General features: G+C 44.4%; 1 protein-coding gene across 1 annotated transcript; it reads right to left on the reverse strand.

The window, feature by feature from the left end:
• Positions 1-7,441: 7,441 nt before the first annotated feature.
• Positions 7,442-60,571, reverse strand: HAS2 (hyaluronan synthase 2). The gene is made up of 4 exons (XM_069621566.1): positions 60,020-60,571; positions 28,865-29,491; positions 15,640-15,741; positions 7,442-10,418 (listed from the first exon to the last, which is right to left on the reverse strand). Exons 2-4 carry the CDS (start codon positions 29,489-29,491, stop codon positions 9,489-9,491), a joined length of 1,659 nt encoding a protein of 552 aa, XP_069477667.1. The 5' UTR covers positions 60,020-60,571; the 3' UTR covers positions 7,442-9,488.
• Between the last annotated feature and the right edge of the window lie 11,518 nt (positions 60,572-72,089).

Consider the following 72,089-nt stretch of genomic DNA (forward strand, 5'->3'; position numbering starts at 1 on the left):
GAACATACTGGATTGACTAAAGACAGCACAGCTGTGGGAGAGAGCAGATTAGAATGAATTCAAGCCCTTATTCAGGGGGCTGGGTGCAGAAAGTATCGCAGAGCAGGACAAAGTGTCCAGACTGGGAGGAACTTGAGAGCTATATCCTAGAACAAGTACCCAACCGGGTAGAACATTATCTGGTGCCAGCTGGTGGTCCATGACAGCCCACCAGCTTCAATTTGAGAGAGGCAGAACAAATGAGAGTGTAGATGATCTGATCAATTGTACCTATTTTTTATGGAATTAATATAAACCCCACATTCATTGTATGTTTAAAGGTATATTTAGTTAACAATGATTACATGTATTTCACTGAGAACCAGAATATAGTCCAACGTGTCTGTGCTTTGGTAAATTGGAATACATATAATACATACATTGTAGAGGGTCCATGTCTGAAATCTGTGATATCCAGTAGCTATGGGTTACACAGATTAAGAGTGACAATTTAGAGATATGATGTAGTGTGACTGCCCTATCTAATAAGGTAACTAAATCATATTTTCATGGAAAATCAATCAAATAGGGGTGCTGATCATAAAATGGAGCTGTGTCGCTAAGACATACGAGGGAGAAGGATTCACTGTTCAGAGGTGTCCTAGGAAATGTTTTTGTGAATATGATTTATTTATTTATTTGAACAACGCAACATTTTAGAGAACACAAAGAAGCATCATTGAGTCAGTAAAAAGGAATATGTTGAGGCCATGTAACATTATGAGTTTAGACTGTTTATATTCTGAAGGATCTCAGAAATAAAGGTGTGGACCTTAAGGTAACACCCCTCCCAAATAGGAGGCGAATTATAGATTCTTTGCTCTTTTAATACTCCATAGGCATGTGATTTTAGTGATTCACCGTGAATCACTTCTATTTATTAACTGTTAGAATTTGGAAATCCAAATACATGCTGCTTATCCTTGTGATTATTGTATTTTGCCAAATTGAATTTATCAGTCTGAACAATCATGTGCCTGTGGATTATAAAGGGGGTATTGTTTGGAATACATTATGTCAATTCAATTATACTATTCCTCCTATTACTTGATATGACAAGTCTTACTGATTGTATTATTCATGAGCATATTGTGTGTATAACATGTCAATCTCTTGCATTGTTAATAGGGATCACTGGTAAATTCCATCTTCTATATTTGAAATAGGATCAATTGTTATTGCAAACTAGCCTGCACCTTTCCCCAGAATGTGAGAGTGGCATTGCTGCAAGTTAACACTGTTATATTAGAGTGCCAACGTTTGTAAGAAGAACCCCAAATAAACGTTATTAATTGAGTGTGTCTCATTTGGGGTGGGTTTTTTTATTCCTCTGAATCAGGTATGATCAGATTAATGGATTCCAAAGGTACCAAAATAAAACAACACCCAACCTAGGTTCTAGTAATGTATGACCTATAATAAAACAAAAAATGCTCACAATTTGTTAAAAACACTAAATACCCACCCCCGGAAAGGAAACACAGAGGCTGCAGACTTGCAGATTCAATGGGCAGACTGGGTGGATTAACAGGGATGCTCAGGTAAATGATGTCCAAACCAATGGCAGTGTTCAAGGATAACTCTTTTTAAAGGAGATGAATGAGTCTTTAAAGTCCCCAATGCCCTTTTGGTTGTGGAACAAGGGGACAGGCTGCTTCAAATATTTAAAATGTCTTCTCTTTGGGGCACCACAGCATCAAGCCAAGCTTCTTGGTACGTTTACTGGGTTGACTTGACAATAAAGCATTTGGAATCAGTGGCTCCTATTAGATCGCAGGTGTTGAGACACGTTTAGTGGCCCGAAGTGGTCCAAATGTACAGTCCTTTCTCTGCACTGGTGACTGACTAAATTGGGCATAGCGAGGGAAAACAATGGGTTGAGTTGGCATCTTGAAATGTTGATTCAGCTCAAAAAGGTCCAACAGCGAGTTAGAATGCTTTGGTGGCAAACGGTTCAAAGGTGCTGGAGTGCAGGTAGGCAATGGGTCAAGTCAGTGGCTCCTCAGCAGAGCAGAAAGCATTGAGCGTCAAAAGCAGCTTCTTTGAAGTGGCAGCTCCAAAAAGTGTCTTGAGGTGGTCACACCAGCCCAAACATGGAACAAAGTGATGAAACAGAATCTAGAGCTACTCCATGACTTCTGGCTGCTGGGGAAACACAAACTGGGATCTCCATGGTCCAGTGAGTCCTTTAATTCTGCACCTCCCAGCCATGAGAGTTGTAGAACACATATACATGGTTCTGCCAATTCCAGTGAGCGGGGATTTGTATACCATTGACTTAGTGGCAGTAGAGCTGGTCCAGATGGCTAGTCACCTCATGAAATTGGTTGGGGGCAGATCTTGCCTCTGCCTTGGGCCCTTCTGCCTTCACCTCTATGGCAGAGAACTTTACAATAGACTGAATTCCTAACAGAGCTTTAGTGAATCTTTCTTCTTCTGAGAGTCCAATGATGAATCAATTAAGGATAGAATAGGCTGCCTTTATAAAGGTAAACATGGTACAGTGGATTGGTCCAAAGAAAATATTGTTGTCAGGGGTCCAATCTAGGCTGCTGTAACAAGGTTCCTTTGCCTGCTGATGTCCTATCCAGAGTGTCTTTTCTGCAGGAAGTGTGAAGGGGGCAGGAGGTGTAGGGGGCCCTATCAAAATATAAGATGTTGGTACCCCTCTTTTGCCCTAAGTGTGCCCACTGGATACACTACCTTTACCCCTTTCCTGTCTCTGCCTACTTTAAATCACTACAGTTATAAGCTACCTGATGTGAGAGCAGCTTTGTTATTTCAGGATTAAGCACTCTTGTTATTTCAGAATTAAGCACTCTTTCCCAGAGGTATTCCGAGGGAGAGTCCATGTGCCCTGAAGGAAGATGCCACCCAGATCAGGGTGATCAAAAGAGAAGCTTGCTGGGGCATGGCCCCACATGGTTGTATGGAGGCCCCCAGCCCAGGCAGCTAGTACACACCTGCCTTGTTATGACTAGAGCAGTGCTCAGCAAGCTGACTCTAATATGACATCCAAATGCTTTGGTTGTATAAATGTGTGACCCCCGGCATCCACATTCCATAAACATAGTTACAGTTAATGTGATACCAGGCTGACTATGGTACACAGATATTTAGTTTTTAAATCAGAGGTGCAGACCATTTGTAAAAAAACAAAAACGCTTCCTGTTGTCACGTTGTGTTCTCACATCTGTCAGTAATGCACATGCTACCTTTAACCTGTCCTGCTGCCACTGTAGGGCAGTTGCCAGGATGTCAGGAGATGGTCACACAAAGGTACACGTGTGCACTATGAAATTTGCATGGAGCATTATGAAAGTGGGATTTGATTAGCAGAACTCACATCCAGAAACAGAATTACCCCCATAATTGTATTAATAAAAACTGAAAAAGCTAAGGCGTTTTTACCTTTACTCTTACCTCCTCTCCCACCCAAATCTCATGCTTCATTCTTCCTTTCTCATATCCACCTCTCTACAGCCTCAAACATTCATCTCCTTCAGCCCCTCTCTTTTCTTGACGTCCCGGCTTCTGCTCTATCTCCAAACTCCTGCACTTCTCACTGCAGTTACCTCCATTTGATCTGGGGCTTACACCACCCACAGGACCGCTTATGCTCCACAAGCTTCAGATGTGAGCCCCTAGGTGCTCTCAGACCCAATTGGTTATTCAAGGGTTATGAGCAGCACAGAATGCCCTGGTTCTGTCCCTTCTCTCTCTTGAACTGAGCTGTTTTAAGTTGGATAATCACAGCAGATCTATGTGGGAGGGAAATGCATAGTGGTGGCATGCAGCTCTGTGACCCTCCACCTCTCGTACCACTCACAAGCTGTCAGCTGCCAATAAGGGAGTATATGAACTCAGAGACAACACCTGCGTATTATGTAAAGGGATATTTTCTGGCAAGACATTCAGGTATGTACACTTCGTTAAAGAGACAGCATTGCATGCCCTTCAAATATGACACTCCCCTGCCTCTTAGGGTATTTGGACACTCCCAATGCGGCCACGTGGCCCTGCATCGTGCAGTGGGTGGCAGCACCACCAGCTCCCTTGGATACCCAACCATCGACTCCTATTGACAGGCAAGGGACTTCATCACACAGATGCAGAGGTTCCGCCAGCGGACATCAAACAGAGTGCTAATCCTTAGTAAGGGTTGGGTAGCACCTGAACATTTTTCTATTTTGATGTTGCGATTGGTAAAACTGCACCATAATGGTTGCAAGCAGAGGATGATGATAGTTGGGGAGAGTATGGCATATGGAGCCTCGGGGTGTGGCAGGGGTAACTGAATGATGTGGGGGTCTGTTAGTGCCCGATTGGAGGAGATGGTGGCTGTTGCTGAGATAATAGATCAGCCAAGGCCACATCGATGTGTGCCGTGTATGTAGTAAGGGTAATTAGGAGGGCTTTCTGGGTGACTGTGTCAAACACTTTTGAGAGGAAGGGTCCCATCAAAGGCCTGTTGGATGCTCTTCTCTGTGCTGCAATTAGGCGAAATATTGGAGGCAGTGTTTTTTGAACTGGAGCTCAATGTTTTTTTTTTTTAATAAATGTGCTAATAAACCAGAGCTGTGTGATGTGGCAGTACATCATCAGGTTTTGAGGGTACCCTTCATTACTGGATATTGGACCGGTCCTGCTTTCAGAGAATCATGGAAGGTGCATTGCGTGGGCAAGATTTCAATAGATGGGGCGGAAGGAAGAGGGTGCATCAGCATTCTTGGCATTTATATTCGTGCTGCAGAATGCAGAGAGGGTGTGTGAGAAGCCCTGTCTGCATTGCACTTCCCAGTGCAGCTGCCCTCTGAAGGCAAGACCAAGGACAGGAGAGCTAGACACTCTGTTAGCTGGATACACTTCAGTCAGGGACATGCTATGGATTGCGGAAGCAAATCCGGAGCTTGAAATCAGCTACACATACTGTGGGGGTGGGGAGAGTCTGTCTTTGGGCAGTCATTCATTTTTGTAAACCCCAACAAAAAAGTTCATGCTTTTCTCCACCTGCAAATGCAAATTGAGGAAACTTTTTGCCAATTGGCTCCTACGTACTTCATTCAACTAAACATGATATTCAATTCGAGGTAGTGTTATGTCAAGTTATGTGTTAGAGCTTTTACAATGTTCGAAATCAGCACTCCAGTGGTCTCACTACACTGAACCTTGGGTAGGGCTAGGCATATTGTGCCCGCCCAGTCATTTCACCAAAATGCCTGGGGTAGTGGAAGTGACGCCACACGGCCCTTGACCTCTGATGACATCACAGGACGTGATGTCATCTGACCCCACCACGAAGTGACATCACGGGAAGCGATGGAACACGACCTTTCACCCCTTTACAAAACAGAAAGTGGCATCACATAGCATTGTTTCTAAGTACACTATCAAACATGTTTTTGCGATATCACTGTAAAGTGATATACCTTGCATACAAGAATGGATCATCATATGTATCGTTAATATCAGTTCGCGTAGGCCCATATTACCAAATTACTGTGAATGCAAGCAAGGCCAAACGATGATGATGTGTTACTGTATAGCACTTACGCTTAAGCGCTTCATATAGAACAAATATACATACAATATCAACCAACCTGTGTTGGTACTCATTTATCAATTGCAGCAGGAAGAAATGCTGAGTTGACCTTGCCGAGAGACGTACCTTCAACCTGCAGATCATACGCACATTGCAGCAGCGAGAGGTCTACCAACTGAGCTATGAGCTATCTTGCTGGCTATAGCTACCAGAAAACCACCCACTCCAGAAACAAAGAGCCCCATGCTGCTGGCTACAGCACAGGAGCCCCCATTAAAACAACATTTAAAAAAAGATGTTCTTTTTTGTGCTAGCAAGGGAGACTTCAGGGGTCGCAAGGGAGGCTTCAGGAGTCGGAGTTGCGACCCCTGGTGACCCCTAAATGACACCCCCCCCATGTTTGTATTACAAAGATCATTGTCTATGGAGGAAGAGGAAAAGGGTAAAGTTGGTCAATAAGGGATAAAGTGGTTTAGAAGAATATTGAGATATGCAGGGATGAGGGTGATGATAAGGGAGTGCATAGAATTAGGAGTGCCTGTTGTATTGTGCCTTAACTAGTAAGGACTGATAGGCTAGCGATGTGCTCAAGAGTACCTGTGTAGCACGGAGGCTTATTTGTTTCAGCTCTCTATCCTGACCCAAAGACAATTCCGAGAGTAGACTGTGTAAAAGGAAAATGCGGTATGTGGAAGTAGATCTTAAGTAGGGTAGCATTCTGTCCAGTGTGCTGTGAATGCTTGCATTCTGTCCAGTGTGCTGTGAATGCTTGGATTCTGTCCAGTGTGCTGTGAATGCTTGCATTCTGTCCAGTGTGCTGTGAATGCTTGCATTCTGTCCAGTGTGCTGTGAATGCTTGACAGTGTATTCGATGTATGAGTCAAATCCAGGGACATTCTATAATGTTTGGTATAAGCATGTGATTGGTCTTGGACTAATGGAGTGACCTGTGTTTTAACGAAGTGATTAACTTACAATGATAGGATGTGTCCGTCTTTGTATGTTCTGCTCTCTGCTCCCCATCCATCACACAATTACCAAGGTATTTAAGCAGTCAGCTATATTGTACTGTTTGATTGTTTTAAAAAAAATGCTTTGGCTATTAGGTGGCATTTTAGCACCACCTATAAGCTGAAACGTTTTAAACATAAGGAGGGATACAACGCTTGTAGGTGCTGTTTGATTATTTACTCACCTATTGAATGTCCATGGCCACTGTAATCCCTTTCGCTATTCCCACCCACTTCCTGCCCCTCCCCGGCTAAAACACATGTTCCTAGGATCTCTTCGAGCTAGCTTTATCAAGCTGTACAATGAAACTTTGAGCTCGAAGGGCCTGTCAGTGATTATTTAGAGCAACCTTCTGCAAGTTAATGGCTTAATTTGATCTATAAACGTGCTACTGGTGTAATAACAATGGCTTAAATGGGGGTGCTTTCAGCCACTCGATGTATAAGCATTATGCACATCCTTCCTTGAAATGCAGTTAAGAACAAGTATTGGCAAAGCCATCAGTTTTGGCTTGTGTCTAAGTATTAGGCATTTTCTAGGCACTGCAATGACATACCCAGGCACTGGCACCATTTTGCAGCGGCAGCCATCAATGGTCAGTTATTAGCAGTAAATGCTTTTCCCATGCCTACACCAAAGCCACAACTGGTGGCATTGCTAAGGCTTGTTGTTATTATGCATACAGTTCCAGGCTGATTATCCCAATATGTTTTAAAACATGTACACATTTATTGAGAATATTGGCTATCTAGTTGTAAAAAAACAAGAAAGAAATACTGTTGTCAGGCACATATAATGCACTCCACTTGATTTAACATCGCGGCGGAACACAACATAACATTAGTCGCATTTATATAAAAAATACTTTATTTATGAGAGAATCCTTTGTACAATACATTCTGTATTAGAAAGACATGAAAAACATGGCTAGAATAAATAGAGGTACTTAACACAATCTTGTGTATACCGAGCTGTTCTTTTCAATTTTTTGATACCACAAATTATTCACCTATTGGCATATACTGTAAATAATTTGAAAAACACACCTAATAGAACTTGCATATAGTTATAGGCCAACTTAATAATCAATATTTATTGATGAACCGATTAACATTCGTAAAAGAGGCATTCATATCCCGCCACAGGTCATTCTGTGGTTTCAAGTATGGTGCAAAGGAAGTGCTTGAGTCAAATGTTTTCAAAAAAGAAAATGGAAGACACAGATCGTGTGGTGGATGTATCTTAACCCGGTTACACTGTACCATTCTCTGTGGCGTTATAGCGTGGAAGGCATGAGTATCTAGCATGGTTTCTGGATCGGTGCACCCTTAAACACTCTTCCAACGTTTCCAGACAGATAAGGAAGGACATGTCAATCACAAGCCAAAAGGACAAGAGGCGCCAATTAACCCTTGATACTTTGTCTAGCAGCAGAATGTTAACGTATTCGACATGGAGCAGGTGTGAAAAGAGTTTCAAATGTCACGGTTAAGCAAGTGGTTCTCATCGAGTATCAACGTGACTAGGGGGTACCATACAATATCCTAATTGCCTCCCCCAACCTTTGAGTATATGGAGTCATTGATTACAATTCTACACGTTGTTAAAGATCACACATGTACTGCATCTTGGATAGTTTGTCCATGTTGCATGTTTTTAAAAGATTTCTGCCAGCCTCGTTAGTGTGCGTTTAATAAAATGGTGACCAAATTCCAGTATTTCCATTTGTAAATGTGTGCTTCCATTAACAATCTCACCAATGAATTGCAATCATTCACCAGCTCTGTCTTTACAATTGAATAGCGTGGGCTAGTTTTCCTGTCACTTTCAACAGTGTTCTCTAATACAAATGCATCAATCTCAAGTTTAAATAGTTTTCACAGAAATGAGTATTCATCAGTTTTAAATGTACAAAGAAACATTTTATTCTTTCTTTTGTGAACAATATGGACCAATATAAAGTTTCACATTTTGGCCAGTTAAAAAAAAAACAAGTATGAATTCTTTCAAAAACACATTTTTAAAAAAAAATGAAAAATAGAGAATAAACCATTTGGCAGGTAAGTAAAATATAAAATATGTAACATTTACAAAAGGCATAGAAATAAAACACACAAATAAGACAATATTATAAAAAATACAGCATCGCCAATAAGCTTTCAGTGCGAAAACCTGATTGGCATTACTTTTGGCAGCCTAAAACAATAACCTTTCCTAGAAACAAAAGTCAATCTTAAAATAGTTCATAAATTACTTTGTAAGGCATTGAAAGTATCTTTGGACCTTGTTCACTGGTGATGTGTTGCATAGTCTAACCCCCAATTCAACAGAAATGTTGCTATAGTTTGGCATGCAGGCATGCAAAGTGCATCTTCTGATATTCCCTTGTCTGCATAGATGCAAGGATTATTAAGGACAAGACATGTGTAGGCGACCAGCCTTGCTTAGTGCTAGATGGATAAGCGTTATCTTCCTTGTCTGTGTTCTTTACATTTAAACAAAGTTCTGTAGAACAGAGGGCTCAGTGAAAAATGGACCGTGGAACTCCCTTGTGCCCTTCTTACCATAACCACCCACATAAGCATGACCAGTGAGGTATATAGAACATAACACTGTCAAGCATATGCACAATAAAAAAAGTGCATAAATTAAAACGTTGCCCCATTTTCATTGAAGCAACACAGGTTTCATCTTTGTTGATTTTCTCGGAAATGGTTGACTGTTTTGCTTTGGAAGAGTGAAAATAAACCCATCAAACATGTAACTTTTCAAGTCCAAGCAGCAGTGTTGTGTCTCCCTTGGTGGCATGTCTCCATGCCACTAATACTAGTTCCTAGAAAATGTCTCTTAAGGAATTGGATTTATTTTGCATAACTTGGAGGAAAAACAGGCAACATCATACATCGAGCACCATGTCGTATTGCTGTTCCTTCTTCCGCCGGCCGCACTTTGTGATTAGGACCACGTACAAAGTCAAGAGCATGGCCCAGTAGCAGGCATAAAGTATTGCACCGATCATGAGCACTGTCTGTTTTGTCTCAGAGAATGGCTTTTTCGTCTCCTTCCATATAGTGAAGATGACCCCTCCCATGAGGATGGAGAACCAAACTGATATCGGAATGAGTCCTATAAAATTGACGACGACCGTTTTCCTTCCGGATGTGCCCCAGCCAGCCTTATTGATTGTTGCTATTGCAAATATTTTGGCGGGAAGGAGGCTCGACATGTACAATACTGAATAGAGAGACATAAAAACCATGACAATGTTGCCTCTAAGGCAGCTGGCGAAGGAAGACTTGATAAGGCCGACTAACTGGACTGTCAATAGAAAAAGGAGGATGTTCCAGATCTTTCCCCGGTAGAACAGCTGGATGACGGTCGCGATGAGGAAAAAGGGAAAGAACCCAGTGATGACGGCTTCGTAGGTCATCCACAAATGGTGCTTATGGAACCACATTGCATTGTATAACCACTCCCTGAAGTAGGACTTGCTCCATCTTGTTTGCTGGTTAAGCCACCTCAAGTATTCTATGGGTGTTTCCGTAAGGCACTTTGATCTAGCTGTATATTTGGTAGCGTAGCCCAGGCTCAGCACTCTGTTCGTAAGATGGCGGTCATCTCCAAAACTACATTGAGAACCCATAAATTCTTGATTGTACCAATCTTCGATGAATTCATGCAGCAATGAGTTTCTGTACATTCCCAGGGGGCCGCTGATGCACTGCACACACCCAAAATATGACTGGCAAGCCCTTTCTATGTTGAAGGCCATCCAGTAGCGTACGCTGCTGAGAAAGGAGATCCAAGAATCATACTTGTTGAGAATCTGCAAAAGAAAACAGACGTGCATCACTTAATCTGAAGAGCTGATGAATAAAGACTTATTATACAAACAAGAACAAACAATTACGAGGGGCCAATTCCTAAAGGACTTACTCTGAACCTCTCCTGGAGACGACTAATCAATTCAAAAATAAAAGTTACCGGGAATAATTGGCTTACGTCTAGCAAGGATTTAGAGAGATGTACTCATAGGCACTTCCTTTGTGAATCCAGTAGACTTCTCCAGGGTTAGTTAAGGGTAGGTTGGAGTTCATCATGGTAACTTCTTTGGCACTTGACACCAAAAAGAACATTTTAATTGCAGAAAGATGTTCTTCTTTAGAATCTGTGCCATTGGTTTAGCAAAAGGGATCCAAGAGGCGGTAGGTGCTGTTAATGCTTAACCTTGAGGTACTAGTGGGGCAAGAAGTCTCTGGTCTGAGAAGACAGTCCAGGCCTTCTGTGTAGAAAAGCATAGAATTTGACTCTATTGGACATGTTTTTCAGTCAAAAGAATTAAAGTCTATTGTTCTTTTTCTGATGTGATTTACTCTTTTAATTGTTATGACTTATAGCACATGAAGACGGATCCCTTGAGTTTTGCCTGTTTTCTTATCAGAATATCTCCCCCTAGCTACTTCAATGCAGGACACAGCTAAATACATGTTATAAACGGATCATTCAATCAAAACTATGTCCTATCGTCATTCGTGTTGCATGTACATGTCTGCATGCCCCATGGTCATATCTGCCTTATGCTCTCTTCTTTAGCTTTCCATAACAGTTTGCAAAGTGGCCTGACCTGCTCCAGAATATAATTATCCTGAAACATGTTCCCGTGTCTGTGATGCATCCAGCCTCATCCATCCACCAATAGGATTCTTCCTGGAGCATTCTTCATTCTTCCGGCCCAATGCTTCCTGCCCCATGCAACATTATTCATGCTCCCGTAGTAGCATCACTGCTCAAGCCTCCATCTAGACTGATCCAGGCTTCATAGTTCTGAATCAACGCTCCACCCTCCATTCCCTGGTCCTGCGCCCTCTACTCCAAGCTCCTTGACACAGGCCCATGATTCATTCACCCTGGCCCATTCATCCTGCTTCTTTGATATGCATCCTGCTTCACATGCCCAACCTCGTCCCTTCCTTGAGCTCCATGCCCACTCCATTCTCCCAACTTCATCCATCATTACCATCCTCCCTACTTCGTGCCTCCTGTGCCTATGTGGTCCACCCTATGTCCTGTTCTATCTACCCAGCTCCATCCTCTCCGGTCCGTGCTCAATCCTGCCATGCATACGCACTGAATTACTAAGGATACCTAGATCCCTATGATGTGTTTCCCATTTAATTGCAAGTATGTACACCAACTATTTGGAAACAGACGCCACACCGCATCTGTCTACTGCAAATGCCGGCATGGTTCAGCTTCCGGCAACGGGCAACCCACCTTGACCTCAATTAATCTCCACTTGCTTTCACACCACCACCATGAATGGAATGACTCTGCCAACTTTCTCAGACTTTTTTTATGTGGCCATACTCTTCATAGCAGCCTTTCTGACATTGCGATAATTGTCTTTTGTTGAATAATTTGATGTATTGTTTTAATTGGCATTTATTGAAATCAACATATAGCCATATTTTCGGGGTCAATTGGATTCGTTTTTGGTAGAGATTTGAAATTCATGAGAGCAGACACAAACATGAAATTAGAAACATATCTGGTGGATTCGATAGCACAAAAAAACAGTGCATGCAGGACAAAGGATTAATTGGATGTGGGATTCAAGGTAGCTCATTGGCCATGCTATCTTCTGAAAATCACATTTTTGCAAAGAACAAGCTCATTTTTTTATAATAATGATGGGTTTTTAATCACTGTTCCCTGAATTGAAAAGAAAATCAGCGCCAAGCAAGAAGAAAAAAAAAGAGCATGTGGCTTTTCCGTCGCACAAGTGTCAACGTGAATTACCAGCATGTGTCTATTTATACATGTTGAAGAGCGTGTAAGCATTACATGTACACAGCACTCTGCTGGAAACAAGTTTGAGAAACAGGTGGGGAGTGACCAATGACCCCGGTGTTTTTGCTTGTGGGTCACAGGTCACAAGTCAATATTTTAGTCACTCCAAAAGATATTTTAGTGTCAATCAAAACATCAAGCCCAAATTAGTATACTAAATGACCTTTCAGGATGCCATCAACCCTGTCTATGTGTGAAGGAAGCTTGCCTAGTCACTGCGGGTGTGCTCTCCATTTTTTGAGAATAATATTGGATGTATTGTACTGTGAGCGAGAGTGTAGTGGTTCTACGCAGTATGTTCCTGCTCTGTATGTGAGCAAGCATGAACTTGTGCTGCCTATTTCTGAGTTGTGTGTGGGTGCGTGTGTGTGTGTGTGTGTCTGGTGTATTTGTGTGCTCTTTGTGTGTGAGCGTGTGTTTGTGTATGTGGACCCATGTGTGTGTGGGGAGGGGGTTAGGGGTGTAAATTTTGAGTTGCTGTAAATGTTTTGCTTTGTCTGTTCTCTGTGTCTGGTGAATGCTTGCATGCATACTTCCCTTCTCTGATTGCATTATATGTATGGAATGTCGTACTGCTGCTATGTGGGGGCAGAGCTCACTGTTGCTGCATGTGCTGCACCTGTTCTGACTATAAATAAACATGATCCTTGTGCAGAAGACGAGGACACTGCTGCTCCCTGTGCTCGCCCTGCTTTGGCAAGGATGAAGATTGCAATGCTGCTACCCGTGCTGCACCTGCTCTGAATATGAACAACCCTGCACTGCTACACCCTGCGCTGTACCTGACCCATGCATAATCTAGCAATGCTGCTGTATCTGCTGTACCAGCTCTTTGGCTATGAGGAATATTGTACTGTTGCTGCCTACGCTGTTAATGCTCTCCGTGTGAGTGTTCTTACTCTTGGCCACCCACAAGGCTGCCAGTACAGTGCCTCAATCCACCAGTCTGTGTTGCTTTTCTGACCCATGTCTGTGTCTTGCGTGTTACTTTGCACCACTAGAGTCTATTTGTTCCTTGTCTTTCTCTAAAGCTGCTGTCTTTCTCTGCTCCGCATCCCTGGCTCTGCACCACATGTCTTGCCCACTCTCTTACTCTACGTGTATGCCCCGCCCCATGCCATAGTGTAAGCCATGTGACATTCTCTGTGCCAGATATCTGTCTAATTGTACCATAACGGCCCTGTCTTTTATTCATCCATCTGGTCCAGATCTGGCACTTTGCCCCATCTTCCTCCTGCTCCTGTTATTATAAAGACGAGAAATAGTCAAGTCCCAAAACAACACAACCCAGAAACAGTTTCTGGCTAATGTCACTCTACGCGGCTTTCAAGCACAGTCTCCATGATAGATAGATCCCTGTTTCACTGCATTTGAGGGCGGACCCAATCTGCCTAAGCAGTTGTTTCGAAGAGACCTCAGCCTGAATCAGCAGATGAACACCATGTACAGAGGCAATATCTCTATTCTATATTAAGGAAATTCTTTCAGAAATGCATAATTTGTGATGCATCCCTAATTGGAGACCTGTCCTTGTTTGGTTCATCTAATCAGTTTACGATATTTGGGTTTAGAAGATTTATATCAGCACAAACTATTCTTTTCTGTCCTGACGAAGGCCGGTTTCAACACTAAGGGAAGACCACCGCATGGATGTGGAATATCTCATTGCCTAAGGCCGAAACACAGTGCGTCGACACCACTTTTTGCTTATCCATTGGTTCAACTTCAGTGAACAGAAGGGTGACAATCAATAAGCACCTGATGAGGATGGTGCAAGGTACCTAAAGTCAAGACTGTGAAGGAACACAGAGACAACATAAAACTCTCAGAAAATATAACAAACACAACTGAGAAGTGTGACTATTGGAAATAATCTGAGTCTAGTTAATTTCAGAAATTAAGAATGTATGTGATTCTGTCTTTTGTTCTTTAGGTACACTGCGGCAAGACACCGCCCCAAAAGTGAGGTTCATAGACTAACCGGACCTCCCATAAAAAGAGATAGTAGGGTATGAAAAACGCTATGGCATAACCATATAAGCCATAATGAAGTAACCCAGATTGAATGTCAATGTATATTATGTAACAATGTTATATTTTATTTATGTATGAATCAGTATGTATAGGCAGGCAACCAGAGTCTTCCCCTATATGTATACACTTTTGAATAAATATATTTGTTTTGAATAAGAAACAGGGTTGTTTTTTATACAAAGTGGTGGGGTTTAGAGTGACATTAGCCAGCAACTCCTTTGGGTTGTGTTGTTTTGGGACTTGACTATTACTAGTCTTTACAATAACAGGAGCAGGAGGAAGCTTGTGGTCCACCCCTCTTTTTTCATTGTGACATACCTTATTGACCACTGGCTCCTCGGAAATATAAAACGAAAAGGTACAACCTATTTCTATACATGCCTATGAAGCAGGCACACCAAGGCTTGCAGCAAAACAATGTATCTCACACACAGATAACAGAGAGAGCAGCATTATCAGGAGCAGAAGCTTTCCTCTAACACGGAGACCCAGTACAGACTAGGAAGCCAAAGAATAGTGCTGTGCATGGAGTCTTGCTTAAAACAGGCCGCCATTGTTTGGGAGGCCTGCATACTGTTGAGGAGACTCCCTCGGTTCAATTGCTCGCGAGTACTGTAATAATCTACTCTGGAAATAATCTGAGTGATATATCCATTCTACACCCTGGTCACATGCAGGTAACAGAAACTGTGTTGCTTGCTCCACCGATATGATGTTGTAGATAAAGTGTATCATCACAGGCAATGGAACCGTAACCGTTTGCATGAAAAGATGGATTGTGTACCCCTCCCCCACTGTCTTTCATTCTGCAAAGAAATGATAACACTAACCCAGCCAATTTGCTTATTTCTTTTAAAGGGGAAGCCAGCATGCAAGAACACGTCTAATTGAAAGACAAATAAAATGCTGTTTACACAAAATATCACAGCAAAAAGGCAGTGGTTTTGCCGCCGCAGTCCATGTAATGGATGCGGGGGACACCCCCGCAACCCATTATACCATTTAAGGAGAGCGGGTGGGACCCTTGCAACCCCCGCTCCTCTTAAATGGTATAATGGGGTACACCTTTACCTGGTCAAGCCACAGCATTTTTTCCGCGATTTATTGTACAGACAACTTTTTTGCCGCGATTTTATTACTGCATACCATATGTCTATATTTACCTGCACATCTCCGCCAACACCACCGACCATGATATCTTCCTCCAAAACTTTCACCATCTCTACGGATGAGGCAGGATCCAGCATGGTATCCGAATCACACACCTGTAAAAATACAAAGTGGCCACATGAGAAAATGGGATTCTAGCAACAATTTAGAGTCTGAATTCTATTTTTATCCAAACGTGAACCCTATTGCATGCTCTTGATTACACTGCAGGACACCGGTGTAAGGGAGCCGAGTTAACCGCCCACTGAAAGAAAACAGTCTTTAAGACTGACATCATGTAGAGTCATCTTTACTATGCTTTCCATGAAGGATATACCTATTTATTATCTAGCTTTACTAGGCTGTAAAGGAGTGATTCAAACACTCACATTTGGCTTCGAGAATGGTACTTATTGTTAAGTGTGTTTGAGCATAGTTTGATGTTTTATAACGTATAATGGAATATGATTTCTGTTATACCATTGTACAATGCCATTAACATAAGTATTACATGAGTGGTTGATAAACAACTATTCGTGACCTCTCGATACGAACAGATTATTGAACAAATAGTGGCTTCAAAGTCCATTATTCAAGGTATTGCTGTCAATCACGTCTGGCAAGCCTAGCATACATCTAGTGAATGGCAACATTCATGTCGCGTGCAGATTGTAACCAATGAAAAGACTGCACTGTGAGCCTGGCCAATTAAATGCATTGTTCTTCAAGCACAGCAATCACTTTGAATAGCCAATGTACACCATGCAGCTAGCTCCCAGTGACAGCAGCTATCAATATTAGCAGGATACTGTAGTGAGCATCTGCAGGAACATGTACTGAGCCCATTGCTAAATCATATGTCAACTTGCACCTGAAATGGAAACCAACCATATCTATAAACATTCAGTACTTTTGATTGCTAGATGCACATGTAGGTTTTTGTAACCAGGATTGTAGAATGATTGTAGTATGATGTCAATAGTGATGTATTTTTGATTCATAATCCATTTTTTTTCATGACAACATCAGGGAGCTGCTACTCTATTGCTTATATCCTGCTCCTGCTCTATGTTGGATTGTTAATAAAGTCGGCTTTGACCATCAATTCGACTATTTCCATTCCCAGCCTCTCCTTTCTACATAAACTGGGGATTCCCCGACCACGTTAACACATTTTTGTTTTTAAGAGACTGAACATTAATCTTGTCCCGGAAATAATGTGGCCAATTTTCCATTTCTTTCTTCTTGATCATCTAATTGAGCATTGAGTGTATGGTTACACTTGGGTGGCTGCCGTTACATCAGCATGCAGGAATGTAATTGGCATTGTGCCATTCATCTAGATTGCAACACCTTATGGGTTTGGGGGCGCTTAACAGGTGTCCTGCACAGCTGTTTTCTAGGAACAGTGGTCATGTTTTAACTAGGACACGCTACATTCTTGACACTTATGTTACTGATAGGGTGCAAAGCATGGCCATAGAATATCCTGAGAAATTTGGAGTACCGTCTTAGTGAGAAGGATTCCCAATGTCCAGTGGTTAAGCAGCCTGTGCTGTTTCCCTGTGCATACTTCTGTTTCGTTTTGGGATAAGCTCACTTATTTACAACACTGCAAGTAGGATATTTTATCTGCTCACTTTTCTCTAATCGATGTGGCTGTTTTACGGGAGTAAACACAGAAAACAACATTCTGCATCTGCAACGTTACCATTTGAGGTATTATTTCGTGCATGGGAAACATTGACAATTTTAATGGCTTTGGATCATGAAAAATACCTGTCTCTAGCATCCTGGCAAAAGCTGCCAAGCACTCTTTTGCAAACTCTTACTCTAATCTAATGTCTTGCGTGTGGGCAGTCCTACTTCTTGTTGATCGCTTGTCTTTTATTATCAGTGCATTGCCACTTGTCAAGTACAAAGCATTAGAGGAGCAATGCCATCATGCTTCCATTAGACATCAATGGCAGCATGATGGGATCACTATCTGGCCTCATTCCGTCCATTCAGATATTCAGCCAATCATTCAAGACAAATGCTGTCCCATGCGTACCTGCAGGAAAATGAAACAATATGATAACTGTTTTGCTAAACCTCACTCGCTTTTGTGGAGGAAACAAATTGGACAAAATGAAGTTATAAACAAGACACAGATATTAAAGAAAAAAAGAGACACAAGACCGGCTGAACTGCTTCCTGCAAGGGTAAAGTTTTACCTCATGAGTGCATCTAATTAGATTTGATTGTGGAAACATGTTAATGAAAAGCAGATGTTTCAACACATTCGCACCCGGGGAAGGGCACTCAGCTGGCGAGAATACACAGTGTACCGTCAGCTGTTTCCAGCCACTCGAGGTCCTTCCCTGGGCAGCACCACCTTTTTTCTATTTTTTTAAAGTGTAGGGCAGCAACAGGAAGCTTCTCCCTATTGCCTCCCCACCCAGAACCCCACCCCCAAAACAAAACATACCTTTTCCCCACCACCTCCCTCACTTCCCACTTACCTGTTGGACTGGAGCTTTGTGCTCCGGTCCCGGCACTCCTCGTGCCCATGGCCGACATAGAAATGGAAAAGGGACTTTGAACCTTTTCCTATGGCGGCAGCCATCTATTTATTTTCTCGGGAGACTAGCATCGTGCACAACCTACAGCCAATCTCCCCCCAAAAATAAAAATAAACCATTTGCACCCTGGATGAACCCTGGGGTGCGAATGGCTATCACTCCCCTTGTCGGTGGGGCGAACATGGTCGGTGACGGCCCACAGCCCTCGCAAAGGCCTGCTGCTGAGGCTCAAACTGTTGGCACGTTACCGGCCATTTTTGCCCCTCAATGCAGGTGTGATTGCTATATTCTGATTGGTGGGTTTCTGCACTATATGAAAGATGAAGATAATGGAGAGTCACGTCACTAAACATATACTGTTAGCCAGCATGATGCCCAGTTGATCTACAAGTACTAGGATTGCTTGTGAATAGTGGGACTGGATATAAACTGCTATATCTTCAAAAAATCAGTGCAGACTGTAAAAAATAAGATTCATGTGAGGACATTTCCCATGACCCTAAATGGTGCCTTGCTAGTGAATGTATATGTCCATTAATGACTGTGAATCAATTTCAGGAAAGCTCTGGCACCTGAGCCAATATTCATAGTCCTGATTTGGATTGGCTTCTGGACCCACCAAATGTTCAAATATGATAAAGTTTTCAAAATATGACGAGGAACCCAGTGAAAAGTATTGAAGCATGAGTTTTAGTGGAGACCAATTGTGTATTTATTGTAATCATTCTGAAACTGCGATGGGATTCAAGTTTTGATTGGGTGGGTGACCAGATTCCTACATACTGTATATTAAAGGAATACCATCAGGCCATCGTAACTACAGATGTTAAAAGATGGCCAGCTGCAAATTCATGCTTCACTGCCCGTAATGTCCTGAAATCCACAAGTATTTCATGCATAAAAAACAGCTGCACTATCTCTTCTATTCTATAAGTAGCTCTTTCATGATATCAGGTCAAATTTGACCGGCCGGGCGGGCATTCGGAAACACATGGCAATACCACAATAAACCATTAACGGTTATCAGATGAGAACATAGGAACCCCGCTTTACTCCATGCACTTTTATGCACTTTTATGGAACTACTATAGTGTGGAGCGGATATAGAGTCGACTCCTAAAATATCACTTAATAAAAGAGCTGACAGGCATATTGCCACTTATGGTGGGAAACTGGTATGTTTACATGGGATTTATAAAGTATGAACCTAGCTTGGTAGCAGTGGTGCACTCTAGGTGGGCAAATGGCGTACAAGGAAAAGCAATGGGCAATATCCTTCATTCACCTGACCCACAGTCACCCCAGACAGAGTGAGCTTAGTTATTTATTTTAATTGGTTATTTATACCACACTTAATATACAGAGGTTTCTAAGCATGGACCCGGGGATCGAACCTGTGTTACCCAGAGGTTTCTAAGCATGGACCCGGGGATCGTACCTGTGTTACTCCGCATCGTCTTGTTTCCAAGGCGAGGCCACGTTGCCCCTGAGCTATCCTCCAGAGACGCTTAATGACTAGCGTGGAGTTTTAACTGCAGACATCCACATGTGAGTAGCTCCCTATATCACTATGTACTCAAAGGAGCTGGGGCTAAGAGTGCAGTTGAAAGTCTTTTGAGAGTTTTATCAAATCCTCCCGTTTTGATGGCATGATCAGCTGCATTGGCTATGTCACTACATAGTATACGTCATCAAACTAAAGTAGAATTACTTTACGCTTATAGGGCCAGACTGAAAACACGCAGGGTATATTGTCTGAAAAGTGAACTACAGAGCATGCAGTGCCATTTTGGTTGCGTAATGTTCCAAAATGCGTCCATTTTGTTTTCAGCTTTAAATGGTTGTCGTTCTTTTCAGTGCACCCAGCACTCTCTTTCTCTTACACTGTCATATCTTGTTAGTTCAAACACACATGTTATGAGTCTCCTTCTTGCTTTGCCAGTGGACACACTCATGTTCAGCCATCTTGGAGAAATTTGACTTGCGTTGTATACATCTAACGGATGGGCAAATGTCCAGGGTAGAATGCAAACATATTAACATGCAGTGCAACAAATGTGTTTTAAAGCCCGCGAAGCGAAGAGCGATGGTGTAGGAGGAACCCCGGCAGAGGGACCAGGTGCAAGTGCGGTCGCTCTTGCCAGAAATCTGTCTTAGGTCCTGCAGCTGCTGACTACGCGCACAACATCCCTTGGTGACCACTGGGAATCCCTTCACCAATGAGACCTAAAACGTATCGGGATCTAAACTGCACTCCTGGATGCAGGGAAGGTACTGGGATGCACGAGCAGAGAATAAGGGCTGAATTTTAAATAGCGCTGCTACACATGATTCCATTGAGGCAACTTTTTTTCGGGTCCTAATTGGACATCGCATTTGTTCGACCATTGGAGCGCCTAGGATTCGCGATGTGCAGCTGTAGAAAAGTTGGCTTGTAAACACAGAGGAATTCATGCCTTGGAGTCGTGTGCTTGCTGCTGAAGGAGAAATGAGTCACAGCATAACAAGACAGGATTCTTCGTGGAAATGAGTACAGTATGCGAAAGACCCAGCAGCCTTCAAATTGGCACGATGCTGCTGTACATTCAAAGGCTGCGGGCAAACGATGCAAGACGATAATTAGGACACGTCTACTGTCTAGCTCGCAAATCCCCCATAAAAACTGAGGTTTGCGTGACAGCCCGCCTAAAAGAGCCTACACCAGTGGCAACATCATAGCAGAGCCTTCACCATTTAGCTACTGACAAGCAACCGTAAGGATATTGTGTCAAAAACTGTACATGAAGCCAACTCTTATAGGCAAGCCCATAGAATGGAGGCTATAGACAGAATCCCTACTAGTTTATAAAGGTTTAGAGGCACATGTTTGGGATAGGCAGATTCAGAGACAAGCGGTATGAGCAAACATTTCATGAGCATAAAATAGCATTTGCAGGTAACAAGAAATCGCATCTAAAGGGCATTTTTTTTAACTTAAACCTTTCAGCATCATGCAAAGAAGATGCTTAGCCAATCAGAAGCCTTAGCTTGAGAGTCATAGCGATCACTAACGTAGGTGTTGCGTGGCAGCAGAGTGGAGGCAAACATCCTCTCTCTGTTTTGGGTTCATCTCGGTTGCTCACCATCATTCCATCGACATGTGGCCAGGGTCCTCCACCCTGAAGGCTTTCATCTGGAGTGTGGTGGGTCAGGGTTTCCTGAAGACACCGGGTGAGTTGGAAAAAGGTGGCAAAGGCTCAGAACTGGGCTGGGTGAAGACAAGTCTAGGAATCAATGCATTCAGGGGTCTGACAAGTTCTGGGTGAAATGCAGGAAACAGGGAAGTGCGACTGGAGTACCATAAGACTGGTGCCAGGCCATAAAGATGATCCAGTAAGAAGTATGGGACAAGAATAGCAGGCTGCGGATATCTTTATCGGACACCTGTGTTTGCAATATTGATTATTTTCGATAATCCTCTTACTGAGACATTTGGCACCTGACTCAGACCCATACAGAAGCTGCAAAGTAATAATGATCAGTATTGTCACTGGATACACATATGATATGATATGATATCATAAGGCGTTTATAATGCGCCTAAACACAAGTGTTTCAAGGCGCGACAAGGCAAGGAAGGCGAAACAGAGGGAGGACAGAGACAACGATCTTACTAGGCAAAGTGACATTGAGATCACGCAAGTGCAGGGGTGGGGGAGGGGAAACGTGCCAGGGGAAAGGGGAGGGGCAGTGCTGTACATGGGATCAAAACAATAGTAAGAAGTGCGGCCAGCAGGTGGCAGGTGCAAGGGTCAGTGCAGACAGCAGGTGCCCAAAAGTGCAGCTAGGGGTACTGTAGCATTACAGACACAGACCCAAGTGCACGGGTTGCTGGGAGGCAGTGCGGGTGTGCAACTGGGTGGGCAGGGACCTGGGCCTGAAATCAGAGGTTGGCCAGATGACCAGTGCAGTATTAGACAGGAAATTAGCAGGGGAGAGGAAGAGAGTAGGCAGAAGCAAAGAGGAAGTTCTTGAGGTGCTTCCGGAACCAGAGATGGTTCTCCTCAATTTTCAGAGAGGCAGGGAGGTTGTTCCAGAGGGAGGCCCCAGCCAAAGAAAGAGATCTACCACCAACTCATTTCTTGGATAAGCGACTGACCCTGAGGTAGTTGGAAGTAGAGGAGCGAAGAGCTTTAGTAGGAAGGTATTTTCGAAGGGAGAGTTGAAGGTATTGAGGCCCCTGCCCCAGAAGGCCTTGTGGACAATGCAGAGGGTCTTGAACTTAATCCTCGTTGCCACTGAGAGCCAGTGCAGAGATTTCAGTCCTGGAGAGATACGATCCCTGAGCTTGTGGCCAAGGACAAGTCTCACAGTTCTGTTCTGGATGAGTTGCAGAAAGGCGGAGAGTAGAAGCAGGCAGATTTAGAAAGAGGCTGTTGCAGTAGTCCAGCCTACAGAACACCAGAGCTCTAGAGACAGTGAGCTTCTGGGGGAAGGAGAGGAAAGGAAGAATACCTCTGAGGAGGTGCAGCTGGTAGTTTGATTTCATGTTCATTTTTCCTCATGTTTATTCTCTCTGAATAGCCTAAAATGTAACTGGGCTTTGGTACTTTATGTATCAATAAACCCATGTATAATTGAAATAACTAAAGATGGTCATTACAAATTATTTCCCCAATTCAAAGGTACACATGTTATGGACCTCAGAAAGGGCAGAGGCAGAATGAAGCTTGGCTCGAGTCAAGTTACTGGATGGTTTGACAAAACTTGTTGGTTAATGGCGCTGGCTGGTGGCTTGAGTCACACCTGGGCAGGTGATAAGCCAAATCAACTATCTTACCAGATATCACTGGACTGTTTCTAATGTACCGAAAAGATGTGTAAACGTACTTGCCTGTGACATCATGAAATAGTAACAATGATCAGAGCTGGACAATGAACACGCTAAAACCGCACTCTTGCCTTACACTTGTTGTTAGAGGCAGATAAACGTATGTTTAGAAGCGATAACTTAAGACACTTTGAGGATTTCAGGAATGTGCTAAAGCAGCTTTTCCACCTCATCATTACGTAACAGAAGAGGGAGCAATGGGCAAAAGACCCAAACCAGTTGGTGTTGAGGCCAAATAAATCTTGGAAAAGCTGCCGTGCTTGGATTCTGAGCTCGTTCATAGGTTTTCCCCTGTGCAGCATTGCAATGTGCAGAATGCCGCTGGATTCCCACGCTCATTTTAGAGTTGGGGGAATCTGTGCAAATCACAAGTTGTACCAAGTTGTGCTGCACCAGAAAAAATAAAAGAAGCAGAATTCAACTATTTGCATTGGTTTGCTGGATGGCGAATGGAATGCAATGGAAGACAATGCCACATACCCCCGGCTGTGCGTACAGTGGTGATTTAAGGAGATTCAGACACGTGTGCACTTAGGGGGCCAGCAAACCAGGTTACCCCACATCATCCTTGCAGTGACTCTTTCGTGCACTTCCACCAAGAAGCAGAATGAAATAAAAGCGCCTCAAAATCTGCACACATTATCATGTCATCCAAACAAGGAAACAGTGGTGTGCGGAATGAGTCCCTTTGTTTGCTCATGCTGACGACGGTGGCTGTTCTCATTAACAACAATTATGCTTCAAAAAAATCAGAAACGTGTGTTTTAATGCCTATTGAGATCAATTCAAAATAGTGAAACGGTAATTTTTCATTTAATTACATGTCAGGTATGTAAAGAAAAGATGTTTTTTCTCTGCATGATATGATATGGTATGAGATTGTATGTGTATTGCGCTCATACACAGGTGTTTCAGAGCGCGGCAAGGCAGGGGCGGGGAAACAAGGGAGAACGAAACAAGGATCTTACTAGGCCCAGTGACCTTGAGAACGTGCAAGTGCAGGGGTGCATGCGGCGCAGAGCAAGAAGTGGAGAAGTGGCCCAAGTGCACAAGTGCACACAGACAGGGGATCAAGGGACATGGCATGAGTGCACGGGATGTGTGTACACTGTCACAGAGGACCCGTGCTGTACATGAAGTGTGAGAAGGGCGTGCTCATGTGTCAGTGTTTACTCATAACTACAGTGCTATTGAGTGGAGGCCCACCAGAAGGTGGCCGCCCCGAAGCATCCTTCGGCTGGGTTTCAATACAAGTCGCCGTCCACATTCCATTCCCACGCCTCACTCTACTTCCAGGAGAATAAAGAAGCGGGCGAATAAGGAAGGGTGACGTATTTGTAAGCAACAGTAATGGACAGCTGTTCACTTGATGTGACAGCTGCCCGTACACATGTTGGTATTTGTTTGCCCGGGACAACAGAAGCAACTCGCAGTAGGAGGGCATTCCAGGACTTGTGGTTACTAGGATCAGGCCCACTGCCTGTAAAACAGAAAGCTCTCGCTGTCAAGACATGCCAGGCAGAGCTCAATGATGTGCTTTAGTAATATGTTTTCAATTGGCATGCAGAACGCATGGAGCTCTAATCTGGCAGCTAAATTGCCATCTTTCCAGCAAGGGCCTTAATCCCGGCTACCAAAATATACAAAACCCTTTGTGCCGCATGGCAAATTGTGTTGCTTTCCTGTTCCTAAATTGCAAACATGTGTCATGTAAAAATGCAAGTGTACTGTATACTGTGCAGTGCTGTCCCACTGAACAGGATCCTTCTTCTGACCACATCCTGGCTACCGTTATCTGGTCTCGGCTGCTCTTCACACACCATACGTTTCTAGATGCTGATGCTACAAGATACATTCCCCGCAAATTACCCTGATGCTCCTCGGAACTTGGTCCGCACTATCCCAAATACTTCAAATAATGAAAGTAGCAGGTTGTCCCATTGACATTGTCCACTCCCTTAAGCCATCCAACAGCAAGAAAACATCTTCTGCAAGCAGTGATGGAAGTGAGTGGGAACGGTCGGGACCGGTGTCCTGCTGCTTTTATGTTTTTCTTTGGACCATTTCTCTGCTTTCACGATTACATTCAATATTCTCTATAGATGATTTGTCCATTCATGTCCCTGTGCAAGTGTAATGGGAGCCTTAGCTACTAGGCACTTAGACTATTGGAATACCCCGGCCGCAACACTTGTCACACGCTGTACTATGCTTCCACCTAACCTCTCCCCTGCCGAGACCACAGTTCCACTACTTTTTTCGGTAGACTTTCTCCACTGTCTGCAAGGTCATGGTGCTCCGAGAGTGGGCCTTCTTCCGTAACTCTGCCCCGGGCCACTCTCCATCTCCCCCTTTCTCAGAATATTTTTGCTGCTCTGAGAATGGACAACTCTCTTTCCTGGACCACTGCCACTCGAGCAGGCGGGGCGGAGAAGTAACAAATCTTCTGTATGGGCTCCAAATCTCGAGGCAACATTATCCAGATGTAATAGATCTGAAAGGGAGGGCCCTTCCCTTCAGTGTTCCTTTGGGGTCAGGGAGACCTGTCTGACTCATGTTCAAGGGAACCTGAGCTTTATGGGATTTCAGGAATAAGATGTGGTGAATTAGAGCATTGCATTACTGAATGTCCGCACCACTGAAAAGGCACCGAGCCAGGCAGAGTGTCCCGAAAGCATTCTCGCTCTTGAGCGCGATTTGACCAAAGATCTACCGGTCTCTGTTACCGCTGTACGATACTTTGCTTCAACTTAAAAAAAGGACGTGACTGCAGTGCATTGTTCCTTCAGACATGTGCACCATTGAACTGACACTAACAGCTGGAACCGTCGCATTGGGAGTTTTCTTCCGCTCCAGCATTATGCATCCCAAAGGGATGGCTGGGCATTCACTGCCGTCAACATTTTCATAATGACTATTCCATACAGCGAGTAATGTGCTTAGTGCACGCCTAGTGGTACTGCCAAACCGTAAGTGCACAGAACTTCCAAAGTCTGGAAACGTGAGTACCAGAGTCTGAACCGAGAAATTAAGAGATGAAACCTGAAGAATCTCAAGAGTCAGTGAGCAGCCATCGTTCCAGCAGGGAGAAGAAGTGGAAGAGATCATAGTTCAGTTGACTTTTTGATATGCTGTACACATGTCTTTCAAAATCAAGATGAACTGGGGATTTTTCAGGTACTTAATTATTTGATTCTCCATAAGTGAAGGCAATGCGCGCAGCCACGATTGGATTCACCAGCTGGAGTCACCACATTGGGTGATCCTGAGTCCAACTACCAGTAGCAACCAAGTGTGACTTTTTGGTGGGTGTCAAAATCCTGGTTCCAGCTCTGATCCTGTGATTTCCCATTAGCTGGTGCAACTTGAACTTGCCATCGCTTGAACTCTGTTTTCCAGGGTTCAAAGGGCAATGCTAGTGTTCGAATTAGTAAAGAGACAGCAACATGTAATTGGTTCTGCTTTTGAAAATAATTTGATGCTGCTCCTTTTATTCTATTTTGACAGACATATTTCTTTGGTGATATATCTTTGCCGTGGCACCTTTGTTGCCACAGTAGGGTTGTCACAAGGCCAATATAACCGTTTTTTGTGTTGTTGTCATTCCCGTTTCCCCCGTCCCATCCTGTCTTGTGGCGCCTGGAAACACTTGTGTATAGGCACCATACAAATGTCCAATAAATAAAAAAATAAAATGTGCGGAGGGTATTTAACAGATTGCACTTGAATCGATGGTCTTCAATGCGACAGAGTGGGTACTCTGGGGCTAGGGATGCAGGCAGGGATCTGTAGGCAGTGGGTGTGTAAATGGTGGGAAGGGGCTTGGATAGACGATGAAAAACCCAGAAGGGATGGGATGTGGAGGAAGCCGTTGCCTGCCCAAGAGGTACATGTGGGGAGGATTGTTCGGATAGCGGGAGAGGAAGATGTGCAGAACGTGAGGACCTTCCCATCGCACTACCATGAGACATGGGGTACAGGATTCAGGGGGGATTCCCCACCCAAGCCGCGGGTCGGGTTGGCACAGTGGAAGCAGGAACTGAAAGAGCTCTGAGGTGTTTGCTGAATGATAAGGACCTGCACACTGTTTTATCTTTTGTGTAAGAGTTTTGGGGAAGCTCACAACCCTTGACTTAAGGGTGCATAGATTGCATCAGTCAAGCATAGGAAGCCTCTTGAGTTATGACACTGACACTATCACGAGCGTCGACACTAACACTGCGTATACAGTCATCAAAAGGATGTACTGACTTATTTAATGTAAGTATTAAGTATATGAATTGGTTGTTGTCGCATGAAATGTCCTTCATACAAATATCCATCAAGAGACCTTTCATCACAAATTGATGGTTTGTCTGATCTAAGTTTCTTCTTTTTTTTTTTAAAACGAGACTCTCACAACTATGTCAAATACTTAATAGGGTGTAGCAGTTCAAATAAACACTGTCTACATACATTCCTAAGGCTGCTAGCAACATTCCCACACTATGCAACAGTTCTACCTAACCTGCAACGGAGGGAACGCTTTCCAAATGCCCATGGGCCCTCATTGAACTCATTGTCTAATGTTTGAATCAGAGATGCCCTAGACTCAGGTGCTATTAATGCCGAACACACTGGGTTAACTGTGGCAGGTGCAGCGAAACACCTGCTGCAATCATTGCTGTTTCCGGGAGTGCACTGGATTACTGGAATCCCGCAGCATGGTCTGTCTTCGAAACAATGAACCCTGACAAAGCGGAGGCATTAACCACTGCTTTCTCATGGTGGCCATCACGATTATTTGAGGATGCGTGCAGGGATGCCGTTCTCTGTTATGGCTATGTAGCCCTCCACAAATAGTAAGTGCCAAGATCTCTGCTACAGAGTAGGCGGAACTCCGCGCTGTGAGTAAACCACGACCCAGCTTTGAGGGGGGACAGGCCACTCCACCAGTGTATGTCCAGGTCAAAGCAAAATGTAGACTACAGTTAGTCTACATTTTACTCCTAGCTCAAATAGTTGCTAGTCCCACTACAGAACCCATAATGGCATCAAGTCCAAGGCTGAGCAGAGAATTCCTGATTTACCTGAACCATGTTCATATGCAGGGAAGGCCACTCCCAAATGTGAACTCTCAGTTGGTGACCACTGGTGATCTATAAGTGGTCAGATACCCAAAAGCATCCTTTGCATTACTTACGGTAATCAGTGACATTTTCATACCCCCATAGTAGCACTGGTGGATTACCAAGGTACTAGGCCTTGATATAAAAGCATAAGCATTACTTTCTCATTCACTATGGGGGCAGGTGTCTTTTGTGTGTGTGTGTGTGTGTCTCTGTCTGTCTATCTGTCTGTGTGTGTGTGTCGCTTTCTGTCTGTGTGTGTGTGTTTGTGTGTGTGTGTGTGTTGTTGCACGCGTATTCACTTTTTTTTTATTTTTATTTTTAAGAAATCAGAGCATTGCCAGCCTAACATTAAAAATACGGTTTTTTGCATGTGGTTCATATTCACATCATGGCCTTTTCAGTAGACATTAAAAATAACAATTCTATGTAGACTAACTGGGGGCGATGGAATGGGCGTATAAAAGCGACCTATTTTTAGTATGAACAAGCTCGTGCAGTGCTGTGCCACTACTTCTAAACGACGAAGAAACATGCACTTTCAGAACTCCTGCTGCATTCATGAACAGACTGAAAGGAGCACTGTGCTCAGGAGAGACCTGGATATTCTATAACATGCTGTGTGAAGCCCTCCTACAAAAGCCTCTTTCTCCCATACGTGTTTGCGTTGGCGTTCAGTGGGACTTTCGAAACCTACCTGCACATAATCCACGCTTCTGCCCAGTGCTTTGAAGGCCGTGTACATGACTTCTCTTTTCCCGCCCCACTTCTGCATGATGCACACCGACTTGTTGGAGAGGACGAGCTGAGTGACGTGCTGCATGCTCTCTTTGTGTGCCTCGTCGGTCTCATTCGGGCCTTTCCTGTGGAAGTTGTTTGCCCATCGGTATGTGGCAGACTTGTCCCTGCCCATGATTTCGCTGAAGATGTCCATCATGTAGACGTCATCTTCGGAGTTGCCGTCAATCACCATAATCACCTGTATGCCGGGGTAGGTGAGCCTTTTGACGGAGAGTAAACATTTCCTCAGGTAGTCAGGGTCTTCCTGGTAGGCCGCGATGCAAAGTGCAACCGTCTTGTTGAGCTTGATTGGCGTCTCAAGAGACCGTCTCATTTTTTTGTGTTCTAAAAAGGCAAAGAGGCTTTGGATGATGAGATGAAGTGAGAGGATTGCACCATAGAGACCAAAAGAGAAATAGTAGTTGTCCGTCTGGATGAATTGGTAGCCAACAATGTAAGCAGCTGTGATGCCGAGGAGGAGTGAGACACCAAACATTGTCGTTCCCAGTATCCGTAGGATGTTTATGAACCTTTCACAATGCATCTGCAACAAAAAAAACACACAGCATGATGAGTGCATGACTTCTCAGGGTGTGAAATATTTACACATCATGGCTAACCAGAATCAAGCTACATTTGGCCCATTCAGTGTCATGAGGGTCAATGAATTGGAATCTGCCAGACTATTTGGATGGGAGGGCAATATTGACCAACATCACGTGCAAACAAAAATGAGAGCTACTATCTGAATAGAAGTGTGCTTAAGAGAATACAAAGGTTGGTTTGGGAAGTAACATATGCCACCACCAAATGGAGTCTTATATGAAACAGTCTCAAAAGTTTACAAGTTTTTGACCGCAGGTCTAATCAATAAAACTAGTAATTGACCACTACCTGACTTATGGTTCTGTGTTGTGTTCATTTATTTGTTTCAGCTGAAACCACATGTGCGGCTGCAATAGATTGTATCACTAGAGCAAGGTTGTCCAACTCCAGGCCTCGAAGGCCAGAAACTGACAGGTTTTCAGATTATCCCTCATTAATATTCATGAGCAAAAATGTGTGTACATTTAGAATCGGTGTATGCAAATTCATCTCATGAATATTAATGAGGGTTATCCTGAAAATTGGACATGGATCCGGCCCTCGAGACCTGGAGTTGGACAACAATGAACTAGAGACTAGCAGCATCCTACCCACAGCTCATGGCATCCAGCATATTTTTTCATAATCTCGGTGGAAATTGCCAGTGTCCATCCACTTTACCAACCCACTAAATCCTGTCAAATGAAGAACATGCCACGAATTCCTACTATGGCAAATCTGCTGCAAGGCTCCTGGCACGGGGGTCTGAGTTAATACACATACAGAAAACGATGTTTCCTTTGCTGGCATCTGCACTGAGAACTGCATTATACAGGTGCTAATATGTCAAACAATCACCGGATAGGGTCTATATGACAGCCTACAGGTTCTGCAACCTGTCACATGTTTTGGATTACAACATCCATACTCCATAGCCACACTTTTAGCTAGAAACATAAAAGCAAAGCTACATATACTGTGCAAAGTGATCAATGTGTTTTTTAAATGATACACAATAACCTTTCATCTGATCTTTCAAGCCCTGCTTTGGCATTTTTTATTTGTTTTTATTACTGAATTAGTTTCTAAAGTTAAACCTTTTTCACATAAAAAAAATCCATAAACAGCATGAAACAGTTGTCTAAAACATACCAACTGTAAAAACAGAAGTGACTAATACACACCTCAGACATTATACAAGTGAATTATATAGATATTGCATTCAAACGTAACATTTGAGAAATACTATTCCCTGCCATGGAACTGGCCCACAACCTTTCCTCTTCCAGGGCAGTCTGATAATCCTTCCCCTGCACGTGCTTGTGCTTACTGGGTGTAGTGGCTTGACGGTGCAAAGGGGGTGCTTTAGGGTTTCTAAGCCATTTTCCTTCTTACAAAGGCGGCACTATCTCTTCCCCTTGGGCGTCGACTTCCTGGGGGGCTATTACTTGTAGAGTGGGCAGTTGATTAAGTTCGCATGTAAGGTAAACATCCCTGGCACGCTGGCACGGGAACAACAACATTTTAAAGGTTTGTTCCAAGAGTTCGACTGGCCAATTCGCAACAAGCATAACGGAAGTGGCGATAACGATACGTATGCTGTGCAGTGTGACTGATCATCACTTCATCATCATAAGAACACTTTTTCTGATCTTTCAAGCTCCCTTTTGGTTTTTTAGTGTTAAAGTTAGATTCAAACGTGTGACTTTCCAATTAGCAAGAAGCATCATGAAAGCATTACATGTAACAATGAATTGGGACTGTATGACTTCACTCACAAGTAATGTTTTTCCAGGGGTTTTACACATTCTGGAAATAACACCATGAAAATAAAGCTCTTCGGACCTCCAAAAACATCAAAGCCATGTTATCGCACATAAAATGGCCACAACATGTTCCCGGTCCTACTAATTCCTTCCTCTGTTCTCATTTTCCAGCTTTTGTCAGCTGTGTTATATATATGAGAATACTGGTCGTCAGAACATCTGTTCTCCGCAGCTGAGGTTGAAGCACCACCCTCTTACCTCATGCGTCTGCAGACTATCCCAGATCAGTTATTTGGAAGACTACAGTGGAAAGAAACCCATATGTTAGGCCTGGATTCCTATAGCACTCCTGAAGGTCCTTCATATATGTTTGACCTGAACGCCAAAAGACGTTTGTGGAGGCAAACGGTGGGGTCTTTTACGTTCCTTGCTGTTTAGCTGCCTATATAGACCGGCAGAGGCTAGAGGGCATTATCAAGGTCTTTTCTCTCGTCTTCTCACCGTTCCTGCCCATCTCCAGGCAGCTCCGAGCCACACCCCAACTTGAGACCATTGCCCTACGCTATTTTAAACCCTATTCTGTTGCTCCCAAAAAAAATCAACATTGGCTCATTTGTGGAAAAGGGAAATATTAAGAATAATTGCCAATTCATTTATAATTCTCCATTTATTGAACGAGAGCATGTGCAGATTAGTAATTATAGTGGGTTATTTATGAAGCACTTAATAACCAGAGGTTTCTAAACACGGACCCGGGTATCAAACCTGCAAACCTGTGTTGCTCTGTGTCGTCTTGCTTCCAAGGCAAGCGCATTGCCCCTGAGCTATCCTCCCGAGACACCCACGGGAGGAGCATGGATATAGAAGGGAAGAAGTTGGCAAACAAAGAACAAGTTTTCATGGATGGGTGAAATTGCTGTGAAACATTTTGCATATGATACTTTTTTGCAGTTAAAAATAATAATCCAAATAGGGAACATTTCTGGTAGGAATGGTTTCATGTGAAGTCCCTGTAGTCGACACTTAGCCTGCTTTCGCGGGTCTGGTCTTGGTACGGCATGTTATCACATTTCTTTCCCCCACTAGGGGACAAACCTGCAGCCCCCAATCGCTGACCAGGCTTGCTCCATCCCATCCCACAAACTCACCGGCTACCCTCCTAACCCTGTGCCCCCCCACCAAACCTAACCCCATGACCCCTCAATCCCATCTCCCTCCTTATCTCTTGTGAGTCCGACGCAGCCTCTTTTTGGCTCTCAACCAGTAATGTATTATAAGCACATGCCCTACTGCCGACAGGCCGCGGTTTGGTCAAAGTAGCCTTTCAGGAAATAGCCCTCACGGATGATGGGCACTTCCGTTGGAGAGTTGTGGTTGTTGATCACGGTGCCAATGAAAGAAACATGTGACACTGACCGCTAGGCAGCTCAATGTGTGGACTTGTTAATGCTTGTGGATAACATTCATTGTGAAAAGTGACGGGTATGCAAAACACTGTCCTGGCACCATGTTCCCGTCTTCCATCCACCTAATGCCCTCCCTCTTTCTTCCCTGTTCCCTCCTTCAAGCTGTCTTCCTCATTTCTCTTCTGCCTTTTCCTCCCTTCTTCTGTTCTCCCGGTTTGGGGCAGCTGAAGTGCTGTAAAGTCACTATAAAAGCAAGTAGGAAAACGGGAAATGACACAAAGATGTCTGCCATTCAAAAGGACCAGCAATGGCTTACATTTTTACAGCAAGAAGTCAACGCAGGGCACGTGGTGTTGAGCACCTACCACTGGGGCAGATATCCCCATTAAATGCAATCCCGCTCCAATGTAATCAACATAAATGGTGTGGCTTGTTGGGTTTGACTAAATATTGTGTGTGAGATAAGAAATGTGGGATCTCGTTTTTTTGTGTTTGTTAATTAGTTCTAAGAAGACTAATGTTGCCCAAGAATCAACCAGAGACAAAAGCTTCCCGCAAGGCGTGGGGGAGAGGTCGGCATAAGGGATGACTGAATACAGTGCCAGGAAATATCCTACCAGAGAGAGGCAGGTCTGATCCTTCACTTTCTCTCTTGTCTGCTATGTTCCCAGTGGCTGCTTTAAGCACAGATGAGGTGAAGGGGAATTCAGCAATGGGGATTTTCACTGCAGCTGTGTAAATACCGGAAGTAATTAAAGTCCACACAAATTGGGAGTCTTAGGGAAACCGAAAGGAACAAAGAAAAGTTCAAGAAAGGGGACCCAGTCAAAAAAGAAGGATAAATATTAGATGTCATGGTGAAGCTGTTTTTTTCAGAAAATGACATGATGCATGAAGCAAGATTCAAAGTCATACACATTCTTCCCTCCGGTCCAACACACTCAGCCAGATACACCTTGATGCTCTCATCCCAGCAGACATTGCCATCTCCAACCCTTTCACTACACCCCTCTCCTGGTCTGACCATGCCCTCCAGTCCTCTCACTTGGATCTCTTGGATCCCCCAACTAAGCCTCTGCCCACACAACCAGTCTCCTTCCCCATCATTGGACTGATGAAGCGAGTGTGAGTTGCTGCTTTTGCCACCACTTTCATTCCCCCTCCCACTCCGGCCTCTGACTCTCACACTGACGCAGCCCTTGCTAACCTTCACCTATACATTTCCAAAACTCTGTACATCCTTTCCCCTGTCATGAGGATGTGAATGAAGCCTGCCTCCAAGTGCAACACCTGGTATGATTCCTACCTAACCTCTCTGAAACCAAGTGCAGATTTGAAGAGTGGAAGTGGCAGACCTCGAGCACTTCCTCTGACAGACTGACCTGTCGCCTGCTCCAAAGGCAAAACAGACACTCCATCCACTCAAAGAAGATGGCCTCTATCCAAGCCTGCATCTCTGTGGCCACTAACAGCATGGCTGAACTATTCAAAATCTGTTGGGAACTTGTGAATCCTTCTGCTGTTTCCACCTCTTCTCTGCTATCCCAGACTCTCTGCACTGTACTGGCCTCTCACTTCATAACCATAACTCAGGACATCCTGTCCTCAATCTCTTCTTCACCCCTCCCTTTTCCCTCACCCGCTCTCAGGCCTCCCTTGGCCTTCCTTTCCCCTTGCCTCTTACTATGCTATTGCTCGCCCATAGCACAGGATGACATCTCTAGACATGTCCTCTCTATGAGAGTCTCCTCCAAACAGATGCTCCCCTGCTCCCCTAGAACTATCAAGGACAACAATGCATCCCTTGCTCCTGCCTTGGCTGATTTCTTCAATCACTCCTTTGCCAATGGCTCCTTTCTGCTACCCCTAAAGAACTCCATTGTGCACCCTCTCCTCAAACATCCTGCCCAGATAACTACTGCCATATCTCCATTACCCCCTTCTTGGGCAAACTCTTGGAGAAGCTGGTCATTTCCCAGCTAATCCATCATACAGAATCTGTTGGAAGTCTCCACGACCACCGGTCTGGCTGCAGAGCAGCCAGAGGCATGTACACTGCAATCCTGAATACCCGTGAAGACTTGCTCTCAAATTATGGTCAATCATACCACCCTGATAAATTGGCTCCATGATACCCTTGGCATCACGGACCTGATACTGGACTGGATGACCTCCTTCCTCTCTGGCCAACCTTCCCAGTTTCAAATGATCCCTTTTCTCTCCTCATCACACTCCACCTATGGCGTCCCTCAGGGCTTTAACCTCTCGCCCCGGGCCTTCAACATCTGCCTTGCCCTTCTAGCCCATTTGATCTCTGCCTTCTCTCCTCACTACCAGTGTTATTCAGACAACACGCAGCTCTCCTCCAGTTCCTCCTCTTCTTCCTCTCTCATTCCTGACTGTCTGACTGCTATTCGGGCATGGTGCACTGCTAAAGATCTCTGCCTTAATTCGAGTAAGATGGAGATCCTTCTTATTTGGACCCCTGCACCCTCCTTCCCTCCTATTCTCTGGCCACCCTCCCTCTCTAAGCGCTCTCCCTAAATAACTCCCTGCTAGAGTCCTTCTACCTCCAACTCTCTGCAGATCGGAAGATTTTCCAAGCAGAGAGTGGGGGGTAGATCTCTCTCATCTGTGGGAGCCTCCCTCTGGAATGGCCTCCCTGCCCCCCTCAGGCTTGAGCCAGATCTCCTTAAGATTCGGCAGATCCTGAAGACCCTCCTTTTCCCTTCTTCCTGCCCTCTCCCCCTCGCCTGCTAATGTCCCCTCCTGCTGCATTTCACTGGCTGCCTGGTTCCCACTGAGTCATACAAGGCACCAGGCCCTCCTCCCCCAGTCTACTCCAGCACTTTGTTCTCCTGTCTGACCATGGGTGAGTCAGGGGGAGCCTCTGCAACCTTCAAAAAAAACATGCTGCTGCCTACATGTGTCTCCCTCATCGACCTCAACACAGTGAGCCCCGCTGATTCATCACGCAAGTGCAGATCACTGCTCGTCCGGCATGCGGCATTCCCTGCCCCTGGCTAAACCTACCTTCTGTAACTCCCCTGAACTTTGCTTTTTTCCTTACCATCATTGCTCACAAATTGCACCCTTGGACTTTTGTATCTCATTACATGTTTTTTCTCCAGAAAAATGTATTGACTATAATCCACAGCACGTTCCACTGTGACTCATCCACATTGCTCGTGTCCATTTAAAACCTAAGGCTGTGTGCACCCATGCTTTGCCTGCTTAACATGTAATGTATACTTGTATATGCACCCCTGCATTCGCCGCCACACTAGGCCTTTGCACCCTGTAGTTTCTTGTGCCATCAAAAAGTGCATTGGTCACGAGCACTGACTGCTTTCTCTGCTCCCCTCCCCCTGTTCTTCTCCTATTTCACCTGCATTTCCTGCCCCTCCCCCTTGCTTTTTGTTCTCTCGCTGCTCCGTGTAAATCGCAAGAATCATCTCGAGCCTTCCAGAGAGAGTAGCTCTGCCACCCTCCCCACCCCTCCTCATCCTCCCTACCCGTACTCCCATCTTCTTCTATCCGCGTGTGTTGTTTGTTTTGACCCCTATCTGTTTCTCCACCCTCCTCCCTCTTCATCCCCCCCACCATCACATCCCTGTATTAGACTGCTACTCGCAAACTGCTTGAGTAACTTTGAGCGTAGTAGTGCTGGGTACTCTACCTGTTTTCTGCCGTCTGTTCCTACCTCACCCTTCCATCCCTACCCTAATCTCTTAACCCTTTCCACCCTCCCCCATCCCTGTCTTTATGTCGTGCTATGCAAGAACTGTATGGCCCACTTAAACATAGTATTGTACAGTAGTCGGTCTGTCCTACTTTTCCCCTCCACCCCCGCACCTTTTTTCCCTTTTTCTGTGTAAGGCACTTTAAAAAACTAAGGATCGTCATCAGACCTGAACGAGTTTTCTACACTCTTATTTGTTACATATGCACTTGTTTCATGTCCCTTACTGCCCCAGAGCAGACTTGAAATCATTCAGAAACTCAAGGGCCCTGAATGATTGTTTGTGTTTCACCCACTGTTCCCCTCCTCCTTGAGCGCTTTGAAACACCTGTACAATTGTATAGGTGCTATACAAATAAACAATAAATAAATAAATACACAAATAAATAAAATACAGTGCCAGTATTTTACAGGTAGCTGCTATTTGCTTTCCAGAGGTATTCAAATAAATCTGGGAAGTGAGAGCAATTCCGGTGTCCATGACCTCCTTACTTCTCATCTGCCGCCAGTGCAGTGGACACTTCCTGGATATTCTTGAAGCAGGGATTTCAAGAATCAAGAAGATGCATTTCCATCTGTGGAAAGGGATGGGAATGCATGTGGGATAGCAAAGACTCCTCCAGAAGGAAATTAAAAGAAGGGTGACTAAACACCCTAATGCACATTGCACATTCCTCTGTGCCTGTTTCAAGCAGACACATGGGATGCTGTTTTTCAAAGCATTTGGTAGACATCCTATTTGTGGGTAAAAAGGTGTGCATTAAAAGGCCTGGAACAATGCCCTGACTCATGCACCAGCCCCCAGATTGCGTGGTTCCTTGATGCACGCATTCTCATGCCCTATAGTGTAACATTGTTCATAAGAGGCAGTGGATCAGTAGTGCCTCTCTTGACTTGCAGGGACAATATGTTTTTGGAGGCTACCCCATAGGATGCCATGAAAAGGGAAGAAAAAAAACATGTGACCTCCTTCTTAGTGTGGTGGAAAAATCATGGCGCAAACTCCATTACCAGGTGGTAATCTAACCAGAGCATGCAGTATGTGCACTACATGCAGTATTTTCACAGTAAATCAAGGTGGTATTTAAAGGACCACTTGCTTTTACCAATAGCTCCAACCTCTGTCTGCCCTTACCAATCGCCAGTGGCAGTTTTGACAAGCAGAGTTTCGATCTAAAGCCAATGGTGGAGTTTACATGTGCAAACAAACACCCCTACGGGGAGCTTAAAACGAGAAGCCCACTGGCCTAACCATGTGTTTTAACATTTGCACTCCGTTATAGATCAGTTGATTTAACTTAAATTCTTGAAGCTCTTCGAACTCCAGAAGTACTCAGTCATCGTCATTTCACAAGTGGTCAGTGGCTATGCGGCAATACCCATGCCCCTTATTTAGTGCATATGCTGATGGCAATGACCCTTTTGTGAAGTGCGAGACAGGAATTGCAATGTTATCTGCAGCTAACACTGTCTGCTTGCATTTACTCTCCCCCTACTGTACTCACAATATCCTGCATTATCTGCACACAAAGAGGAAACGGCCACACCTTCAAAAACATTTGGGGCAGCAGAGATGACTTAAAGCGTGCAATGTTCTCAATAGTTATGCACTGTCCCTACCCAGACTCTTTCAGGACTTCCCCAGTCAGAGGTAGTGCTTGGCAGAGGCATGCAAAGGGATCTGGCCCCTTGAGAAGAAAGCATTGCTGCTGTATTAAGGGGTGCAATAATCAGTCAGAACATCCTATTTCCTAGAGGAAAGGATTCAAGCATCAGGAAGAAATGTGAGAAGAGAGAGAGCGATTTCAAATGTGACAGCCACGGGTACATCAAAACATCTCAAGAAGGGGGAAGTCAGAACCTTCCTCTGGCCATGGGGAGCCTAATTAAAATATCAAAGGATCCATGGATCTGCCTTCCTATTGTCTAAACTGCTGGTGGCAGCGCATAATAGTAGGAGTTAATTGGAACAGGCCTGTCAGGCATGATCACAGAATGGACAAGAGGAAGGCAGGACTAACACCTCTTGGATATGCAATGTGTCAACTTGAAGCTAGTTCCCACCCCTCCATCTGAAGGACAGTGAATAGCATGTCTGGGTCCACTTTTTACCGTAGGAAAACCCTGCAGAGCGGACCGCTTTCAGAGAGACGAAGTATGTGATTTGAGGGAGATAGAAGTCTGTTCTCACCACAAATTTCAAATGAGACCTGTGCCTTGATCAAGAGACACAGAGGGTTCATTTAACCAGAGAGAAACTTTGATCTAGAACAGACAGGAAGATGGGTGGGATTTAGGAGTACATGTTGTCACCTATTACTTTTCCTGTTGCAAAGCACTCTGGTACTGACCTCACACATAACAGAAGATTGTTGGTCGGGACCCAGGAAGATCATTAAGGGAGGCTTAGCCTGCACCAATCACTGGGGTCCATTTGGCTTTAAAAGAGGGCTGAACTCCTCACTTAGGAAAAAATCCCATGACTTTGAAAGTAATAAGACGATGGACTGCTTTGGACCCTGGCTGAAGGTACAGTCTGCCTTACATCTTCCGACAGTGAAGGAAGGTGAGGATTTCCAAGAGGAAAGCAATATCCCTCCCCTAAACATCTCCCAAGGAACAGAGAGAGATACCAAACTCAAAGAACTTTCCAGCAGCTCCAGAACAGGTACCCAGTAGGCACAAAGTGTTCCCTGCTAGGTTCTGCCAGCAAACTGCCTAGGTGGGAAGTGCCAGAGAGCCTCTGAACAAACGACAAGGCTGTTGCCTGCAAACACTCTCCTCAGTTTTGGGCCACCCACCATAAAGGACAACACAAGCCCTTCGAAGAAGCTAGGAGGATTGTCACAGCAAGCAAAAATCAGAGTCCAACGTTTAAGGACATTTTCGAGGCAGTCGAGCCCTCAAACCTTGACCGGTTGCAACACTGACTATTGTCATACTGCAGTCACTAAAGCCGCCCGAGATGCCTCAACTAGAATTCCAGATCTGCCAACCAGCACAGAGACAACGATTCTTGACCCTGACCCACCGTGTAGGCCAGCCTAAAGCCGTCCACCCAGTCTCACTTGCCGAACTGCCTCCCATCTGGAACTCTGTCACAGGAGCTGCAAAGCGTCCTGGAACTGACTCGATGCTGTCAAGCATCAAGATAATTTCAAACACCAGCTACATTGTGGTTCTGCCCCCCTGCTCCTTTGGTGCTGAAACCAAATAACCTTGAACAGTTAAGACTGATTGCTTTATGAACTACCCTCCTGTCGGTATCCAGAGTGCATCCCTTTCCTTCGTGAAACTGTCAGTTCTCTGTGTTCCATTACAGGGTGGGTTATATTTTGTAGTGTGCTAGAACTGTCTGTTGTAATAATAATAAAGTATACATTTGTTTACAACCGTGACTGGACACTCCCATTTATCATTGGGTAATAATTGTATTTTCGCTGTGTTGCAACTAACAAACAATCCATGACCTTGCAGAAATAAGCCTGCTGTTCTGTCCAGCTTCCCAAAATTGGACAAGGAGGTCTATAATTGAATTGTGTTTACAATCTTTTCGGATCCCTTCTGGTGGACTAGAGGTGTGGGGCTGATTGATTGTTTAGAAACCGATATTCATCCCTGGACCACTGGTGCCCCGGAAGTTGATTTGTCACAGCAATGTGCAGAAATCAGGTCAAATTCACACTTCAGAAAGGGGAAAATATCTAGTAATGCCTGATTCCGATCTCCTCCTGTTATAGGGCAGGATCAACATGACTGTAATTGGTAAATGTTCCGGAAATGTTGACATTGTCCTTAGGAATCAAGCTATCCACAGGGATCAGGATTCTGACCCCCACAGATAGACTTTGAATTTCCCACAAGGAGCAGGAAATCCCACAGAAAAACTCCAGATCAACGTTCCATTGTGGGATTTCTGCTCCAGGCTGGAAATCATTTGAGAACAGAGCGGACATGAGCAAATCAAAGGGAAACACTGTTTTCTGCATGATTTGTTTGCATCCTAACCTTTGGGGCTGTCTGTGGATGCAGCACATCTGGTGACTCTTACTTTTGGGGAGGGTGCAGGAATATACACCAAAAGGGCCCATTAAGCCAACTGTCAGACGCAGAAATAACATGTACAATACACTACAATTCTTACTCATATTAAACATAAATAGTTCATACTCATCACCCACACATTCGCTTAGACCCTTGCACTTTCAGTGACCCACACCCTTGCCCCTATACTGTTCAGGCTTTTTCGATTCATGATGCTCCATGTAACATCTGATTTGGATGTTCTGTGCATCTTATTTCTCAGATTCTATACGAGATTTACATGTCACCCTCATATCCCTTCCGCATTCAGTGCATCTTGACTTTCAGATTCTACAAAGGATTTACAGCCCACCTCATTTCCCTGCCACATTCAGGCCATTTTATCTCTCAGATCCTGTACACATCCCCTCCATATGTCTTCCACATTCAATGTTTCTTAATTCTCAGACACTGTGCATGATGTATGCATCAACTTCATACCTCTTCCACATTCAGGGCATCTTATCTCTCAGATCCTGTACAAGAGGTACACATCTACATATGTTTTCCACATTCAATGTTTCTTAACTCTCAGAGAATGCACACAATGTGTGGATCAACCTCATACCTCTTCCACATTCAGTGCATCTTATCTCTCAGAGCCTACATATCATTCACCCATCCCCCTCATATCCCTTCCGCATTCAGTGCTCTTAAATTTCAGATAGATTCTACAAAGGATTTACATCCCACCTCATTTCCCTTCCACATTCAGGGCATCTTATCTCTCAGATCCTGTACATGATGTACGCATCATCTTCATATGTCTTCCACATTCAATGTTTCTTAACTCTCAGATCCTGCATAGGATTCACACACCCCCCTCATATCTCTTTTACAATCAATGCATTTTATTTCTTAGATCCTACGCAGGAGTTTCACGTCCCGTTCATATCTCTACCACATTCAGTGCATCTTATCTCTTAAATGCTACATTTGATTTTCACCCCCCATATCGCTTCCGCATTTCGTGAATCTGATCTCTCAGATCCTGGAAAGGATGTACACACCACCCTCATACCTTCTCCACATTGAATGCATCGTATCTCTCATATCCTGTACATGATGTACACCTCCATCACCCTCGTGGCTCTTCCACAATGTCTTCATTCATTACCCTTTGAATACCCTTCAACTTGAGGTGGATAGTTGCCTATAGTCAATGTCCATTTCAAACATCTATTAAGACCTAAATAATCACACTCACAATACCTTCTTGGAGGAGATATTTGTGAAACATTCTTGCAGTTGTTTGCACATTCTTCAAGGGTGCCCAATGGTAACTGGGTGTAGCAAAGTTCTGCAATGAGTTTCCTTCTGATCAGGGCATCACCTCCTGCTGGCAGGGCTCGGTGCCTGGGTCATTCATTGATGGTAAATATTGCCTCAGCAATGGTTTTGAATTTTGCCCAACTTGATTCTAAAGCCTGTTTACCATAAGATACTCTATTTGTTGATCAGTAGGAATGAGTGAGCTACTATCAGGGAACTGTCCAACTACAAATACTACTTCCTTATTAAAAAAAAAAAGCAAGCTAGGAACATGTCCTTCCATCCACAGCCCGAGGATGACATCAAAGGTTTTCTCCGTTCCTCTCAAGGGTACATTTGGTATGCAAAATAACATTTCACTGAATACGTGTATAATCCTAAATTCCCGTCACATCTACCACTAACAGCAGCGTAACCCTAATGAGTTCCTACTCCTCTGAAGGATTTGCAATTTAAGAAGGACAGTGCATGATAGAAAAGTACATGTGTAGGAGTGAGGGAAACTCGGTGACTGAGCTGAAGTCATAGCGTTATCCAGGATTGTTGTGGAGGAAGGATTTAGATTGTATTAAGTTGAAGAGTGAAAGGGTGCTTTGACTTTTCCGGTAATGATTGATGGCACTTTACTGACAAGGGGACATGATGACCAAAAGAAGATGGCATTGGATGGTAGAAAGGAAGTACTAGAAGAAAAGCAGCCAGCAGAGATCACAACAAACAGTTAGGAGTACAGTGGCAAGAAGGGGCACAGCTCTAAGTGTGTTTAAAAACGGGATGAGGTTGCCACTCTGTAGAGTAATTCATGAGAAAGCTTTTAACTAGTCATAACCATAGGCATTTGTTCTAGAAAGCCTTCCAAACTCTTGTTTGTGAACGTAATGTGTCATATTAGAAGGGGAACAACAATATGCATATCAGGCTTTGTCCAACCCAAATAGCGGCCCATCCTGAAATGCTTGGTGCCATCCCTTTTTCATGATGTTGCTATCAACCCCAAACATGTGCCATGCTCCATCGGCGTCATCATTGAGGTCAGGTTTGGGACTCTTAGCACCTCAGGCTTAGGACCCACATCTCGGCACTCTTTTCTCACGTAGAGAGAGTTGTAATCACCAAAGAGTAATGAATGCAAAAGCTCTGAATTAATCATATCCACTGGCAAAAGATCTGGGCTTCATTTCAAACCATCATTTTTCAGCCTGGTGCTAATGCATGACGGGAAAACCCTTACACCAATCGGGCATTGCTCAACCCCACAACGGCCAGACCAGACCAGACTGCTAATTTGCATGCTGCCTTCTTGTGATCACAAGCACCTGCAGTCATTTTTCAGGCTCACTGGGTGCCTACCTTTGGACTCCGGACAGTAGACAAAGCAACCTTGGTACCCATGTCTGGCTATACCCGCTGCACAAAAGGTGACTTTGCAAAGTTGAAGAGGATATATGTCGAAGCTTTCATTTAATTGTAACCCACTACCGTTGCGGGCGGTTGCATCTCTGATTACTGTTACATTGAGCCATGTTCAATTTACACCTCTGCAAACAGAAGCTGATTACAATAACACCCAAATTAGTTGTAGCCACAGGTTTTGCACTTATCTCCAGCGAGGTCAAGTTTGGCACTACCCATGTAGGTTCTGTGACAAATTACAGTCCTCAATTAAAAGGATAGATTCCCTTGATGGCCTTCCACTGGGATTCTTCTGTACCACTCTCTTAGCCATCAGTGTACATGGCCATCTTCTGGTAACCTAGAGTCATCAGATACCATTAAAGTGCCAGACAAATAGCAAGGTGCCTTGTTTAATAAACATGCCTTTTCTACAGGACAGAGCCTGCATGACAATAACCATTCCATCCATAATATGTCCAATGTTGTAAGTCTGTTAAGGCCATGAAACACTTGTGTACAGGTGCGTTATAATTGCCATATCATATCATTGTCTAACTTTGTAATATCATGTTGTTATACAGTGCTCCATGACGGATTCCTCATGGGCCTAAGTGCTGGAACTATGGCAGCTGCAATGATCCAAGTGTATGGTGCCCGATGTATTGATCTCAGAAGGATGAAGGGCTGAGTAGGCTCTGCTGGGATTGAAGGGGGTGAGCACCCAACTCACTGAGCTACCTTACCGGCTCAATATTAACAGTTTGGATTGTGGACAATGCAAAATAATATTCTCTCTGGGCATTTAATTAATATGTGTTATAAATAGACACATCATGGCACTTTTTGTTTAGACAAGAGGCTAACTCTTCCCTGCATGAACTAAGTAAGATATATGAGGGGCAGCTTAGACATTGGAATGTGCAGCAGGTGCTCAATCTTCTGAGCTGTCATGCTTGTCACTAATGGTTACTAAAGGTATTTCTAGCCAAATTTTTAGTTTTCCAAAACCGTAGTACTGGCAGAATGCTTGCAAACGAACAGGGCTGAGCAAAGGGATAGGCTTTGAAAAGGCCTGTGGGCCATTACCAGCGAGTAACCGCCCGAGCATGTGAGCATTATTGCTATTAGGTCCCAGTAGTGATCCTACCCCCCCAAGTATAAAAAGAGCATTTATACATTCATTATTCCACAAAATAAAAAAAACGGTAACCTACCCGAGAACAGGCGTCTGTGTCCCAGCAGGGCGAGGATGTGTCTGGATGGGACATGTGCCATAAGAGCCAGGCTGACAGGGCATAGGAAGGGAGAGTCGAGACAAACTGAAGCCCAGATCAGTGTGTAAGTATTCCCCGCCCCCCAATGAGGGCATCTTGGTCTGATTGGCATTCATTGTAAGGTGGCAGGTGGAGGCAAAAGGAGGCATCATCCAGTGGACAGGCATGGGCAAAGAGGTGTGGCAAGAGGAGGCAAGGGGTATGCTGGCATGAAAGTAGAGCTGAGGGGAAGACCGGGCATGGCGGAAGATGGTTGCTCCATGGTTGTCGGACCCCCGATATTCAATGGAGGCTGCAGAATTGGTTAGCCATATTGGAGAGCTCTATAGTCGGCTTTTGAGATGAACGAGCAGCAAGGGAGTGACCTGGCGAGAACATTGGTAGGTGCCAGGGTGTGGTGTGGGCAAAGGCACAGGAGAGGGAGAGTATGCGAGCTCGGGCAAGATTGAGAAAGCACAGTCCACCAACTATGGAAGTGGGGAGCATTGAACATGGGCTTTGAGTCCGTCAGCAGCTGATTGGCTCCTCAATGTTCCCATGCGTTAATCATGTGTCTTTTCCTTAACGAAATGTCTGAAGATTATAAAGTGTTCCGCTCTCTGTTAACTTTGCTTGAATGCTTCAAGGTTATCGAGAAACTTACCCAGCACCCACGCTCATGTGCCGGCTTCTAAAATGAATTTTGCAAGCAATTAAAATTCATCTTAGATAAATAAGCAGCGAGATGTATGTGAGAACATTACAGGGCGAGTGTGTTAATTCAAAATTTCAAATCAGAATCGATTTGTAGTCTTGGTTTCAAATGCCAAATTAACAGGATGGTTCCACTTATCGTATCCATAATAGGTTTCAGAACAATGCTTAGGCTCAAGGCCCCTAAACACATTTCTGAGTGTGGCAGGGTCCATTGGCACCCTGTGGAATGGATGGCATCTTTCCTGAAACTCTGACAGCAAAAGGTATCATTGAGGCCGTTAAAGGCCTTCCGGCATCTTTCTGGTTATGTTCTCTCGGAGGTGTGTAGACTGATCACCCGCTGCATTATGAATATAGGGGCTCCCCCTATACTATTCTTATCAGACATGGCTGTGTATCCTACATTGCTCCTGCTGGTAATGCAGTCCGTAGGGCATTGGCTAATAAGGTCGACTCAACCCGCAATCTCAAATATATACATATGTTTAATGCCGAGATGCAGTTTAAATCAGGTCTACGTTTCTCTGAATACATGCTGGCACAGACTGGAACTACCAGACATACCATCTTCAGAGAAATGAGTGGCAGAGGAGCTCAGTGTGCGGAGTTAGGTTTCTTCCTCGCTCCCGGTGTGGCATGTGCACAGCAACCCCTCCAATTCTGTAATTGCTGACCACATTCCTCGGTGGGTAGCATGTGCCAGTCAGAGCTCCATTTCCCTGCCACTGAAACCACAAATATGAGAACTGGGCCAGATCGTTGGCAAGTGAACTGCAGGAATGTCTTTTGGACTTCCTCCAAACATAATAGGGAAATGCTTTCTTCGACATGAGTGAGTGGCCTGCTATATGCTCTCTATAGAATGTGAATGCCTGCCTAGGGGCAGCTCATTTGCAAACTCCTGCGATTGCATGAGGCCATCCAAGCATGTCTAATCCAAATCACAATATGCCTAGAAGGGCCTCACTGTAAAGAAAGTGGCGGAAAGCGTGTACGCATGCGCTTTACTAACTGCCCAGTTTTCACTGATTTGCAGGGCTGAAACGGAACCAAGACTGCAATTTTTGGAAATCCACCACCTAAATAGGACTACAATACATCTGGTTTTGATGCTGGTAGAAATGCATCCCATCAAGCACGTACATGTTGAGAAGTATTTCCTCCATGTCCTTCTTCATCATCCCTGTACTTACCTCTCAGGCCCCGCCTCCATATCAGGAACCCCTTTTTCGCTTTCTTTTCCTCTGAGGTATAATACCTCCCACGTACGCAAATGATCCAGTTAAAAACTGTCCTGTCCTCTGGCGGGGCTTCTTCCTTTGCGTGTGGGACACTGAAGAGCACCATCTGCTGGCCGAACTGGCAAGTTCCCTTGACAGGGTGGAAGTTCCTCTCTTGAGGGGCACACTCCCAGTTTCTTTGCCGGGCAGGGCTCTGTTTGAGTGCTGATGGTTCCCTTTGCTTCTCGGGTCTACTGTGGTGGAGGGGGCCCAATAGAAGCTGTGGAGTTGCAGTGCCTCAGGACTTCCAGGTTAGTGCCTGGTCATGGCTAAGCTACTGCCCAGTTTTTTGTTGGTACCGCCATCATGGGGGCAGCCCTGGTTGGCAGGGTTGGCCCAAGCATGCGGCGGCCTCCGTTGCTGTGGCATCCTGTGGCACCTAAGTGGATTGCATCTCTCCGGTGGCTGGGTGGCTGTTCTGGTGTGGTGCCGCCTCCTCCTGAGGCATCCCTGGTTAGCATGGTTGGTGCCTGTGATCAGCGGATGGTGTTGCCATGATTCCCAGCGACGCTCCTCTGAGAAGGCTGGTGGGTCTGTGATTGGGCCTTTCCTCACCTTGCGCTGTATTTAGGTTCCTGGGGGGCGGGGCCTCCGTCATACTGTTGTTGCAATCTCCTGCTGATCTCCTCACCCTGGTTTTGGTTGCCTGACAGCATGGGAAATCATTCGGAAATAAAGAGCCACTTGGACACTTCTGCCTCTTCAAGTTCCGAGGATCAGACTAGGAAGAAGAAGGCTGTTAAGGATACTGGGAAGAAGTCCCTGCGGTTCCCCCTGTCCCAGAAGAAGATTAAGAGTGTGATGAAACGGGGAATGTGTGAACATGAGGAGAATAAAGCGGAAGCCGGCTTCCCCCTCTTCCTACTCATCTTCATCTTCCTCCTGTTCAGATCCTTCCTCCTCGGATGTGCCCATTTTGGATGTAGCGACTGAGTGGAAGTACCTGGACAGGGAGGATGCAGAGTCTGGGATGTCGCAGGTCTGGGACAGCATTGGTTTCTCAGAAGCTTTGGTCCAGGACGATTGCATGGATCCTACCATCAAGCAATTCAAACATACCCCCAAGATGGGGTTGCCTATAATCTTGGACATTCACAAGAAGATCCTTATAGCAGTGTTGATGGTGTTGCAGAACTTCTGTCTCTCTGTGTCTCATTGGGACCTCCCACGTTTGTGTTCTTTGGTGTACCTTAGAGGTAAGTACTGGGATGAGGAAAAGGCACTAGGAGGAAATGCTCTGATTACTTGCCGTAATCTACTTTATTCTTAGTCCTAATCTTCATCGTCACAGTACTGACGACCATCCTCTCCCACCCTGCGGGGAGGGTCTCATGGGTCTCGTGCTCCTTGTTAACTGGGGAGGCTAGGTACATGGGAGGTACTATACCTCTTAAGAAAAGAAAATGAAAAGTGGTTCCAGGAATGAAGGTGGGCCTAAGTACTGTGATGAGGAAGATTAGGACTAGGAGTAATGAATATTGCTGGTCTGTAATCAGAGCATTTAAGACAGTCTGCACTATCAAGGTCAAATAATGCACAGAAACCCAGGGTCACCCAGATTTCTGTGCTTTCTCAGCAATTCCTATAGCAAACAATCAAAATTGTGCAGCGGGAGTTTTTGTGAATATAAATAAATACGGTTGAGGTCTCTCTACAATTTACACGGCACTGGGAAATGGGGGCCTACATGTAATTGTGTGCACATTTGTTTTTTGTAAGCATGTTTGTTTTTTGCTGCTGCGAAAAATAGTATTAGAGCCGTTTGGTATAGACTGTCTTAAAAAAATCAAAGGATGGATTTGTTCATTGAGCTCTCTGCTTTGGTGGCTTCAATCACACACAGTTCCTTGTTCAAGATTTCAATAAAGAGATACTACCCTGCATTGTGACCACACTTGAGGAGTGCCTAGTCCTGAAATTCCCTAGTATGGTTCTCTCACAGAATCATTGTTCAGCTAATTTGCATACCCACACTGCATTGCTTAATGGTTCTGGAGCTGAACATCCAGAGATTACTGTTTGGTGATGCTGTGATGTATGTGACACATCAGCTGAAAATATGTATTCTACTCTCATATTTTAGGTGGGCAAGTCTTTTCATGCTTTTTTAAACCCACCACATAACAGATGGTGTTAGCTTATCAATAAACAATATTCCATGATGTACAAGAAGCACAAGAAAGGAGGGAAGGGAGTGCCAGACCCCCCCCCCCACAATCCGGAGGGGCATCTTTCTTCCTCCTGCCGGTTTGGCGAAGTCTTGTGTGGGAATAGTGGACTACACAGAAGCAGAGGTATGTGTGAGAGACCTCCAGCTGGAAATAGCGGCTCCGGTCTGGAAGACAGAGGCCATCTACGCATGCATGCATGAGCGGAACGTCTACGAGCATATCAGAACCCTACCCTCAGCGACGGTAGAGCACATGGGGAGAACATTGCATCAGGGCGGCTGATGAGCACGCACAAAGATATCGCCTGGTTGGCCATCATGGGGGAACTTCTGGCGTGAGCCTTCATGCATGCGAGAGAACTGAACCACTTCAGGAACTGCCCCACAGCATACCACCTCTTCTGGTAATGCACCTACAGCAGAGAGCTGATGAGGGACCTATCCATGGAGCCAAGGTGCCTGATCCCTACAACAATCATCACTGCTGAGTCAGTTTTGTGCGGTTTGTTCCCAGGATATCATGCACAGTGAGATATCCAGGCCTGCTGGAGAATCTGGTGCTGCTTTAAAGATGTGCTGCTCTTTTCCAGTAACCGCCGAGTGGTGAGGAAGAGGGAAGCATCAACTGAATCCTGTCAGCAGATAATCCACAGTGTTCCGGGGGACTACGAGATTATCGACGGACCAGGCAATCACGACGAGGAGGAGTGAGTAATGTACACTTTCATTATCTGTTTGTGGGCTTTCGATTTCAGGAACCACCCAGTGGTGGTGAAGACACAATCATCAACCTTACCCTGCTGGCAGAGGCCCCACAGCCTCCTGGGGGACTACGAGATCAGCGGTGGAACAAAGACAGCAACAAGTGGAGAGAGCAATGTACACTTTCATTACCAGTTGTTGTGCTTTCTCTTCCAGGAACCACCTAGTGGTAGTGAAGAAAGAAACATTGACTGTAACCTTTCGGTGGTAAGATGAAGATGTGTAAGTAATGTACACCTAAACTAACATGACCTTTGACTTTCACAGGCAAAGGTCAAAAGATAAGGCTTGTACACATGTTGTCTTGACTATTCTTGAAACTGATTAATAAAGTGGGTGTTTCTGAAAGTGACAATGTACCATATCTGAACAGAACAATGAACCCAGACAAAAAAACAACAACCTTGTTTAATACCTCCCCTCTCGATCTATTCGCTCCTCTACATCTCACTCCCTCAGGGTCAGATGTTTTTCAAAGAAACAAGCTGGGGGTAGGTCACCGGGCTGGGGCCTCCCTCTGGAACAGCCTCCCTGCCACTCACAAACTTGAGGAGAAACATCTATGATTTATGTCTAGCAACGTTTCACCTGCAGCATCAGCATGAAAGGTGCTGTTTTAACACAGGAAAACCCTGAAATCTGGCAGATACTGGAAGCAACACCACCCTATTAGATCAGCATTATACCCTGATTACATTACACATGCCATCTGACACCTGCTATGACATCACTTATGACATCATCAATGAGATCAGTGGAAACTAGGCCTGAGTTTATACTTATGTAGAGCGTGTGTTACCTTTGGTTGATAGAAAAATGTATGGCATATGTCGAGCCTGGATATAATTCTATTGATCACTAAGATTTTACATTGCTGTATCATTTTTAATGGTAAACTGCACAATTCCACAATCTCGCTTGTAGTACACACAGAACGTTTTTGAACACCTCCACTTTTCAGTTCTCTTTTGTTGGGTATGCTGTCCTCCTACAGTTTGCACTTCATAAGAACAGTAGATGGGTGACCTTTGGTGGGGTCATTCGCTCTGAAGAGTATTCTCCAGCAGTGCACTCATTTGGATCTAAAGACCTTCAGCCAACATTCTTGCGAAGCTTACACTGATGCAAAACTGAAGGTTGGTGGCTTGGAGGATTCGAGTTAATAATAACCCCTGGCAATGTTCTGTGCAGCACTTCATTCCATTCATTTGACAGACGGCGAAAGGTCATATGCAAAGCAGGCTTTACTGCATCCCAAAAGGGACAGTCCAGAGCAAGCTCCTAGTTCACGTCCCTTATGCTCGAGACCACAATCAAGAAACAATCCCAAACGTGTTTCAGTCCTCATTGGGTCTCATCAGTGTGATGTAGTTTGGGCCTCTAGGCAGAGCAGACTCAAGACTCACATCTGGACACACCTACCCCGCTCGGGATGACATCTGAAAAACTGAAGGTTGACGGCTGGACAGATTTGATAACCAGTGGTTATGATTAATTCAAACCTTTCTAGACATCAACCTTGAGTTTTCCTTGAAGATTAAGCTGCTCTCAACATTTTAATGATATTCCTCCTTCTTAACACTTGTTTGATTCTTTGTATGCTGTCATGATAGACTCTGGGTGAAAAAGTATGATAAATTATCGAGAAAATTGGGTCAGTCAGTCACTCAGTTATTAAGTCTGTTTTTTTTGGTTATGGCACACACCCAACTAAATAAAATACCGATAATGACGTCATGTATGGATGGTGTGGATGTGCACTCTGGGACGGTGGTGGTTTGAGAGCCGTGAGATTCATGTCTTCGATGGTACAACAATGCCATGTGCAGTAGTCTCATGATGCCCACCAGTGTTGGCCTCCATGCTCATTAAATCAGGGTGACGGGAGATAGCTGTAATTGGGAAAACGGTCATTAAGATCCTTGCTGCAATACCATAAGTAGCCAAGACATCTCCGTTGCATGGTTTGGGTTCTTCAGAGTCCACTACAAATGTGTTCATTCATTCAAAAGAGTTCCAACTGAGCTTCACAACCCGGTTTCGTTTCAGTAGAGTGAGCCCACCTGTGGTCTTTCCCCATCTGCAGATATTCACAACATTTGCTGCCTAGTGACTAAGAGGTCAAGAGCAAGTCAGAATGGTGTGCAGTGCCTGTGATGAAGTACACCACATCATCAGTTTAGAAGCATTTCCCCAACGTGCACTGCACCTACGTCAGCAGACTCATTTACAGAGAAAGCTGGCAGCCATGAGCGCCGAGCCGGGGAGTAGCGGCAGGAGGGGAGTAATGGGAGAGGGAGGGGAAATGCGTAAGAAGGCAAGCCACCAAAAGCAATAGCACTGTTTTAAATTACTACTCCCTGGTGTTGCCAAAGCTAAAGGTGCGGTGCAGATATAGTGGTGGCAAGCCATGCTATTTCTCCAACAGCTGCTCTAATAACACTATGATAAACATTAAAATAGGGATTTGATTCATGGACTTCCGACCAGAGGCCTACACATTAATTTCACTTCTGTCATTTCAGTGCAAGCAAAACTGCTTCATGGTCTAGCTTCATTCTCACTGTAGCTGGCTTTGTTCCAGGAGCACATGGGAGAAGTTAGTACCATCCTAAGGAGCTCAATCCCTGACTCATGAATTAAATATCTATGGGGTTTTAAATGCCTGAAAGATTCGGGGACTACACATACAGGTGTTGACACCCAAAGGAATTGCTAAGAAACATCACCTAACACCCTCTGCAGTAGAGGCATTGCTAGGGAGATGGGTCTGAGGGGGTTATAGCCCTGGGTCTTTTGGTTGTAGCCCTGGATGGAAGGTCAGGGGTTACAACCAAAAAGGCTAGCTAGCCCCCAGTCCTGTCAGTCCCAAAAGGACCTTAGCCCCAGATCTTTTCCAGACCTAGCAACACCCATGCTCTGCAGTGTGGTCAGCGTGGTCAATGGAGAGAAGAATATTTTAGAGCCAAGCTATCAGACCCTTTACACTGGAGCCTAACGCTTCCATGATGCAGGGACGACGTCCATCCCTCGAACAATCTGGCCAGATAATAGTGGTTTGGAGGGTCTGGGAGGAGCCGGTTCTCTCACTTCTTGCTTAATTCGAATCATCACCACTCGTAGCCAGATGCGTCGCTAGGGGGGTATCTGACGGGGCTATAGCCCCGGGTCTTTTGGTTGTAGCCCCGGATAGAAGCGCCGGTGCTACAACCAAAATGCTGCCTAGCCCCGAGTCCCGCCAGTCCCGATATTAGCTTAGTCCCTGATCTTTTCCAGACCTAGCATGGGTCACTTGCCTCCCCTGAATATGAAGGAAAGTATAATGGGCCAGTGCTGCTCGTGATGCTAGGCTGTCTGGCATAGATTCTCAGACTTTGTTGATGTGACTATCCTTGATTAACTCTGGATACCCAACGTCGCTATTTTTGGAGCACACGTGTAAGCTTTACGTGGGTGGTTATCTCTTAGACCCGAGGAACCTACCCCCATCAGTGAATCCCATCAGAGACATCTGCGCAGGACACTGGCGTGCCACCTCAAAGCTTTGCAATGGTTAAAGCATTCAAAATCCAGAAATATTAAGTCTTGCAGCATTTGTTAATTTTGTTAATTGATTTAATACTTTGAGCTTACTTTATACAACCATTAAGCATAGAGATATGTATTAAGGCCAGGTGAACTTCCTGAACAATTATCTGCAAATATTTGGGAGTTTCTCGGCTGCATTACAAGTTTGGCGGTAGCCTTGCCGGTAAAACCGGCAGGCTGGCGCCAAACTTGCAAATTTTTTCGGCGCTTGCAAATGGGTAATTACTGGGTCATTACGACCCTGCCAGACCCTGTAATTGCCCATTCACGGGCACCGGAATGAAAGGCTCCCCATTCCCATGGTGCCGGTGCATCCGACATGCTCTGCTCTCGGGTGCCAGTATGCCCGCCAGGTCAGACCTGACGGGCGGGAAAGCACCCGCGAGCAGAACTCGTAGCTTGCCGGTCCGGTGACAACGGTATCAGCAAACTTACTGGTACTGTTGTTACCGGACCGGCAAACTTATAATGAGGCCCTTTGATCCAAATGTTTGGTGGCATGACCCTTTTTCAGGTCATACAGCCCATGTGCCCCATCAATGCAACGATATCCCTGTGCATGCCCCCACGGTGCCTTGTGGCCTACCACTGAGCACCCAAAGAATGATGTAATCTTTTGGAGAAACAAAATCTAACATTTGACACTATGGCAAAGGGGCATGCTATAGAGCCTCGTGGGCATGAAAGCCTGCCCACCACATTAAGGCCCTAATTGTGTACCGCTTGTAACCTTTTTCGGGTGAATATCCAGTATAGTTTATAAATGTTTCTGGGCCTCAAACCACCCACAATTCCATGTATCGCCAAACTAGTTTGCCCAGAACTATTATCTGTGTATCCATGCATGTAAGGAGTCCCACATGGAGAAGCCCTTGCTAGAAAGCAATGGTGTTCTGTACAGTGCAGCTGCAGCATATATTCAGGCAAGTCAGGGGGTACACAGTGAATCAGGTAAGAGCAGGTAAGTCACGCCAGCAAATTAATTGCTCATTTCAGCAACATGCAATCAGCAATTTAATCCCATCAGGACTAAATCTGTTGTTCTACTTTTCCCATGTTAATACATTGAGTATCAGTGAACTGGGGTATCAAAAAAACAAGCTCTTCGAATCAGGAGGAATCTGCATGAAAAGCAATAGGACATCTTCTTGTCATTATTCTGTAATTAAACTGAGATGCACTTGGAGGTCTATATTACATTTGACTAGATATATGCCGATTGCCAGACTTATGCAAGGGATTCTTTGAAATATAACCATTATAGAGTCCTATAAAATGTATGATGATGATGCTTTAAAAGATTTCTGTAACTATTTCTTTCCTTCATCATATTCTGTAAGACCTCGAACCAAAGGGGATCCCACTGAATTATGCTACTGAAATGGTGGAACAAAAGGCAGTGAGATTACCCCTCCCCCATTGCATTGGCTGCCTGTGGAAAGCAGAATTCAATTTAAATTGATAACCATATGCCATAAATGCATCTTTGGTAGTGCTCCTGCTTACTTTAAGGATGTCATTAGCATTTACCAGCCTAAAAGAAACCTCAGGTCGGCTGAAGGCTATCTTTTGGTACAGCACCAGGTGAAACGCTCTCGAGGCTCTGGAAGGGCCTTTCACACCCAGGGAGCCAAGGCATGGAATGCATTGCCTGCATCCCTGCACAAGACAACAGATCTTCTTGCCTTCCGAAAACAATTAAAAACGTATCTTTTCAATTAGAGTAAACTTCTGCGGTAGTCTTTTTACTCACTGTACTCTGTTCTCTCGGCACCTGGATGCCTATGGGCTTTGGCGCGGTACATGCACAATAACAATAACAATTTGGGCATAGAAAGATTGCGACTTTCGCTCTGATGATGGGTTTGTCGCTCCCATTTATGAGGCAAAACACAAGAGGTGATGGCTGGAAGGTTTAGAATTAATCTTGACCTCTGGCATTGCTCTGGGCAACCCTCCCGAGCATCGTTATTTGCCTGCCAAGCAATTACAGAAGGGAAAAAAACCACAAGCAAATCAGGCTTGGTCCCACCCCTCAAGGGTCAGTCCAGCCCAAACTGCTAGTTCACATCCCTTGTGCACAAGACCACAAGCATCCCCAGGCATGTTTCAGCCTTGTTGGGCCCATCAGTGAGGAGTAGTTTGGGTTCTGTATGCCCAGCAGACAAAGGACCCACATCTGGGCATACCTGTCTCACTCTGGGTGACTATAGCAAAACACAAGAGGTGATGGCTGGAAGGTTTGGAATTAATCTTAACCTGTGGCATTGCTCTGATCAGCCCTGCAGACCATCGTTCTTTGCCTGCCAAGCCATTACAGAGGTCTGTCAGAATGTAACAAAATAATTCACACAGAGTTTTGAGCTTATTCTTAAACATAATCAAATTCATTGGTTCTGTCCCGTGCTTTTTAATGAAATGTGAATGGCTGTGGAATGATCTGGTGATTGGAGCCAGCTTTGCGGGTTTTGTCCAATAGGAAGGCAGGAACAGAAATACAGAATGTGTTGTTAATCAGATGTTCCAGCCAGAGCAATGGAATCCTATTAAAGAATGCATGGTTAATCTGCTCTCTGCTGCAGTCGTGGAAGATTAACCATGCTTTATGTTTGTTCAATTCTTTTTTAAAATTTTCCCAGAGAATCTTCATGGATCGCCATAAATTTGAGAATTGTGGTTCCCACAACAGCTGAGTTTATTGCATCGCATATAAAAAGTTAACTATAGCCATATGGACTAAGACCTTATAGATACCGCATGATCCTTACCCACCATGTTTTTGATTTTTAGAAAACATGTGTCTTAGCAAGAGCATTGCAAACAGTCCATTCTTTACAAGTAGCAGTAGACAGTGTTGAGACCAGCAAACACCAGATTACATTAACCAGAATGTGGGAGGGCGGAGATGGACATGTACAAAATGCAACAACTCTAGAAAATGTGCGGTGTGGTTAGTTTGAAATAAATACATTACATCACACATGTTTATATTTTGATGTGCAGGAAGGTACACTGATTTGACAGGAATCACACTTATTTTTGGCAAGTGTTGAAGCCAAGATCAGAAGCCAGTTCCAAAGCCAACTATTTATCTACAAGACGTTCTCTCCTAACCAAGAACAACTAAAACAACCATAACCTGCCTCTGTGCATCAGAGTAAGAAATAGTTAGCTACATAGCAGCATGTCTTCTATGTGTTGGTTTTTTTTTGGGGGGAGGGTTTGGTTGGCCTGTCAGTCCATCACCCCCATTGGAGTTTCTCTCTCTGTTTAAGGCAATCAGGCTGAGTGTTCGATATTAGTCCGCTTAGCTTCTCGGTCTCCCTGACTAGCAGTTACTCAATATCTTAGGCCAAGCAACATTGACATGTGTCCTCTCAATCAATCAGAAACGTTTTTTTTTTCTAGCCTTATTAATTTTCTGGGTCATCAATACCACCAACAGGCTTAATATCTGCTTAGCTCTATCTTCAAGTTTCCAAAGAAAAGCACTGATTTTGAAGGACGAAGGACAGTTTAGGCCGACTCTCTTAGCACTGCCTCGCGTTTAAACTTCTCGTGGGTTGGCATTGGACTTCTATGCGGAAGTCTTCGAGGATGGGCACTGTGGCACGCGATGACTCAAGATCACTCAGGCCTGATGTTCCCAGTCCTGAGTTTTCCTATTACACATCTCCCTATCAGGTGCTTCGTGCAAGTTCTCCATTTGAGGCTTGCAAAGCCCGCAAGGATCAGGAAACGGCTGTCCTTCTCACACGGGGAATGCACGAGTGTTTGTTCAAGCTGGCATTTACTAACCCACATTAATTTGCGAATGTGTGTCAGTTTGCTGCAGTATCTGGAGCTGCTCCCCTGGTGTCTGGGTCACGTGCTAATAGCCATGTTAGGATTAAGTGCATCTACATTAAAGTGTATCCCCCACTGCCCCACCGCCATCCTTTCAAACCACACCCTTATCGCATCAGTGGACTTTTAGCATGTTTGCAAATGATATCTGCCCACTGCTCATGCTAGGGTTGGCTGCCTAACACATCTGCGTGGCGCGTCACCTTGACCAAGAGCATTCTCCTTTCTCTAAAAACGCTTTAAACTTTATATATTTATATATGGTGGCATATGAAAACCTATTGTAATGCCTGTTTTATTTTTAGAAAACCCATTAAATGTTTTTCAGCAGTCCAAACCGTGTGCGCATACTAGTGAGTCTGTAGACGTGCCTATATATGTGCCTATATATGTGTATATATAGGCATTATATATATATATATATATATATATATATATATATATATATATATATATATATATATATATATATATATATATATATTCATGTGAGCAAGCTCTTAGTCAGGCTTTGCATACTGATGCCATCCTGCAATACCACCATATGGGCTGGAAAAGGTTTGGAGTGATGTTGTGGTGCAGAAAACAACGATTGTCTTTGTTGTATATTATATCTATTTATTTGTGCACTGTGGGCACACAGGCATTACATCATTATTAGAGCACTGCCTATTGGAATTAATGCATTTGTATTCATTCAAAACCATTCATTGTACATTTGTTTGAAACAAATCATTTCACTCAAGTGTATGTGTAAACTAATTCGAAGGAAACATGCCTTAGTGAGAGAGTTTAACACTTTACCCACTTGCCCAAAGCCGCCGGCGTGAAGCAGACATTCTCTGAGCGCTGTCATCGCCCAAAGCCCTGACACACACACACACACACACACACACGCGCACACGCAGCTGCTTATAGCGCAGCTCCACAGGCCCAGCCTAGCCTGGCCGTGACGTCCGCGTGGGCGGGCCGAGGCGCCGTGACGTCAGAGGCAGCGCCCACGACTGGCGCCACGTGGGTCTCCCGGGCCAGGCGCGCATCTGCTGGAACCCGTGTCAGATATCCAGCAACGTCCGCACACAGCATCACTGCGCCTACTATCTTGCCTAACCTGCGTGGCGCAGAGTGGCACCCCTGAGAGAATGCACCCATTCTACAGGGGCGCCGCTCGCTGTAGGCGGAGGATGTACCTCGCGAAGCGTCCAGCACGCGCAGCGCCGCCACCGCATTCGGCCAGGCAGTGACCTATCAGCACACAGCCTGCGGGCGCGCGGTGGGACCGCAGATCACAGCACGTCCACAGTGCTGCCAGGCGCAGAAGGGGGGCGGCACGGAGTTCTGTCATATTCTCGTGGCCAGCAGGTACTGCCCATGCCTCCCCAGTAAAACAGCAGGTAACGCGAGGAGTACACATTCCGTTAGGTAGTGGGGAAGCAATGTCCAAGAAGAGAGAGGGTGGGGGGGTGTGGGGATGTGGGGTTATTTCAATTGACCGGCATGTTTAAGAGAAAAAGAGAGAAAACATTGAGAAACATATAAAACGCTCCAACAACGCACAGGGCAATAACGTGTTAACGCATTAACGACCCATTTCTTTGGCCACGTGTTAAAGGCAGTCCCAACATTTCCTCGCACCCGTGTTCATATATCCTCGGCATATATAATGTGTACACGTTGATAGGGTAGCATCAGGGTCTCAGGGGTCAAGTCCCAAAAAAAAAGTGGCGGCGACTCTTGAACATATGCAATGGGCTGTGAAGTCCCTAGAAATTAGCATATCAAGATGCCATGTGCACCTTTCATTCAAATTGGCTTTCCATAACCATACAAAATGCACAGGGTGAATGGCATTTGCCTTTCATAAAATCAATGAAGAGAGGATATTTTCTTCTTAAAGTGTTTGAAAATGTTAAAAGGTGTGTATGTTTTAAACTCCAAGAATCAATACCAATGTTTGCCCTGGAACTTGCAGTACCGAAATATGTCATTTGCACGTTAGTTGTATTGCATTATTCATCAGGTTGCATAGTGCAGGGGTGAAGTTCCTAGCCTTGCAGGTTTGAATCTCCAGGTAAGAATAAATTCAAACTCAGTCAAATGTTCCTATTTAACATACTACCTCTAAAATCTCCTGAAAAATGTGGGAGGCCTCTGTCCTCCGCGTGTCCTATCGACTTGAGCCCTGGGGCCTACTGCTTCTGCACGGGTCAGCCTGTATGCTAGGGTCTGGGCGCATTGTATTGCCACGGGCTGCCGGGTATCCCATCGGAGGCGGCAATCATGTGGGCTTCTATGGCGGTCCCTCGAGAAGCAGACTCTCCTTTTCCACTGCTCTGCGGCGTCTCTCGGCCCCTCCCTCCGCTTCGGGTACCTCTTGGTCCTGCGTGCACTCCCTCCAGTCTCCCTCCTGCTGAATACCGTTACATCCAACTCCCTCGCTGCATCCTCGCACTCTTGGTTGCCTTCCAGGCGAAGCTCACCGGCGAAACCGCTTTTCAAAGATGCACTGTTCGAGCTTTCAAAAAAATAAGCTGTCTATTGGCGCAGAGAAGGGTCTACTGTTTCCTGCCAACCCAAACCTCCAACGTCTGCCAGGCTGTAACCCCAACATGCAATGCTACATAAAAGGGTCCCTTATAACAAACACATGGGAGTACAGATGCCAAACCAGTAATAATACTAATCATGTGATTATGCCTATGCGCTTCATGCAGACGGGACGCTTCTAGGCACTTCTAAGGTTGGAGCGTTGTTGGCCTCTAATGCTACCCGGCCTCCCCCGCCGCGCTTTCCAGCAGGGGGCCCGCTCCACCGCGCTTTCCAGCAGGGGGCCCGCTTCAGCCCTACCTGGGAAAGAGGGGAAGGGTCGCGAGGACAGGGGGACGCAGACATTCAAAGCCCCATATGCGAGAAGAGGATGGTATGCCGTGGGCAGCAGCCGGAGACACACCCCTGTCATTGGCAATGCACAATGAGACCACACACGCGCATCTCAACGTAACGCCACATCCTAACCCATCCACACTGTGGTCCGGGGTGTCACCGAATACCTAGCACTTTAATATACACACGCAATATATCGTACATTAATATAACGTCACCGTTAATATCGCCGAAAAATGTTCTTTTAAACTTTCATTCTAGAAAAGAGTGGGGAAATCAGTAGCCGGATGCTGAGATTTCCGTAGTTGTAAGGGGCACACATACCTTGTCAAGCCTGTGATGTCAGCTGCTCGCAGGAGCCTCCAGCCAGTTGTGTAAAGCGCCTTGCCGGGTGTGAAAAGTTTCCAGGCACTGAGGTATAACGAATGAGACCAGCTGTGTGGGCACCGCTCGCCACGGAAGCCAGAAGACCAGCAAGAATGAAAGCAGACTTTTTTAGTGTCTTTTTTAGTGTTTCTTTGCAAAAAATCTTTAAAATGCTGAACACACTTTCTCCCGAATGCGTTCAAAACGCCTGCAGTTTAGTTTCTTAATCTAAACTCTACAACACCATATAAGGTGCTTAAAATAAATACATCGGTTCCTCGGCGCTATCTAAACGTGCGTGGCACTGTCAAGCATGTCAGGCCGGTGCAGGAGCGCTGATAGCGTTCTCAGGCGTGCTGCAGGAGTGATGCAGAGGCAAAGACGCCCTGTGATGCTCCGGCCGGCACTTCAAGTCTTGATTGGGGGAGTCTTCTTAAAAATCAGCAAGCTGGTAATTTTTTCCAGACGTCTTTTCCCCTGGTCTTTTTTTCTCCCCCTCCTCTTGCTGTTTCTGCCTCCTTTGACTGAGGGGGTCTTTTAAACAAGCGAGCCTTTTGCTGGAGGTTGTTTTTAATGAGGGAGGAGGACAGGGGGACAAGGAGGCGGGACCTCCTTCCCCCAAAAAACCCTGCCCACTCAGAGTCATACCGTAGCCTGGGCAGGGACGGCTTCAAAACTCTAGTGAATTAAAGCAGAGTAATTGCAAACATTTGCAGAGAACGGAGGGGCCCACACGTTCGAAACCACCTGGTTACTTCGTCACTGGCAGCCCTGACGGCAGGACGTCACAAATTGGGCACACAAGACCAGCGGGCATTTTCTTTTCTTTTGCATATACAGAGAAACGTTTTCTTTAATACATTTCTGTATAACAAAGTTTATATAAGACGTAGCTCAACTATATTTTATATTTCGTCTTCCAAATGTAGTTTAAAATCAGACTGTTCATGTGGCATAGCGCCTTGGCATCTGTACGCGGCCAGTAGAAAATAACGGTGTTATTTATACCTATTTTAAGTTGTAAAGAAATAGGTGTTTGCAGTTTTTAGCGCATATCTTTCGTTGCGCAGATATTTCTCCGGAGAGATAGACCGACAATATATACCAGGCATAAACTCTTGGCTAAGTGACCGGTTTCAGTTCCAAGGCTCATCATTTGTGCGACGGTACTGCTTCCCTCCCATGTCTTGGCAGGCAGATCCTGGGGTTTTCTCCAAGTAGTCTGGAGAAATATGGGTCTACCATAAGTGACCACAAGGTGGCAGTGTTTGGAAACGAATGGTGCCCTGAGATGTATTTTTTTTAAGAAAGAGTGCTCTTCTTGGCCTGCCTCAAAGGGGCCGCCGAGCATTGATCACTATTGCCAGCGCTGCACGTACACCACGCACTTACCGCAGCGCCCGCGAACCAGCCTGAGGCGTCGTTTGCCGGGGGCTTTTATTGGGAACCATTCCCCAGGGGTCTTCGGCTTCTAAAGAAGTAACAATTGTGATTTAAGAGGTCATATAATTAGATACCACTGTTCTCTGTAAAACATTCCGTATTCTGACGTGTTTACGCAGTCAATGAAATATGACATTTAAAACGTTCAAGGTGTTAATAGAGTAGCGTGGAGCAGTGTGCCGCGGCGTGCAGCCTATTCACAGTGTCAGCTGTGAAGGTGAAACTATCGCGAGACGAGCCAGTACCATCCATGGAGTGCGGGAAACACCATTGTGTTCGTTGGCAATCTGGATTTGTCAAAGGAACTGGCGCATCCCTAAACCTGTTCCTAATTAATTTCTTCAAAATCAGAGCAATTATAACTAAAGGAGATCCAGTCTTCTTGGCTTTATTAGATTTATTACAGGCTTTTGACCTAGTAAATCGTTCTACTCTGTGGTCTAAATTGGATGCATGGGGTTGCCCACAAGATCTGCGAGAAGCTATTTATTTATATTTATATAGCGCGCAAGAAGCCCAGGGGCTATTAGTGCCCTCCACACCAGCACAACAATACAAATCAGTCCTAACAATCAGGGTGATCTCACTGATCCTATTTGTGCAACTATAGGTTTGAAGCAAGGGTGTCCTCTGGCACCAGCAATTTTCAATCTTTATGAGTCAGATGTGGAAAACACCTTTAACGATATAAGATGCTTCCCACCCAGATTGTCGGGGACTCCAGTAAGCAGACTTTTATACGCGGACAATCTAATAATTATGTATCAAACGGAGATCAGTCTGCAGCACCAACTGTAGGCCCTATCCACACATATAAAAACAAATGAGCTGCAGATAAATTCTAAGAAATCCAGAATCTTGATTCTTGGTGGGTCGCAAGCCGGAAGATCAAAGCACAAAAGGTGGTCCATGGATGGTGTGGAAATTCTGGAAGTGAAATCAATGATATGGCTAGGCTTGTTAATCAACAATAGCTTAACGGACTCCGATCCAATCCTGAGCCTACGCGGCAAAACCAAGAGTCTGGCAGTATAAGCAAAAACAACTAGATCTTGCTATTGTAAGTTTTCCATCATCCCACTATTAAAATACTATAAATTGAAGGTTCTGCCTATTCTGACCTATGGGGCAGAAGTTTCTCTCACCTTATCTGGGAAAATGTGGTACGCTCTGGAAGGTCATCTCTGGAGATATGTGCTTAATCTGCCGAACTGCATACCATCAGAGTAATAAGAAAGGAGCTTGGTTTGAACTCTTTGTTTGTGACATCTGTGTGGACAATTCTCTCTTTCTATCGTAAATGCCTTCTGCCCCTAGTTGAAGGGGAATTTCAACTCTCGGACACTCATTGCTAATGGGAAAAGCGACAATACTTACAGAATGGAGAGACATGTGTAAAGGTCAGCTAACCCAGCTATCTATGACAGAAAAAGTGCTTTTGGAAAACCCTAATTGGGTAAAGCGTAACCTTCTTGATCAAGATTGGATCTGTACCGCTACAGCCCCCCTTCCCAGCACTTGCCTGCACTTACCTTGCACTTGCCACCAGCTGGCCCTTGTTATTTATCTTGTATGCTAATAACCCTGTACTACACATTCCCCACTCCCTTTCCCCCTTGCACTTTTCCCTTCCCCCCTACCCTTGCACTTGTGCGATCTGAATGACACCTGGCCTAGTAGGATCGTTGTATGTCTCCCCTTTGTCCCCCCCCCCGCCTCGTCGCGCCTTGAAACACTTGTGTATAGGCGCGTTACAAATGCCATATCATATCATCATATCATAAACAACTTGGAAGCGGTACGCCAATATAAGATCTATGGAAAAAGGCCAAGTCGAAACCAGAAGGAGAGGCTCGTTGCCGCCCTATTTGGAAAAATTCCCCTCAGATAAATGTCATCAAAAATTTCTCAGACGTCGGCTAAACTTGTTGGTAAAGGAGGACGTTTTTGAGAAAAGGAAAAAGCTGAACTCAGGGACTACAGCTGCAGATTATGTAAGGACAATAACGAGACCATGTATCCTCTCGTAATGGAATGTTCAGAATCAAAAACGTAAGGAGAATTCTGATGGGAACGTTCTTCTGCCACTTTCAAACTATGAGCAAGAAGGACAAATGGGCATATATGATGCAAGGTACAAGCATTTCACTCAGTTTTGCACTGTTGGAAGTGGTGGAAGAAATCTTCAAAAAAATTGAAGAAACACGAAATCCCTAAAAGGACCATTAAGAAGCTGCACAATGAAAGGAATGTCCCTGTTTAGGATTGTAAGCTATTTTATGAAAGTAAAATATTTATGTTGTGTTGATTTGTGGTCATTATGTTTTTTTTTAATGTAAATAAAGGCAAAAGGTTTAGCTTTAAACCATATGCTAATACAATAAATAAAAAATAAAGTATGATCCCTGTAAAACATAATTCTCCGCACAGAGAAGTGGCAGGAAGTGGTCTGCCGTGGTCCTGGAAGCTGAAGCTGGACTGGCTGTCTTTCTTCTTCTTGCTGATAGATGTTATCCATAAACTGTGATTTTTGGTCACCGAGGCTTGATCCTCATTACTTCATCTTCTCGGGTTCAGTATGAAGTCGTGGGATTGGATTCTTCATGGTCTGTGTGGACTTGTCGCAGTAGGGCTGGTTTCACGGGTTCTTCGCCGTAATGGGCCGCGGGTAGTGAAAGGCTGGTAAAAACTTTTTGTATCTCAGTGTAGGCGTATGTTTTATCCGGTGGTGATCAGCATCCTTTGGCTGCTCTGACTGGGCTTATTTAAATTGGCAGTTTATGAATCCTTATTCCTTATGAAGTAAAACCATGCCTATCGAGGCCAAGTCTCCATTTGTCCATTCTACTGCAAGCCCAAAACTTGATCAGGTTAACCGTGAACATCTCATAAGTCAAGATTTTCTTGGTCCACTTGTGTCGATTACAAATGTTGCCGACTCTCTATCAGACATTGAGCTGGTCGAGTTGAGGAAACTTGTCCCTAGTTTGAGTGCTAAGACCATTCTAAATGCTAAAATTCCGATGCCCGCCCTTTCTTTACAGGGATCAAAAGACTTGATGCCTGAACTTGTGCAGGTGGAACTGCAAATTTCGTTATCGCCTGATTCTGATATCATTCCTGACACCAATTTGTCTCGCTCTCCTTTATTTATCTCTGAGTCTCCAAATGTGCGTGTAATATCGTATAATTTGCCTCCTCATCATTTTTCCCCATCTGATATATACTCCGAAGATCCTATCAATGTGGTTAATAACGTTCCCAGTTCTTCATTGCATGCCTTAAATTTTACATTGTCATAACTTGTTGAGGTTTTTATTCATGGTTATATTTGGCAAAAGGGAAATGAGATGGACCCTTTTTGTTTGGATCATTTGCCCTCACCAGCTGGGCCAACAATGCCTTTCTTCCATGTCTCCCGTAAACATGGTAGTCCCCTCGGATTTTGATGTTAATTGTGCAAAAAATCATTTTTGGGCACTTCAAGACTTGTAGGGGAAGCCTCTGTTGTAGAGGTTCTGCAGGCTTCTCATATAACGTAGTCTGATGGTCCGAGAGAAAACTCCCTGACCCATTCAATCTCACAATTCATTTCTGTGGTATGAACAACTTTGGACCAGGGTACCGTCAAAGTGGCAGATAAGGGAACAAACACCAATCCCACAGCCAGTATTTCTGTTAAAAAGTCCCAACATTTCAAGAAATTGCCTACATATAAGAACTCTGGCTCTCATACATTTTTGAGAACTTTAAGAGCGTGTCCAATGAATCGATCGGAAAGGCCAGTACATAAGGAAGTTATTGAAACTGAGAGTGCCTCTGCGACTGAGCCAATTATGATGATGGAGAAGAAATGCAGTTCTCTGTTAAGGGGTAAAAACGCAATCAAACATTTTATTAATACTCTCTTAGAAAAAGTGGAGGCATTAAACTGAAGTGATTTGGAAGAAGCAGAGGAATTAAAATTAAGTGACCTATCCATTTATTCCACCTATTCCGAAGTAGGGAACCAGGGTTATGTTGGGCGAGTGAAAATGACAGCAACGTTGTTGTTAACAGCTAAGGAGCTTGAAAGCGTAAACATGAGTGCCGTTGTAATGGAAACACCTCTTTCAGTCTTAGCACCTTTTGCCCCAATATTTCTACCTCGAGTTCAGGGTGTGCAAAAAGATCTAAAAACTGTGTGGTCTGAAAATCACTGGTATCTTGTTTCCCGTTATCATCCTTCACCAGCGCAAACGATGCTGAAACTGGAATTGTTGGAAACTTGGACAACTCTTTGTGTTATCAAGGCTTATCATCATTAGATGAGAATCTTTCGCATCAGTCCTTCTTGCCTTTTATGACGACGGAGGAAAGGAGGATTCATTTATAATAAATAATTTAAAAGAATACTGTCAACCTTAACATTGCTTCTAGAGGTGTCAGTTTACACTCATCCTTAGTACAAGTACCAGCACCATTTAATTCTAGGCACTCAGACAAAAAGGGGCAGGTGGCCCCTATAATTTCGGGGCCTTTATTCACGGACGACCTTGTTTTTTATCTGGAACGTGTCTTCAGTGATGATGAAGCTTTTGCCTTAAACAGACCATTTCTCTTAGCCTTATTTTCTGAAATTCCAGACTTGAGAATGATTACATCCAAAGATATAGCACAAGTGGAATTTATTTCTGAGAAGAGGGCAGACGTGTTGAAGCTTTATTTCCACTCAAAAATGATTAGGGGGGTAGTATTAGTGGAAGCACCCTCCATATTGACTTTCGGATTTGTTGTCTCTCAGTCATTGAATCCTGTTAAAGAATGAAATCTAGCTCCTCATAATTCATCCATTCACTTGTAGATAAATTCAGAACCTATTCCAAGAGTGCCCTTAATAATCCGCATTGGTTCTCAAGAGTATTCAGGGCATTTGGTGAATAGACCAAGTTTAAGTGAGACTGATCCTTGTTCTAATTATGACTGTCCTCAATTATTAATTCACTGCACGGGTATAAGAAGGTGATGGATGGTCAGAATTGAAGTAACGTTTTTTCACTTGCATTTTGGAATAGCAGGTGAAACTCGCACTCAATGTCTTGTTTTGAGGATTTGAGTTATTATTCCATGTTATGCCTTCAAGAAACTTTAATTGCAGATTGACCCTTGGTGGACGTTTTTGTTATTTGTCATATTAAGTCTTTTAAAGGTCCACAAGGCCGACCGTTATTAATGCATTTAATTTAAGTATGGTCTTGGTATTTTAATGACACAATTGCTTTCAAACAGAAATAACACCCGGTTGGTTAAACTTGCTTGGGTCCTAAGCAGATGGTCTCACGCCTTTGCCTTGTGTTCAATATCTATTTTAATCCAATAACCACTACGTTGACTTCTTTTCTGAAGAGCATTTTTGATTTGTTATTTTGTTTTAGTTTTTTTTTTAGGCTTGTAACGTGCCAATGCCAGTGGGCATCTAGGCACTGAGAGGCAGAAAGAGTGGCGAGTAGCTGAGCACAGTCAATTCTAGTAAAACAGCATCGTCTTCAGCTGTTTACGAAAGACAAGATGGTCCTCTGTCTTTCGTAGCCTTGTGGGAAGGGCATTCCATACTCCGGCACCCTGGATATGAAAGGCTCGCCCTAAACCATGAGATTGTTTTATCCATGGTAATTCCAACAGGAAGCCCTCGGTGGATCTTAGATATTTCCTAGGTCGGTAAATGCTGATCTTTTCCTTCAGGTATAGGGGAGCATTACCAAAAATACATTATGACAGGTCGTTAGCAGTTTGAACTGGATACGAGCTGCCACCGGAAGCAGTGGAGTTTTTTCCTGGCTGCACTGGTGGGTTCTGAGTGTTTCATCTGATAGATGATCCATACTGCAGCATTCTGTATTTTCTGTAGTTGTTGGATGTCAGCCATATTGCCACCTCCCATTAAGAAATTACAATAGTCTACGCGTGGGAGCATCACCGCCCTCGCAAGCTTGATGCGGTTTTCCACCGAGATTAGAGGTGTCACTTGTCTGAGAACCTTGAGATGGTAGTTGGCATTGGTGGAAATTGCTGTAACATGCGCCTCCCAGTCCAGACTTTCCTCCATGTATGTACCTAGTGTCTTAACTTTCTGCACTACTTTAATTTGGTTGCCATCGATAGTAAAACGGGCATACCTCTGGTCTAATTTAGATTGAGCCTGCTGGGGGCCGAAAAGCGTTCATTCGGTCTTGGCAGCGTTTAAACAGAGCCAATTCATGGACATCCATTCTTTTATCCCGAGCAGTGATAGATGGCTCTGTCAGCGTTGTGGTTCTTGATGATTTTAATGCTGAATGCTTGGATGCAAGGTATTGCCAAGAGGATCAGCGTTTAAACACCTCAACTGAATCAAAACAACATGGTTTCCAAATTCAGGTTGAAATGAGGGGATGGGACCTTCTTTTATTGAATGGTAATTTAGTGGGTGATAACTGATTTTCCAGGTCGACCTTATACTATATTTTTGTTTCAAGAGATCGAAATGTACTCTGGTCCAATGGATGTTGTTAAAATGCCATTGAGTGACCATAGTCCAATATTACTAAATCTACCGGAATGTCGTGGGACATACAGTGTCGGAATAATGGAGCTGCCTGTTGAAATCAGACCAATGGATCATTCCTTAATTTGGAAACCAGGGCGTACAGGTTGTTTTAATCAATCCATTGTATCTTGTGAGGAGGTTGACAGCGTGGCACTGACAAACCGTATACATTACGCTCACGTGGTTCACAAAGTGTTAAAGACTTTATGGGAAAAATGGCTGGTATTTCTGTAGTGTGCGCATAGACATGTGTTTGATGGCATGCTTTGATCGAAAAACATGAGATGCACAGAGATTTGAGAGTTCTGGACAAACTTGTTGTAAAGTATAGGACTGAAGTACATATTTTGAAGCAGCGGTACTCAAAATGGGTGAACATTCATTTCCAGGTAATGTATACAAGTGATGCTCAAGATATGCTCCATTGTATATTGAATAGGGATGTGGGTGCAACCTCAATAATATCACCTGAGATGCAGGGATCTCTTCAAGTACAACCAATGTATATATTTTATTTATTTTTACATTTGTAGAGCACCCAAAACCATAAGGCATCAAGGTGCTGCATCCATATGGAAAGAGCATTTTTTCTAAGCTGAACAGGAGCTCGACTGATAAACTTGTCAAGACAATGGTCCATGTAAGGCAGAGCGAACACATTCATTTTGATTTGACTGCTATTCAATTATGTATTTCAAAGTGTAAACTCTCAAACGCTCCAGGAGCAGATGGCCTTGCAAACACCACCTTGAACACATCCTTGAGATCCACCCTATCGTTGACGTCTACCATTCTATGGAGTGTGTTTAACAATATATTAACTTGCAATGTTCTATCCCCTCATGGAAAGGTGCTGTGGTGGTTCTTGTTTAAAAACGTGGAGATAGGTTTTCATCCGGTAACTATCGTCTGATCTCACTTTTGGACTTGGCTAGTAAAATGTTTCGTAGTCTCATTCTTAATGAGCTACAAGCCTAGTCCAAAACTTTGGGCTGGTCTGACATCTATCAATCGGGCTTTAGGAGGGGAGTGGGTAAATCTTTGAATTGTCTCTTTTTGCAGTTATTGTAATGTAGTGTAATGTAATTGTGTATTTATACAGTGCTTATGCACAGGTGGAGTGCTTCAAAGTGCTTCAAGGTTGGAAGGGAACAAGAGAATACAGTAATCATTCTTAGGCCTTGAAGTTTCTGAATGATCTAAACAGAAAAACTAGCATACTAGGCCAGACAGCATTTCTCCTACTGCAAGTGCATGAAGTGTTAGAGTTTTGACCGGCTATGGAGGGGGACAGAAAAGGTGCAGAAGGGTGACAGGACAGACAAACTTACTAGTCCTAGTACATTTAGTTACTGCACACGTACAGACAAAGGTGTGAGGAAGAGGGGGTGGGGGGTGTGGAACAAACACGTCCAGTCCAATAGGGCCCCGGGTTAAGTGCAGAGAGGTTGCCTCGCTCATAGAGCGTAAGCAGAAAGTGCAGTAGTTCTGAAATATAGTACAGTGGCCCGGAGGCAAGTGCAAAGACTGGGGTGGGTCAGGGGTTGGGACATTTAAGTCTCTGAAGGTGAACCAGGCAACCCTTGAGCAAAAACTGAGCAGAGTTAGTGAGGAGAAGGAGGAAGGAAGGTAGGGACGAACAGAGGTAAATATTAAAGACTCAGGCAGTTCTGGAAAGGAGATAGATGTATTTTGTTTTCCTGGAAATTTCACAAGCATTTTATTGAATGAATAGATAAACATTATGAGCTAAGCCTCGGAAGCTCGGTTGCCTGGAGGGTCTTCTTGGTATTTTAATTTCTCTTCATCGGGAAACTCATATAATTCGGAGACTGGACCAATCGGGAAGTTATACACGCTGGATCCATACATCCCGGGGTTTACACCATGGTTGCGTATTAGCACCATTTTAATTTAATGTATATATATATATATATATATACGTGACCTGGGAACCACGTTGGAACACATTTTGCCGAATCCTCTGAGGCTCCGTACTGTCCGTATTAATTACGTGGCCTGCGCGGATGGTGTTGTATTGTGTGCTTTAACTGCCCTAGAGCTTCAAAAATCTTTGACAGTGGTATATTCCTATTTTCCGAAATATGACCGGAAATAAAATGTAGGAAATCAAATATTTTGATCACAAATTCATTAAAAAAAAGAACACATTTCAGTGTTTTGTAGATCAGGTACCGCTAGGAACGGTTTCCAGCTTCACACATTTGGGAGTGTCCTTTTAGGCTAGAAAGGCTATGGTGAATAACATGTGAACTCGTGCTTCTTCTGCAAGTGCTGGTCAGATGAGGTGTTTAGATCAAAGGTTTGGAGGCTTCTCTAGTCTGGCCATCTTGATATATTATCATCACATGGTCATACCCAGGACTCTGTATGGTGCAGAGCCCCGCTCGTTTGACTGGGCAAAGCCTGGGGCTATACCGTGGAGGATAATCCTTTTGCTCCCACGAGGCGCATCCCAGTAGGAGCCTTACATCATGATGCGGGTCTAATCTCTATGGATGCTGTTCAGAAAGCTTTTAAATCCTCCTGTAGATGGTGTATTTATTAAATTGAACTTCAAAGGTGAATCCTGTAAGGTTTCACTGAATAGGAAGAATCACTGGGTTTCTGTGCCTTTGAATATTAATTTATCGCAGGAAGAATTGGGAAGTGCTCCAAGGAAAGTTAAAAGAAAATTGTTTGAGCTGGACTGGATTGATAATAGAGCATCTTTAATGAATTACATCATATCTTTATCCATTTTAAATCTGAATTCAAACCTTTTAACAATTCCAGTGGTACTGGAAAAAGCATCCTTCTGTAGTTTTACAAAATGATATGTTAAGGTTGAAATTAAATATGTATTGTACAAGAGAAGTCATGGGGGCGAGAGAAACAGTTTTAAGAACTATGAGATTTTGTAGATTTTGTTTTTTTGAAGGTTGAATCTTTGCGACATGTATTTATTGAATGTACTGTTTTATACAAATGGCATCTGGAGAAGTTTGCCGATTTTGTACATAGTGAGGTTTTTTTTAGGCAATGAGTATTTTTGGAACAGCATTTTAGCTGGTCGTGATCCTTGTCTGTTGCTGCCACAGGATTTTTTGCATTTGATTTTAAAGGATGAATTTGTATGTTGATGTTTTAAGGGATTTTAATTGTGTTTTGATGATTTTATGTGTTCAAATGTTTTAGTACATGCATACACATAAATACATGTTAATAAACAGTGTGCGCTGATCGGTGCATTCAGCACTGCCAGATCACATTTATTATACATGAAACTTAGCAAAGTGTGTAGTCTGCATTTTAAGAAAGACTGCACGAGATACATTCACCGGGGACCATTAAAGGGCTCAATACATAGTAGTACCTATGATTGCAGTGCTCAGAAGTGGGAGCAAGCCACTTTGAAGCACTAGACTGTATTAAAACTTGAGTTTATCATGCCCCCCTCGCTAGTCGCTGCCACTGCTCTCTACGTGCAAACATACACACATGTACGTGTGTGCTTGCCTGTTCTATTAAGCACCCTAGCTTTGTTAGATGGATATAGCGAGGCACTAACGCCGAAAAGGTTACGTGTTGTGTTTGTCCAGATTGGACGGCACTCTATTTGTGGGCATGCCGTGAATAGCACCCCCGTCTGCGGTTGTACGTTTCTTCAGCCTCTCGGCAGCCCCGCCACCCGTTACGCGGACTTCCTAAATCTATGGACATTCCATTGCTTCTTTCCCTCGTTTGATGCTCATCTTTCCTCATTGGATAGGTGGAATTACCCAGAGTCACTAGGTGTCACCGTGAGTGTGACAAGATCTAAAAGAAGTTATCAGCCTGTCAGTCAATTTTTGTCCCCCCCCCGTTTAATATGTTTTATTGAGTGCTCCAAAACATTTCCAGATCGCCATATACAACAAAGCAACTCAGTACAATTAAGAGCAGTGTTGGAGTTAATTCTTCGGCTCTTAATGGCGGCCTGGTGACGCTGTCATGTCTGGGCCAGAGATGCCGCTGCCC

The sequence above is a fragment of the Ambystoma mexicanum genome, chromosome 5q (assembly GCF_040938575.1).
Source record: "Ambystoma mexicanum isolate Mex_15411 chromosome 5q, UKY_AmexF1_1, whole genome shotgun sequence".
Classification (NCBI taxonomy): Eukaryota; Metazoa; Chordata; class Amphibia; order Caudata; family Ambystomatidae; genus Ambystoma; species Ambystoma mexicanum.

Bases quoted from the DNA above. Each gene is read 5' to 3' on its own strand.
- HAS2 (XM_069621566.1), bottom strand. From the start codon at position 29,491: ATGCATTGTGAAAGGTTCATAAACATCCTACGGATACTGGGAACGACA. The intron at 15,742-28,864 runs GTAGGTTTCGAA...GTATTTTTACAG, and splicing joins GAAGCGTGGATTATGTGCAG to GTGTGTGATTCGGATACCAT. The intron at 10,419-15,639 runs GTAAATATAGAC...TTTCTTTTGCAG, and splicing joins GTGTTGGCGGAGATGTGCAG to ATTCTCAACAAGTATGATTC.